The following is a 72,089-nucleotide window of genomic DNA, read 5'->3' as shown; positions in this document are numbered from 1 at the left end:
GCTAGATAAATAGAAAGGCAATTACTCAGAGAGCACCAGACAGAGGCAAGGGATTAAAAAGTACAGAAAAGCAGCAAAGAGGCTGATGTGGGATGGGGAGATGGCTCAGTATTCAAAGTGTTTCCCACACAAGTGTGAGGATGGGAATCTGGAGTCCCAGAAGCCGTAGATGCTGGGTGGCTGTGGAGAACCACTTGTAATGCCTGTGTTTGAAGGTAGAGACGGGGATCCTCAGAGTGAGCTGGCTATTCACATTAGCAATACTGATGCGCTCTGGGTTCATTTGAGACCCCGCCTCAGTGAATAAGGCCAAGCGGGATGAAGGAAGACTCTCAGTGTCGGCCCTGGGCCTCCACATGCACGAGAACACATGCACAAACACGTATACCTATGAGGGAAAAAAAGGGTAGCATACTGAAAGGACCCGACATATATCTAAGAGTCACACAAAAGGGAAATGTAAGAGATGGCTGAAAAATATTTCAAGAAAGAGAAACTGGGAAGTTTCCAGAATTGGAACTTTCAAGCATACCCTCCCACCCTAGGTTAAAGATGATTCTGTAATCCAGAATCTCAAGGATAAAGAGTAAAGTCTGAAAGTTCTAACAGGGGACAAATCAATACAAGGAACACAAATAATCAAACTGAAACAAGCAACCAGGCACACCAGGAAAGATGTTATAATAACAGCTGCTGGGGAGGGACATCGGTTTCCTTAGTCATCAAAGAAATGCAAATTCCACCTTCTTTGAGGGACCTCAGCACATCTCAAGAATGGTTAGAAAGAAGAAATATAAAATGTAGGGCAGTGGAGGAAGCCCAGAGTGTGGGACGTCCTGAGTGAAAGTGTGTTGTAGACACAGGCACAGCCATGACAAGGACCCTACAGCCGTAGATCCATGGGAAAATGGCAAGCCTTCCTCCTCCTCCTCCTCCTCCTCCTCCTCCTCCTCCTCCTCCTCCTTCTCCTTCTTCTTCTCTCTCTCTCTCTCTCTCTCTCTCTCTCTCTCTCTCTCTCTCTCTCTCTGTAGACAGTGTGCGCAGAAAATGTCCACCCTAGCTTTCTCTTCCTGGATAATTACAGCCTGAACGCTGCTCCCCTACAGAGACTGCTCCTATCCTATCAAGATTAGCGGAACCTGCCCCCTTGATTCAGCTCTAAGCACAAACCTGTTTGTAGTCACCCTGTCGCCTTGCTCAGCTGTATGCAATGACTCTACCTCTCTGTTCAGTTCTGTGTCATTAACACACTGAGCTCTTTGGGTGCTGAGGTTTCTCCATCAAAGAGTCCAGTCCATCTGAACCCAGCTTTCTGTCTATGTGTTGGTGTGTCTTCCTTTTCTTCAATCCCACTCCCCCAGTCAGGTCCCTCCTTGGAGCTGTGCTGGGCATGGCAACCAAATGCTGGTAGAATGGGCATCAGATGGAACTTTCACATATTGGTGGAGGCAGTACACCTGACATACTGTTTTTGGGAAAGTATTTAGCAATATAGAGATTACCTTCCTAATTTTCCTTACCCAAAGTGCTGAGACCAGACAATTTCAGATTCTGGATCTTTCTTCCTCAGATTTTGGAATACTGCATATCCATAAGGCAAGTGTTCATGGGGATCCATGCCTAAATACAAAACTTATTTGTTTCATATACACATAAGCAGAAGGTAATTCTATAAAGTTTTAGGGTGCCTTGGGTTTCACTGTGACCCATTACATAAGGTCTAATGTGAAATTTCTACTTGTGATGTTCTATCGGCACTCAGAATTTGGAGCATGTCAGATTTTGAGTTTCTGTATAGCAAAAATGAACATATATTTTCTCTACAACCTCTAAATTCCATTCTGAATAGAATTGTATGCATAGAAAATGCACACAAAAGTTCACTAAAAGAATATTACTATTCTGGGAGCCAAAAACTTTACCCTAATGTCCATCAAGATAATAAATTGCATTAGTATAATGGAATAGAAGAATTAATGAAAAACTCATGAAACGGCACAAATCCATGAAGATAATGCTGATTAAAAGAAACCATAAACTTGGAGAAAATATTTGTAAAATAACTGGTAAAGAATTTATAGCCTGAATATATAAAGAACACTTATGTCTCAACACTAATGAACAATCCACTTTAAAAGGAGACAAAATAAGGTTAGGAGTGGTGATACGTGCCTGCAATCCCAGCACTGAAGTGACTGGGACAAGAGGATCCAAGTCCAAGGCTAGCCTGGACTACTGGACCCTGTATCAAAAAGAAGGTGGGTGCGGGGAGCCAAAATATTTGAACAGGATCTTTATCAGAAAAAAGTGGAATTTGGAGGCTTTTTTGGCCCATTTGCATAGCACAGGCTTTCCTGTGCATGTCTGTTGCATGTAAGTCTTCATACAATGTCACATATCACATTAGCATCTTAACTCTCCACCCAGGATGTACATTTTATTATTTTAGTGCATCATAATATTATATTAGGCCACCTGCTGACAGTCTGGAGTGGCCCTGTGCTTGTACCTGCCTCTGCAGCCTGATGTAGTTAGCGCTAGCCGGGGACGTTTCTAGCCTTTTGACTTGTCTCCTGCCCTGTTCACCCACCTCAGATGTCTTCTTCATCAACATAAAGCCCCATGTGGGGCCACATATTAGGTGGTAGAGGTGCTGCTGGGAAAACGAGTTTTATAATTCAAGTCCCTATAATTATTGGGAAATGATTTTAACAGTGTCTGTAACAGGACTCTGCTGGTCAAACAGTGGGGGGTGGTGTGGCATTTACTGTAACACACACAGGTACTGCAATGGGCAGAGGGGCATTCTCCATTATGTGGGAATGGGGTGGGGTGGAGATCATTGACACGGGCCAATATATACAAGATATGACAAGTTGGTGACAAAGCCCTGGCTTTTCCATCCTCCTTAAAATTCTGCATCCTGGCTCTCTGGTAAACCATCTACCAGCTGCCACTGCTGTGCTCAACTAACCTGCTTTATAGAATCAGCAGTTGAGTGTCAGGAGTGGGGCTGTGAGGTCTGGCCTAAGTAGATGACAGCTGTGTAGATCAAATATAGACATCTTCCTTCTCTGAGAATTCTCCTGAGGACATATAAACACAGGGATAAGGCCTAATTAACAATGTACAGTATGCACATAAAATACATGAGTTCCCGTCTTATTTTATCTCTGCTTAATCTCATGCCAGGTTCATAGTTACTGCCCTAACAGGTTTGTTATAAAACCAATAAAAGGGAAAATAAGCCTGCGCTGTAACTTAGCTGTATCTGGAATTAAAGCAAGGTATGGATTGCACCTTGCTTGAAAAGTTCCAACAAAGTGTGAGTCGGGTCTTGCTTTGAAAAACTTCAGAGACAATTCTATGATATGATTTAATACAGAATCTGTAGACCTGGGACAGTAAGATGGCTCCGATGGTAAAGGCACTGGCAGCCAAGCCCAGCCATGAGTTCCAACCTCGAGACTCACATGGTGGAAAGAGAAAACCAGTTCCCATAAGCTATCCTTTGACTTCCACATGTGCATAATGCCCCCCCCCCCCACAACAAGTAAGTAAGTGTAATTAAAACAGTCAAGGAGCCTATCCCACTCCTTGAGAAGCTGAAAAAGCCTTCTGGACTAGGTACATGGCACACTCAGCTGTCTTGTCCCCTTGGGGAGACAGAAGAAACTGAAGAGGCCGCAATGCGGTTCTGGTCGTTGCTGTGGAATATTCCTTTACACTGTGTGAAGATGTGTCACTGTGATTGGTTTAATAAAGAGCTAAATGGCCATTAGATAGGCAGGAAAAGGAGGAGGAAGTTAGGCAAGACTTCTGGGGACTCTGGGAAGAAGAAAGGAGGGGTCACCAGCCAGATGGAGAGGAAGCAAGATGGGCAGTACAGGGTAAAAGTAACCGTGCCATGTAAAAGAATGTAGATTAAAAGATATGGGTTAATTTAAGTCCTAAGCACTAGTTAGGAACAAGCCTAAACTAAGGCTGAGCTTTCATAATTAATAATAAGTCTCTAGGTCATTTTTTTGTGAGCTGGTGGCCCAAAGAAAAATCCATCTACAGATTATACTTTGCTTTTGCCTTCTATTTCCTACACCTTCTTGGTCTTAGAAATTACAGCCAATAGTTCCAGGGGCAAAGGTCAGCAGCATCTGGAGAACATGTTTATTGCAGTGATGAACCAAAAAAGTAGAGTAGCTCACAATTAGTCTGCGTCCCGAAAACAGCCTGTACACCACAGAGCCGCAAATCAATGTATCCTAACTCCACTTCTAGCCCTGAGGATGAAGTAGGAAAATTTATCTTCATATGCTCCAATGCTTATTGGGTGTCGGTATGTCTCCTAGCCAGTGCTATTCTTTTTTTTTTTTTTTTTTTTTTTTGCCAGAGCTGAGGACTGAACCCAGGGCCTTGAGCTTGCTAGGCAAGCGCTCTACCACTGAGCTAAATCCTCAACCCCTTGTGCTATTCTTTAATACACAGAATTTACTTAATAATCTAACACCACATCAATCAGTGGGTAGGAGAATTACAAAGTATGTTATTACATTACCTGAGATGGTTCCCTTGGGACTGGCTTTTGCAATATGTGTTTGAGCAAATACCAGTGAACACAGGCATCCATCTAGAAAAGTGCTTACAAAATGCATAGTAATCAGAGGTTTCAGTTGGTGGAAAGGGGTTTCTGAAGTATTTTGTAGGGCTGTGAGCCATGCTTTTAGCCTTTCCCTCCCTCCCTCCCTCCCTCCATCCCTCCTTTCCTTCCTTCCTCTCTTTCTTTTTTAAAGAGTGAGATTGCTGCAGAATGCTGTCCTGTGAACATCGTTGTTAGTATCTGCATCAGCAGCTTGGAGGAATGGCAAGAGACTGGGCCTGCTCTCATTAGGAGGCAGGGGGCGGGGCATCAGAGGGGGCAGGGCATCAAAGACTTACCAGAGTCCAGCCATGCCCCACCTCCTGAACATCACCCCCCTCCCCAAACCACCCCCCTCACACCCCTCCCTACCCCTCCACCCCCCCCACCCCCGTGTAATTGTGCCCAGATGCACATGGTTTCAGGAAGTGCTACCATGGACAGGAGGTAAATAGTTAACCAAAGGGGCCTCTTTGCAGCTTTTGAAGGTTGTCACCTAAGCTTAGTTGGGACTTCTGGTGACCCAGGTGTTTTTGGGTTGTCCATGTTCCATTGCGGAAGTCTGATAAACTCAATGGTTCACAAAGCCAGACTCAGTGGAATCATTCCTTTGGTCCATTATTGATAACCTATAGTGGTGACTACATACACTCCAGGAAACATTCCCTCCACTAAGGCTAACAGCAGTTTGGACTATTTGAAAAGGTGCTAACGATTTTCTGACCTCCAGTAGATGTCTGAAACAAAAGTTAAAAGATTTGAAAAGTTTCTGTGTGTGGTCCAGACAACTTGATTCTCTTTCCTAGAAAACACCTGAATCCTTGCAACAGGGTTAGAGGATGTAGAACTCACCAAGGTCACCATATATAAGCACATCTGGGAGTGTTCTGTGTTTGGCTCAACAAGGAGAGGGAAAAGAGAGTTGTTTTATTTCCCGCCTTTTCAATGACCTGTCCCAGAAATGGTGTCACTTTAATTCAGTCACGTGGTACTGAAGATGCCAATAAAAGCTTGTGAGATTCAGGGACTTCCCCCAGCCTACAGCACTTGGTTAGATTAAGGGCACTACAATTCTACATCTAGATAGGCCAACTAGAAAAGCAGCATGCCCCAGCCTGATCCCTGCATGCAATTATGAACAGCTTCTGAAAGCATCACTAACTACTGCTCTGTTCTGCCTTCTGAGGAAGAAGAGAGAAAGAAAGAGCCCCTCAAGGTGGTGGGGAGTACTGAAAGAGACTACTGAAAAGTGTGTATGTGGTGGTGTGTGTGGGTGGGGGTTGGGAGTCAGATAAAAACCTGGCACAAGGGAATCTCCCAGGAATCTACAAGGATGACTGCAGCTTAGACTCCCAGCAATAGTGGATATGTAGCCCGAACTGGCCTTCTCCTGTGACCAGACTGGTGTCTAGCCTAACTGTCATCAGAGAGGCTTCATCCAGCAACTGATGGAAACAGATGCAGACCCACAGCCAAACTTTAGACTGAGTTCAGGGAATCCTGCAGAAGAGGGGAAGAAAGGATTGTAGGAGCCAGAGGGATCAAATACACCACAAAAAAACCTCACAGAATCAACTAACCTGGGCTCATAGGGGCTCACAGAGACTGAACCAACAACCAGAGAGCCTTCATGGGACTGACTTAGGCACTCTGCATATATGTTACAGTTGTGTAGCTTGGTTCTTTTGTGGGACTCCTAACAGTGGGAGCAGGGGCTGTCTCTGACTCTTTCAGTGGCTTTGGACCCTACTCCTCATACTGGGCCACCTTGACCAGCCTTAATAATGGGGAGGTGCAAATCTTACTGCAACTCGACATGTCATGTTTTGTTGATACTCACAGGGGACCTGCTGTTTCCTAAACAGAAAGGGAGGAGGGATGGAATTGGGGGGGTGGAAATGGGAATGGGGTCGGATTGGGGGAGAGGCCGTGAGTAGAGGAGGGAGGGGAAACTGAGACCAGGATGTAAAAGAAGAAGATAAATAAATTTATTTAAAAAAAATACCTGAAACAAACAAACAGAAGATCCCCTCAAGGAAAGGACACCAGTAGACAAACCCCTAGGATTCAAAGGAGGACATTCAGAATCAAACAGCCTTTCCTAGCTGTAAATATATCTAGTGATGGATTTCACCCATGTATGCTTAGACAGCCAAGGCTGCTGCTGCTTCTTCTTGTTCTTGTTCTCGTTCTCGTTCTCGTTCTCCTTCTCCTTCTCCTTCTCCTTCTTCTTCTTCTTCTTCTTCTTCTTCTTCTTTCCCGACAGGGTTTCTCTGTGTCACTTTGCGCTTTTCCTGGAACTCACTCTGTAGCCCAGGCTGGCCTCGAACTCACAGAGATCCTCCTGCCTCTGCCTCCCAAGTGGTAGGATTCAAGGCGTGCGCTACCTCCGCCCAGCTCAGCTATAGCTTCTTACACTGTGGGCAGCTACAGGACCGGAAGGTCACATAACTGAATGTGAGGAGCGAGCTGCCAAAAAAAAATCAGCAACAGTAAAAGGTTTCTGAAAATGCAGACAAAATTAATAAAAAAAAAATCAAATGTGCAACAACACATCTAAGATGATTCTAGTACATGTGCCTCTGCACAGCCCCACACACAAGCACACACATCCTGCCACGCCACCCAGCACCAAGGGACAGTCTTAAGCTCCTCAGTTCAGATCTGAGACAGCTGTGCATTATGAACTGCGCTGTTTTCACTGCACACGTTAAGTTTTCTGTTTAGAGTAACATAATGGGCTAATGGCAAACGAAGTCTTAGGAACTCTTGTCCATACCATATAAGGTATCAAATTCATATATCTTTGGACTGTATTGTGTTAGAATGTTTGGTTTTCAGAATTACTGTTTCTCAGTTGCTGAACTGCATTTCATGAAAGATTGTTAAATGAAGTTTGGCTTGGGATAAAGACAGAATTTCCAGCAACTTCTGAAGTAGCCTTAAAAATACTACTACCATTTTATGCAAAGCATAGTTCTCAGCATTAACTATCCAATCAAAATATTGATTAACTGAGAAATATTGACAGTGCCCTACATTCTGCAGTATCAAATGTTCAGCCACAATTTTAATTATGTAAAAAGAATCGCATCTATCTTACTAGGTTCAATTTGTTTTTTAATAAATTATAGAATTATATGTTTACCCAAGAACCATTTTCTTATCAGAAAATGTTTGATTTTTATACCTTTATTAAATACTTACATGCTGGGACTACATAAAAACTTCTTGGGAAAAGATTAATATGCCTTGATATCACCTACATGAAAATTAGACCATTGAGCTGGGCATGGTGGCACATGCCTATAATCCTAACACTCAGAGGCTGAGACCGTAGGACTGCTAAGAAGTTGAGGCCAACCTGACTACTTAGTAAATGTTAGGCCAGCCAGGGACACACAGAAGACCATCTCAAAAACCCAACCCAAACCAAACCAACCAACCAAATGAATGAACAAAAAGCCCTGAGGGTTTTTCCCCCCAGACCATTTGTTGAAAAAGTTTCTCAAAGCATTTTGTGTATGTACAGCTTCATGTGTGCATGTGTGCATGAATGCATGTGTGTAGAGGGGAGTCAGAGGATGGTATTGAGTGTCTTTCCCAAAGGATGTCCACCTTATATCTTGAGATAGTCTCTCACTGAACCTGAAGCTCAGGGGTTCAGCTAGCTAGGGGATCCTCGAGCTCTGGGGACAGACGGACCCAGCACTGGAATTACACATGTGTGCCAATGTGCCTTTGACATGGGTGCCATAGATCCAAACTCAGATCCTAGTGATAGTGCAGCAAGCACAATGGATGGGGATGGAGCCCGAGCCTTCTCTCCGTCCCCAGCGTCCCCACTGTTAATGTCTAGGCAAGAGCTGGCGTTGGCGTTGGCTGCTGGCAGTACTCTAGTCACTGTCTGCTGCTCTCTTGCAGTGTACCCAACAACCCATTCTTAAAAAAAGGAAGGGACGAAGAAAGAAAAGGACAAGAGAATCAGGATTAAACTTGGTAGAATGAACTCTGAGAAAGCGAGACTTTCACTCCAATTTCATTTTCCACATTAGCTGTTTTACATATAACTAATAAAATAACTAGTTTAAGTTCCCTGACTATAAAAGACTGCCCAACTAAGAGGCTGTTATTTTAATTAATAAACATTTCTTGGTTTTAGTACCATAAAAAATGTGGACGCAAAATGCTTAGATCTATGATTAAAATCTGGGATTACACAAAAGATACTATTTTAAGGTTGGTTTTGTAAATAATAATCTTTGTGTCTTAAAACTCAATTTCAGTAATTAAAAAAACAACCCCACTAATGCATTTCATTTATATTTGTAGAAAAACAAGCCCAGAATTTCCCCTCCTGTCTGTTTCCTTCCTGCTTCTTCATGCCTCTGATGCCAGCTGAAGTTGCTAGAACAATGAGAATGAGTTGAGAGAATGGAGCAGGTGTTCTGACATTTTTCTTCTTCACATGAAATCTGAGGCTGATCCCTCTGTACTTTCTAACCCACCTGTGAGGGTCCTGACAATCTTCCCAGCTCTGTGATCATTATGATTTCAAACTCACCAATGTAACCATCCTTCCTCACCACAGTTAGGAAACAGGTGATGACTGGAGATGGCCTGATAGGGACCTGGCATTTGCGTCATAGGTGCCCTGGCGGTCACCTGGAAAGATGGAACAGTAAAAACCACGTAAAGTTACCCTCCTTTCTAATGACCATGTATGAAGAAGGAGAGAAATCTCTTCCTGCTTTGGACCTACTGCATAAAACAACTGCTCTCAGACATAAGTAAGTTAGAGATTAATGGACTGGAGGGTGATTGTAAGTGAAACAGGCTACCAGATGTTTAGAAGAAAAAAATATCTGAATCAAGAGAATGGCTAAGAGACAATTAAGTGATCTGTGACAGATTCAGGATCATAGTCACATGCAACAAGTTATGACATTATGAATGCTCATTTTCGACTTATTTTTGGCAAAAGGCAGTCAAGTTCCAAGTGTCATTAGTGAACCACCTGAAATACTACCTTAGGGAAAAGTGTTCCAAAATTTCCTACTTGATATTCTGGGTCAGCTGTTTAACTCTAAAACCTTTCAGGGTGTGGACCGGTTCTGCGGTTATGACCGGATGCCATGGAATTGTGAGTGGCTTATGCTGGGAGAGGACTAGGCAGTCTTTTCTTCACATGCTCACTTTTGCTTCTAGCATCATAGTGAAGATCAGGATTATATAGAGGAAGTTTCAAGTGCATGTCAGGGACCAGCAACTTCAAAATGATCATAGGATCAAAAAAGGAAGTGCAGCACAATGCACACATGCAGTTATTGATTAGAAGATAGCTAATGTCAGCGTGTCTGATTAATCAATAACACTTCAAAACAACAATCATTAAATTTTGGCTTAACTAAACTGGACCTTCTTAGCCAAATATGATTTTCAGTGTTCAGTTCTTCATATATCTCAGGCAGGACTTCCAATTCTTGTCAGATTCTTTTTCAGGAGTTTCCCAAATGAGAATAACATCAGATAAATGTGACAACTGCAGTATTAATAAACATGGACATTGCTTGCCTGCTAACCTCAGATATTAATATGCCATGTGTCTTTACATGGTTGAAATTGACTATAGTCCTATTTAACAATGAACCATAACAATTCCTATCACAGATTCATGATCTTTGATATTTCACAAAGTTGTTCTAAGAATCCCAAGTTATTTAGCTAGCAAAAGACACCAAGCACACTTGCTCTTCTGGTAACACCTTTGGATAAAAGAACGAGGTTGATTCATCTTTACATGGCCATAGGGTAAACATAGTGTTTGAACATAGAATGTCATCAGCAGGTGAAGGTGGGTGCTACCAACCCTGGCCACTGGAGCACCGTCCCTAGCAAGTTGTTCTTTGACTTCCATATGCATGTTGTACACACAGGCTGTTTTAGGGTTCTATTGCTGTGAAGAGACACCATGACCAAGGAAACTCTTTTTACTTATATATTTTATTTTATTTTATTTTTTTGAGACAAGCTTTGTGTGTGTGTGTGTGTGTGTGTGTGTGTGTGTGTGTGTGTGTGTAGCCTTGGCTGTCTTGAAACTAGCTCTGTAGACCAGGCTGACCTTGAACTCACACAGATGCACCTGCCTCTGCCTTCTGAGTGCTGGGATTAAAGGCGTGTGCCACCACCGCCTGGCCAAGACAACTCTTATAAAGGAAAACATTTAATTGGGGCTGGCTTACAGGTTCAGAGGTTTAGTCCATTATCATCATGGCGGAAAGCATGGTGGCATGCAGGAAGATAAGGTCTTGGAAAGGCAGCTGAGAGTTCTACATCTGGATCCATAGGTAGCAGGAAGAGACAGTGAGCCATGAGTCCTGGCTTGAGCATCTGAAACCTCAAAGCCCACCCCCAGTGACACATTTCTTCCAACAAGGCCACTCCTCCTAATAGTGCCACTCCCTGTGGTCCTATGGGAGCTATTTTCATTCAGACCACCACACAGGTACATACATAAAATAAATGTAAAGTATAAAAATTCTAATTGGCACCAAAGATCAGGACCAACAAGTCTTAGGGAAAAACTCCCACCAGTTAAATCACTCATTCAAGAACACACACATGCTATGACTCCTTTCCATGAAACCATTTTCAACAAACTGTCAACAGTTTTCAGTTAGGCATGGCATGGAGAATACTCTGGGCAGTGGATGAGGAAACCTGGATTGAGGAAGCATACAAGTCCTCAGAACTGCTCTTCTCTGGTTGGGATCTGGTTACAATGTTCATTTGGTAAAACAGGAGGGGAGGAGTGCTCATTATTTTACTTCCACATCTACATAGTTAGAGGTTTGGAAACTCCAGAGTGTTGCAGCCATCAGTGAGAGTATAACGTTCCAGCTGTACTTGCTGTGACAACTAACCCCTGCTTCATGAGCAGCATTTTGAGACCAATGACCTCCATTGAAGTCTTGATTATTTAGAGTTTAATAAAATTCGTTTCCATATTTAAGTGAAAAAATACAAAGCACCACTTTAAGCTAAATTCCTAATGCTTCCATCTAATTTATCTGCTCTAATTTACAAATGCAATTATTTCCCTCTTGTATTTAATTCAGCCATTTACCATGAACGCCAGATGGCATGGTTTCACCTCAAAAGTGCAAAATATACTCTCACTTATAGTAGCCACAGAAAACTCTTCTTGAAGAACTCAGGTCTAATGAGACAGAAAACTGCCTGGAAAGGCACTCAGTAGTATGCTAACACTGAGCAGTATGTTAACAGCCTGGGACATTCTGTAAGAAAAGAACCCTGAGGTGATTCTGAAGCCAGCATCCTTTTGCACCATCAATGCTAACATCTGTCTTAGTTACTGTTCTATGGCTGTGCAGAGACACCATGACCATGAGGCAGCTTATCAAAGGAAGTATTGAATTGGGGGCTGGCTTACAGTTTCAGTGTTAGTCTATGACAATCATGGTGGGGAACATGGTGATAGGCAGGCGTGGTTCTGGACCAGTAGAGCTGAGAGTTTACATCTTATCCAAAGCTGGAGGCACAGAGACAGAGTAGGCTTAGTGTGGGCTTTTGAAACCTCAAAGCCTACTCCTAGTGACATGCTTCCTCCAACTAGGAACCAAACATTCAATTATATGAGACTGTGGGGACTATTTTCATTCAAGGCTAACCTTCTTTGCAGGATCTGTGTTCTGGAAGAAGAGGTAAATGAATCTATATCATGTCTGTATTGGGCAGATCCTCTTGTGAATGTGTGCGGTAACACACTAGAATGGCTTATAGAACCTGTTTCTGCTCAGGGTACAAAGCCTGATGCTTCAGCAGTCCTAATACAGTGCTGAAGGATCAGATGAGTCCCTGGGAAGTTGCCAGTCTTCAATCCATGTTGGAAGTCCGAAGATGCTGGTGTCTGATGTTGCTGAAGGACGTACCAGCCGCAGCCGAAGCAATAGCCATACTCACCAGCAAGGCAGGCAAGACTTCCTTCCTCCCAGTCTCTTTACAGCTGATGCTGGAGAGGGCCACCCACCCTGGGGGTCTTTCCCATGCTAATCTTCCTGGAAGGACCTCCTAGGCACGTCCACAGGCATGACTCCTATTTGTTAACATTAACCATTCAGTGGCCAGCTCTGAATACTTGCTATTCGAGAATAATTTAGTTTCTGAAAATGCTTTGCACAGCATGAATATCATATTTAAAGCCCACTAGCGCTGGCTTGTTTCTTTAATTACTCATCAGTAGTACTACTTTTAGCCAAAAAGAAAAAAAGAAAAGAAAAGAAAATTACATTCAAAAAGGTATTGGCAATGTCACACAATCTGGTGATTCATTTAATTTTAAACATGCCTCTAGTTATATATTTAAATTTTACTACTTGAATGTGTACATGTGTGTACACACGTGTGTGCACACGCATGTATGTACACACGTGGAGGTGAGAGGATAACTTGTGGGAGTCTGTTATCTCCTACCATGTGACTCCAGAGGATCAAACTAAAGTTGTCAGGCAGGCGTCTTTATCCACTGAGCCATCTTGCTGGCCCCTCTAGTTATAGTTTACAAAACAGGTAGAGGAGGGTTTACTTTCAAAAGACAGCATTAAGAATCTTTTCACTGTGTCCCAAATTAGTGCATAGACTCACTTTTCACTGTGACCCTAAATTAGTGCATACTCACTTTTCATTGTATTCCTCAATTAGTGCATAGCCTCACTTTTAACTGTATCTCTAAATTAGTGTACCATTTCTTTGACCAAAAATGGTATTCATTTTTTTTTTCTTTTACTAGTGGAAATGTGGCTGAAAATGTCCTCAGGCACATCACAGGTGATGGTGTCCAGATAGATACATGCATGGCCTTACTGTGGATTTATTTTCATAGGATTTCTTTCCTCAAAAGTAAACTATAAAATTATGCAGCAGATTATACTAAGTTGAGATTTAACTGATATGCTTTGATAAGATTAACCATATATCTCAACAAAAAACAAACCCTCTCTTTGAAAGGCATCATCTTTAAAGTGAACACGAGTTAGAAGCACCAGCATTAAGACAGTCCATCCACTTGAAGAAACAAGGCTTATCTCTCCAAGCCAAACACATGGAACTCCAACCCCTTACCATCAATGACTGCATGAAGAAATAAATGCCTTGGTAGTAAAGTCACAGGAACTCTGTATTGTAGCGAACACTTCTGTGAAACAGGTTTGACTTTACACAATTAAATCATCCAGAATAGTCTTTATTTAAAAAAAGAAAAATCCAAACCACCAAAAGATACACTTTATGTAATAACAGAATACAAAAAGGAAAGCCAGGATGGAAAGAAAAAGACAGCAGGCAATAAACGTAAGAAACCATGGCGTCTCAGCCTACTGTGCCCACCATCATCACTACACACCCGAGACAGGCCTGATGGAATCAAGAGGGGCCTACTGGAGGCTGAAGGAGATCACTGATCAAGTGCTTAAATATTTTTATAAATAATATTAACACAAATATCCCACACAGAAATCCTATGAAAATAAATCCACAGTCTTGCTTCAGCCTGCTTCTTAGTATCAAGTCAGATTCCCTCTCTATGGATATTATATTAGACTTTCTTCTGAAGTCAGGCTCACTCCCACTTCACCACGTTCATGACTAAGTGACGTCATTTGTGCTAGCAGGTTCGTACATGAAGGCAAAGGAAGGAATCAACATGATCACTGAAGTCCCTGACTTAATCAATTACAGATCATCCAGCTGACACTGTGCTTTGGTATCCAACATTTCTCAAGTGTCTCTTTCTAAGAATGGTCCAGCCCAGTGAGTTTCTTAGGTTAAGGTAGGGCAGTTTCAGCTCTGCAAACACTTGCCGGGCTGCTGCTTCCTTACATTGGTTTTGGCCCCAAAGAGAGCTGCTCCAGGGAAAGTCATGTCCTACCCGTGTGTCCAGATCCTAAAAGAAACTATTATTTTCTGTGAAAAGACAGACGTACCAAGCAATCTATGGCTATTTCTCTATGTAGCCTTGGCTGGCCAGGAACTCACTATGTAGATCAGGCTAGCCTTGAACTTACAGAGATCCTCTTGCCTACCTCCAGAGTGCTAGAATTAAAGTTGTACATCATCACACCAAGGCCTTGAAAGCTTTTTCAATCAAGAAGTTGCCTACCTATTGCAAACACAACCACCCCTCAGGAAAGCACTGTGGAAGTGAGACTGTCCCCAGGCTCTCAGAGCTCATCAGATGTGATGTTCACCTTGGATAGGTGACATTCTTTACTGGTCTGACAACTCTGAAGAATGTCCTTGTAGTGGTTCTTCAGATCCTCATACAAAGTAACGGTTTCTTGTGAGTGGGCCAATGGTAACACTTTTTCGTTCAGCAGCATCTGTACTTGGAATTCTTCTTGAGGGGTCTTCGCATTTTCACAATGGTAAAGCACAAATATTAGGTTTGCGGCATAGGGTACGATGCGACCACTTCGGAACTGGCGATGGACTTGCTCCTTAAAATTATGCGCTGTCAGGGGCTCCTTGTCTTTGAAGTAGCCCATGAGGGAGAGCAGGGGCAGGAGGGTCTCTGCATGACCAAACTGGAGGATGACTGGAGAAGAAACCGGCTGAGACCTTAAACGAGAAATCGAAGGGAAAACTTATTCATGCCATAAGAAATAATATTACACTTAGTGGTACCTAATTTTCTCATTTTAAAATGTAATCCCATCTTTAATTTTTTTTAATTATTATTACATTTAGTGTGTAAGTTAGCGGAGGCTCACTAATGCTGTGGAATGTTCCTTTACACTGTGTGAATATATATCACTGTGATTGGTTTAATAAAGAAGCCAATAGCTGGGCAGAATAAGGCTGGCAGGAGAGCCATTCTAAGAGAATGCTGGGAGGAAGAAGGGTGGAGTCTGGAGTTGCCAGCCAGGCACAGAGAGGACCGGAGATGAATGTGCCATGTTAATAAAGGTACCACCACGTGGCAGGGCATAAATAAGAAATATGGGTTAACTTAAAATTTAAGAGCTAGTTAGTAATAAGCTAAGCTATTGGCTGAGCATTTATAATTAATAAAAGTCTCAGTGTGTTGAGAGCGGCTGCAGGAACCCTCCACCTTCACACTAATGCCACAGCATGGAGTGTGACAAATGCCAGGAGCCGGTCCCTTCCTTCACACTAATGCCACAGCATGGAGGTCAGAGGACAAATGCCAGGAGCCGGTCCTCTCCTTCCATGTGGGTCCAGACTGAACTTGATGGTGAGGCTTGGTAGGCAAGCACCCTTACCCACTTAGCCATCTCGATGACTCCTATTTTAAAAAAGTTCTTTATATAAGTAACTCAAGCATATGGCTGAAATTCTGTGTGAGTAAACATCGAGGTCTAGGAATTAGGACATCCAGAGAGCTGCAGATCTGTCTAAAGTAGAACACATGACCACTCTGCTGAGAAGCCCCTGAAGTGCTCACTTTGGTACTGGCCTGCCTTTCTGTGAGGCGCTGGGTGAGGCCGGGAGTGACTCATGGAGCACTCCCCAGTGAATGAAGGCACTTAAGGTGTTGTCCCTTACCTTTTCAAGCTTTCTTTGTCTCAGTGTGTATTTTTTCATTTGTGTGTGCATATACACGTGTGTGCACCTCCGCACACACGTAGAAGCCAGGAGAAGGTGCTGAGTGTCAGCCTCTGCCATTTTCCTTTGAGACTAGAGGTCTTTCCCCAAAGGCTACCATTTTTTGGTGAGGCCAGAACCCAGCAGAATCCAGTAATTCACCTGTTCCTGTCTCTCTAGAGCTGAAGTGACAGGCATTTGTGAAGTAAATACAATAACACACATGCATATACATGTTGGAAGGAGAGATCAAAAGAGCTGAGCATAAATTATGAGTTCAAGGTCCTGTTAAACACATCCAAACTATAGAAGAAATTAAACCTAGGTTGTGATCCATTTGAACTGGAGTTTGAACCTAAGAACACAAGTGTTCTATCACTGAGCTTGCTATAATCCCAGCCCCTGACCCAGATTTTAAATCTGAAGATTCTTTATGCTTAAATAAAAAAAAAATGTAAGTCTCATCTTCTTCTTTTGTCTCCCTTGATACCAATAATATTGTAAGATCATGACGTTTTCAGAAGGAAGTTAAGGAAAATGGTGCTTTAAAAGGTTTACTGTGGGGCTAGAGAGTGCAGTGAAGAGCACACACTAACTACTCTTGTAGAGGGCCCAAGTTTGGTTTCCAACATCCATATCAGGTGGCTCCCAACTGCCTGTAACTCCAGCTCCAGGGGCTCTGATGCCCTTTCTGGCATGCATGTGTGCACATACACACACATATAAAAATTAAAAGTAACTTTTAAAAAAAGATTAAAAGTTTTTAAAAGGTTTATTGAGTATTTTATGAACAATCAAACTGTTTATATATTAGATTCATAAAAGGAAGCCATGCAAACCACAAATAAATTACTGTTTTCTGGGATTTGATTGAATTTTAAAGTAACATATTTTTCTATAAATATTTATTTATAGAAAAAATATTATGAAATAATTTCAAAAATTATTCCAGTGGCCCCAATGCCCACTTCTGGCCTCCATGGACACTGCACATATGTGGTATACATACATACATGCAAGCAAAACTTACACATAAATAAAAATTTAAATTTAAGACAGTTTGCAACAGGAAGGAAAAGTCCTAGTTTTTATAAATGCCACAATACATCCTCTAACATAGAACACTGAAAAAGTTTGCGGGGGCTGGAGAGATGGCTCAGTGGTTAAGAGCACTGACTGCTCTTCCAGAGGTCCTGAGTTCACATGGTGGCTCACAACCATCTGTAATGAGATCTGGCGCCCTCTTCTGGCCTGAAGTCATACATGCAGGCAGAATACTATATACTTAAAAAATAAAATAAAAAAAAAAGGAGTTGCCTTAAAAAAGAAAAGGTTTGCAATATATGAAAAACAGAACTTTAAATTTCTGGCTAATATGCCAGCACAACAAAACAAAGATAATTACAATTATAGCTAAAGGTAAAGATGTTTCTAATTCCTCACAAACAGTCTAAAAAACTAAATGACAATCATCAAAAGCAGTTAGAACATGATTTTGCTAATTCCAAATGTGCTTGTAGGAAATAATAACTATTTAATAGTTTATATATTCTATAGTAACCTAGTAAAGATACTTTAAATTTATAAAACAATGTCAAATAAGAAAGGAGGAATACGCATCATTTCATGTGTGATATTTTACTGTGGCTCAAAGCATCCAGCCTAAAGCAGATGTTCCTATAACCAGGAAAAAGGGAACAAGGTGATGCTGCTCATATTAAAATAAAAGGTCCCAAATAAAACGGTCACATTCAATTTTGCAAGATGTGATAAGGAACAGTCTTTTCTAAGATGCCCTGGGCTGATCTGCTAGGTGTGGCAGAAGTATCACCCATGCCAAGTGCTAGGCACCACACTCAGTGCTCACGAGGGTTGGGATGAGGAGAAAGGCAGGTAAGATGAGGAAATATATTTCTGGCTCGCACAGATAGTAGCATCTAACTGTTGAAATTCTCCATTTGAGGAGGAGGTCAGTGTCTGGAGAGCACTGTGTACATACTGCTTCCTGCCCTGACAACAGAACAAAGTGCTGCATCTGGCTTGCACTGAGAATGCAGGGTTACATTTGTGTTCTCTGTATACAGGAATACACTGGACTCACTCTATAGACCAGTCCAGCCTCAAACTCACAGAGATTAGCCTGCCTCTGCCTCCCAAGTGCTAGGATTAAAGAAAGGCATGTATTACTATATAGGCCATAAAGTTAAATATTTTAAAAGATTGGTTTCCTTCTGGTAGAATATACCTGAACATTAAAAGTAAACTTGTGGCTTGCTATCCTGTCTCTGGATGCAAGCTCATGCCATTTAAGCCTTTTCAAACTTGAGCACCTGCTGAACTGAGTACAGGAGAAGGCAGGGCCCCTGCAGCTGAAAACTGAGGGCACAACGATGTATTCAGCAAGTCAGACCCAATGACGATAAGCCATTTCCTGTGCAGAGCTGCTGGACTGCACTATAGCAATAAAACAGCAGAGCAGCAAATCAATGTGTGCCCTAAGGGCTGGGGCGCTGCAGCAGCAGGGGTCATAGGTCATACACATTAGTGATGCAAGGGGTTCGAGTCTGGGAGGCTGGTTCAGGTGGTGGTCTTTCTAAAACATAAGTGTATCACACTACACTGAAGACAAACACCATGTCAAGTGTCACACTCACTTGACTGAGTAACATACTGTGAAATTCCCCAGATACCCCAAAGCACCAACCCTAAGGTAGAATTTTGGGTACCCCATGACTTACAATCATACAATCAGAGCCAAAACAACTAAAAAAATGACGTGGAAAAAACCTTAACTTCCTCTCCTATAAGAAAATACTTGCATAACAAGTAGAACTCACTTAGGAAATCAGGCACCCGTTTACTTTCAAACTACTGCTGATTTAAAATAATTTCAAACCAGCTTCCATCTGGGAATGAAACAGTATGCCACCTGCTAGCTCAGGAAGAGCACAGGGGGTCAGTGCCTGGTCTCCTGGCTCTTAGTCTACAAGTCTGAATCCGCCAGTTTCAAAAGCATGCCCATGTCAAGTCACAGGGAGTAAGGTGATGGCTTAAGTTCCTACATTATCAGAAATTCTTCCATGCCCATCTCAAATCACTGGGAGTAAGACTATGGCTTAAGTTCCTACACTGGCAGAAATTCTCCCAAGGATTGATAAAATGCAAGGACCATCAACCTAGGATTTTTACTCAGAAGTAGCATACAGTAAGAAAACAAAAGTGTTAAGAATTTCTTGTTTCTCCTTGTGTGGTTAAACCTGGGGCTCTGTGTGCATAAGGCAAACGTCCTACCACTACTGTATTCTTCCAGACCTCTTCTCACTTTGACTTTAGAGATGGGGTCTCACCATACAGCCCATTATCTCCTGGAATTCACTATTTACCTCAGGCTGGTACCTAATTTTTTTTTTTTTTTAATCATTCTGCCTCAATTTCTCTAGTGCTGGGATTACAGTTAGGTACTACCATGTATGATTAACACAGACACAGACACACACAGACACACACAGACACACACAGACACACACACAGACACAGACACACACACACACACACACACACACACACACACCCTACACCTTCTTCTTGTTTTTTCATTTCAAACACAGCATTGAAAGAGTTTAATAGATGGCTAGCTTGAGGTTTTAAGGGTAAGAAGGCGAACTTGGCCTACTTTCAATTAAGCTGTAACCTGAAGAGTTGGGTCTCTAACGTGATCCTTCTGAGTTAGCCGCTTGCGTGCTGGGGTTGCTGGGAATTTGTCACCATGACAGACTGGGCCACTGACTCTCAACTGCATTTCCATTAATAATAGCTTAGAACATAAACTGCTTGAGTCTCAGACATACATTTTTCTTCATTATTTTGTTTCAGATAGCCTGAATTCAACTTGGATATCATTGGAGATTTAAGTAAAATAAACCAATAGAGATAACAAAGCAAAATCTACCCTTCAATGCTCTTCAAGAGCATAGCTCTCTTCCTCAAGGTTCCTAAGAAAGCATAAGAAAAGCATTTAAATCAGTTTTGGGCTATAAAATTCAAATCAACTTAGATAATTTTTTTTTTAGTTATTTTAAAATCATAAAGTTCAAAATTAAGAGTCCCTTTACAACTAAGAATAGCAGAATGTTTTCCTTCACTTATAAACAAGAGGATGTGGCACTATATAAACTGATTTCTACTTTATCATTTAAAACTTGATTGGTAAAAATATCAGATACACATAGACTTCCATGGAAACATCCATGTCAAAAAGGGACACCCCCCCTCCAGCAAGGGTTAATGCTGTCCTTAAACAGCGGCCCATGCTAACATCTGCCTGCCCTTTTATAAGACTTACTTAAATGTCTGTTTAGGGGGATATATTTAAGTAATAGAAGCATTCAATGGAAAAAAAGTAGCATGCTTCTCTTCTAAATTACACCTGAGCAGCAAATGTGTGTGTGGTGGGTGGGGGAGGTATGTGAAGGTTCCTCAACTGTGGGAGGCTGGATGAGTTGTGCAATTTGTGCACGTGTGTACAAAGTACTCTTTCCTGTGTACATACCATGTTTTCTTCATCATCATGTCCCATCTTCTCCTACTCCCTCTGTCTTTCTTCCCACCATTTCCCTTCCTGTTTTCTCATCTTTCAGTTTGCTTTGTGTTCACGACCCTCTGAGTTGTACCAAGGTTGCCAGCAGAAGCATGGGTGAGGGGTGAGCCCGCGTACCTCAACAGTGGCTACACTCCTGAAGAGAATGCCTCCCTACCCACCAGCCTTTAACTGCCAACAGCTTCCAGGGAGAGATGTGGCCTCGTGAGCACTTCAAACATCTTCAAATATCCAAGAGTATATCATCTGATTTTATCAGAAGCCATTAAAAGTCTGCACACAGTTTTGAAAGTCTCTGACTTTTTAAAAGAGGATATTTCCTTTGGCTCATGTTTCACAGAGTTTAGTCATCTCCAGTCCCCGGATGAGGCAACTGGACAGAACCCTGTGGCACCAGGACCTGGTGGAGTAGAGCTGTTCACTTCACAGCCAATCAGGAAGCAGAAACAAAGGGTAAATCAGTAACTCCTATAAGGAAGCAATTAAGGTTCATTTCTAAGAACATACTGCCATTGTTCCAAGCACTAAAACTGAATAGTAAACCTTAGGGAGTTCAATCTAGTTCTAAGCTATCTCCTGGGAATTGGTTGGCTCCAATTCATACAGGCCCAAACACTCTATGAAAGCACCAAAAGCCCCATTTCTGCCTAGACTGCATCCTGAGGATAGCATGAGAATCTGTCTGGATGTCATTTTTGACCTTCTCTGAGTCACAGTTCCAGAGCTAGTCTATGGTGAAGCCCAATACTGGCAATGCAAATGGGAGTAAATGTGCCTGTGTGTGAATGAGGGAAGATCTCGATCTCTCTCTCTCTCTCTCTCTCTCTCTCTCTCTCTCTCTCTCTCTCTCTCTCTCACTCACACACACACACACACACACACACACACACACACAGGAGGGGGCTTGTTGGGAAGAAGGGTTCAGTGGGAAGGGGAAGAGACCAGAGAGGGTAATGGAATGAATATGCAGAAGAGATATCATATACATGTATTAATATCAGTTAAGGTTGTTTGCATGACCATGGACATGGGACTGTAGGATTATGGGGGCATAGGCCCCTTCCAATGACTACATCACTGAAGAATGTTCCCGGACCCCCAGCAGCCACTAGCTGACCATAGCTCCTCAGTTACAGGTGGACTCTCATGCTCTACCTTATTTTTGACACAGGACTGCTCGCTGAACCCAGGAATCTATCTGTCTCTGCCTCCATAATGGAGGTTGTTGAAGTGTGCTGACACGTCCTGCTGTTTACACAGGTGCTAGGGATTTAAGTGCACATCTGCATGCTTGCACAGCAAACACTTTCCTTGATGAACTATCCTCCTCCTGGCTTCTACACAAACCTAGTAAATCAGATCTCAGAAATAAGTCCAGGGCAGTCAGTGGGTTTCCTTATGTTACCCAGGAAGAAGATGGCTCTACAAATGACACCCTGATTCTACTTATATAAATCAGTGAAGATTTTAAATCTTCAACCAAAACCAAAATTTAATCAGAAGTCTAAAATTACATCAAGAAATGAGACTATGTATATGTTCAAAATGGGTAAAATGCCTTAAGTAATTTGAAATGCTCAGGAAGAAAAACTAATAATGGCATGTTTTCCCCCAAATGCACTCAGCTACTCTTTCTAAGCTCTTAATTTATGTTTCACATGCAAATGGCATTACACAAACTCTGCTTCCAAATACGATCTAGGTATATCAGATGGAGCTTGGGGCAAATCTCACCACTTGCACGGTTATGTAAGAGCACAAACACATGGCTGGAACTGCCAGAGCTACAAGAAGCTTTGAAAAGAAAATTAACACAATACAATTTGTTTACAAGTCTTCTTATACATTTGACTGCAGTACAGTCTCTGGAGAAGCATGCATTTGACAATGGAAACCTAGGACTAAAAATGGCTCGAACATATTTTTTTCTTAAGTAAAACCAGGTAGAAATTAAGCTCCAAGGTAGAATGGGGGCAAGGCTACTGTCATCCTCCCTACTAGTCTTAGGAAGCGGGAAGAATTACATGAAACATAAAAAATTACATGTTTGCAGACAGACAACAGAGTGAGAGAGAAAGCAGGCAATCCTGAGATGAGTGGAGAGCTCGCCCACCAGCTGCCCCAGCTGGCTGCCTAGAGCTGGCAGACTGTGGTGGAGGGCGGGAGAGCACACAGGGCAAGGCAATCCTGAGGTGAGTGAGAATCCAGAGAGGTAACGCTGGAACTCACGAGCAGATTCCAGGGAAGAGAGCTACAGGGAAGGGAGCTGGGGAGTCCAGAGGCTGCTCGAAATGTCAGCTGCTGCTACACAGAGCCACACATCCAGATCTGGAGGAAAGGATCAGCAAGAGACATTCCCACCTGGGAAAAACTCAAATCCATAGGAAAATCTCCCTGGTGGGACAATTCAGCTCAAGAGACATCAATAAAAAACAAAAGAGGGCCAGAGAGATGGCTCACAGTTAAGAGTGTTTCTTGCTCTTCCAGAAGAACTGGGTCTGTTCCCAACACCCATGCTGAGTAGCTCACAATGCATGTAATTCCAGCTCCAAGGGATCCAACTCCCTCTTCTGCCATCTGCAGGAACCTACATTCATCCACATACACACATATAACTAAAAATAAAATAAATTTTAAAAAAGAGACAGTGCTAATGATTTAGTGGGTATACACACATGTGGAATTCAGCAAGTTGTACACTACATATACAAAGATGACTGTATATTATGTTAACTACAATTGAACAATAAAGAGATAAAGCAAACTCCAGCTATCCAAAGTCACATGATCAGAACTGTCCCTTAGGAAAGAGACATACTGGTGTGGAGTTAATAAGACCCAGCTCACTGGAAGCCTTACAGGCAGTTGCTGAGATCTGGGAGGGGAGCTGAGGAGGTGTATCAGTTAGTGAAGTGTTGCTTAGCTCCCCAGCACCCACATAAGAAGCTGTGTGTGGCGGTGTGCATCTGTACCTCCAGAACTGGGCGCAGACACAAGAATATCCCTAGTGCTCACGGGCCAACCAGTCTAGCCAACCTGTGAGAGCCTACCTTAAAAAGCAGGACGGGGAACAGTGGAGGAAGACACTTAACATTGGAGGCTGACCTCCACACACATGCTCACATCTGTGCACAGACATGTACTTACACACCTACTACACACATATACATAGAAAATAATTCAATGTTTTTTAAATCTAGGAAAAAAGAGGTATTAGCTTAAATTGAGGTTAGTTGCAATGAAGATAAAGAAAATGTAAAGAATTAGAAAGTATAAAAAATGTAAGTTGGAAGGTTAAAACAGCCAAGAAGACGGCTCGGAGGGTAAAGGCTCTTGCTTCCAAGTCTCACAACCTGAATTTGGCACCTGGAATCTACATGGTTGGAGAGAATAGACTCTCTCAAGTTATCCTCTGGACTCCACACACATGCTGTGATACACACTCATGTGCAAACACATACACGCACACACACGCACCTGTACACACGAACATAGGTAAATAAATAACTAAATATAATTTTAAAAACCCCAAAGGCAATGACTAGATATAGAAAGTGAGAGTTGGAATCCATAATGACATGTGGTCTTCAGATTGGGTGTCTGTCTGGGAGGCTGATGTGGCACTAGAATAAGTAGTACAGGAGAAAAAGCAACATTGCAGGTGAGCCATTATCTACACCACATTCTACATCATACACACACACAGCACTAACTATGCAAGGCATCGAGTTAGTCACTGAAGACAGAGCAGTATACTGAAAATGTCTTAGACTCACACAGAATAACAGTGAAAACTTACCTAACAAAACAAAACAACAAACCAGTTACACATACAAATCTGAACTGAAGAAGTAGCCACGTTGTTTACTCTCCCTTATTTAGCCCATAATCTTTCAATATCTAGCACTAAAAAGATCATGGACTTTTAAAAATGACCTAGAACATGAACACATTCCTAAGAACTTTAAGAGATTATGTCTCCCCTGTTTTAATGAGTAAATTGACAAAAACAGTACAAATTGATTGTACCCCTATACAGGGGTGGCATGGCACAGTGGTTTCAATGCTACCATCTAACATTAAAAGAATTACACAACCTACAAAAATAACCCTATTAATTACAAAATCTGAAATGCCCAAGGCATAAGGGACCACCAAAAGATATACATTACTACTGAGTAGATACTTTGAATGGATTTGCTCAGTCACATAGATGTTTAATGTCAGAAATGTTCTCCAGAAAGGGTATTATTTTACATTTCTATCAGCCATGAAAGAGGTTGATTTCCCCTCTTATTCCCCCCAGTTTAGGGCGTATATTAGTGGTACTTCCTGTGGCATTGATATCCATGATAATGGACGATGGAAAATGCTGGTGAATATTTTTCATATGCTCACTTGCCATCCATATAGCTTCTTAAATGAAGTCTGCTTAAATCTTTGCTCTTTTTTTTTTTTTAAATTTGGGAGGAGGCATAATGGGTATTTAACACAGGACTTATTAAGTACAGATTGCACCACTATACCTGTAACCCTTTTTATACTTTTTTAAAAAAACAGATTCTTTTATTAAGTAAGATACAATTCTCTATATATTCTGGATTCAAATTCTCATACACATGTAAGTTTTGCAAATATTTTCTGTTTCCCAAATAGTACTCTTTGAGAATAGTTTAAAATGTAATAAACTTATTTTATGAAATTTTACTAATGGATCATATTTTGGGTGTTACATTTAAGAACGCCTCACTCAATCCAAGATCATGAATGTTTTCTTCTGAGAGTCTAATCTTTTGTAATTAGATCATTGCTCTTATTTTCTTTCCAAAAGATTTATGGTTTTAGGCTGTACATTAAAATCTATGACTTCTTATTTATAGTGGGAAAGGTCTAAGTATCTTATTTTTTAACACAGATGTCCAACTGTCCCAGCATCATCTACTAAAAATGTGGTCCTTTTCCCATAGTATTGCCTTGGCATCTTTTGTTGAAAAGCAATTTAACACACATAGTTGTTCTTCAGTATTCATGGGGAATTGGTTCTAGGACTCCCCCATGGAAACCCACATATAAAATGATGTAATATTTACATATGATCTATGTTTATCCTGCCATACACTTTAAATTATCTCCAGATTATTTCTAATGGCTATGTAAAGATTAATATTCAGTATTATTCAGAGAATAATGACAAATAAAACCTGCATATATTCAGTGCCCATATGAATTTACACATGTAGTTAACTAAATACTGAGGAGGGAAACCCATGGATATAGATGGCCTACTATATATGAGCTTATTTCATGATGTTACTGTATCCCTTGATCTATCTGACTATATTATGTCTGAGGGTATCTTTTTGAGGCAGGACTTTGTTATGTAACCCAGGATGACCCTCCAACTCATAATTCTGCCTCAGCCTCCAAGTGCTGGGATTCTAGGAGCATACCAACACACCAGGCTTTCTGTAGGTTCTGATAGAAGTATGACAAATCCTTTTGCTCTTTTTCAAACTTATTTTTATTTCTATAGATCCTTTAAATTCCTGTGTAAATTCTGGGACTTCTTAATTTCTACAAAGAAACTTGTGGGATTTTGATAAGAATTCCACTCAACCATAGCCAGGTGCGGTAGTGCATGCCTTTAATCACCATCACTTGGGAGGCAGGGACTGTGAGTTCAAGACCAGCCTGCTCTACATAGTGAGTTCTAGGATAGCTAGAGCTACATAATAAACAGACTGTGTCTCAGAAAGAAAGAAAAACAAAACAAAACAAAAAAACCCAAAGAATTCTACTCAACCAATAATTGAGTCTTGCAATTCATAAATACGCTATGCCTTGCAATTTTGGGGGTTATTTGGAATTTCTCTCTTTGTACTGTCTTGAATTTTCAGTATACAGAAATTCTCATTTATTTTAAAACACTACTGATAAAATTTTATTACTTAAGCTTTGAACTAGAATTAAATTATAATAGCAAGCCTTACAAAGTTATTTAAGAGCCTCCTGATGTAATTATAAATTTATCATCCCTTAGACTCAACATTGAGCCAATGAACAATGACCAGCCAGGAAAGGTCTGTTATCTCATAAAGCCAGAAGCCATTCAGAAAGTCAAACAGGAAAACATTAGCTCTTATCATTAGTTTTATCTTTATTTGAAATCCCCACAGAAACTTCTGGTTGGACCAGCTAGATGGCTCAGCTGGTAACAGAACTTGGCACCAAGCCTGATGATCCGAGGTTAATACCTGGAACTCATATGATGGAAGAGAAAATCAACTCCTGCAATTCATCCCTTGGTATCTGCACAATAAATAAATAAATATACACATGCCATTTTTTTTTTTTTTAATGTTTCTGGTAGCAGAAACCAAATAGTTAACCTAGTTGAGGGTTTTTTTAGGGTTTTTCCCCCTTAACTCCAGTCAAACCCAAGAACATTTTACGAATTAATGCTGGGTCCATAAATAAAATGCACTGGTCTGAACAAAACGTACTATTTGAACTACCGTGAAACAGACCATCTCCAGCTTCTGCTGCCCTATTTTGGTCAACATCTGTAAATATGTATCTGTCAAATGAAACAGAGTTGAGGGTCTAGCAAATATTTCTATCATGAAACTTTAATTTTGTTTGCTTGTTTTTGGTGCTAGAGACCTCACACTTGGCATGCACTCTACCACTGAGCTACATCCTCAAGCCCATAAGAACTTATAAACTTGTAAAAACAACTTTTAAAGTATGAATGTTAACAAAAGCTTTGTTTCCTCAAATGAGAGATTCGCTTTTAAAGTAAAAGCATTTTGCATATTCATGTCAGGAGCTATTTTGAAACACAAACTACAAAGAACTCAAGTGCCACCAAGAAGTGAAGATGGTTAAAACTGATACACACTCACAGCATGGACGACCTCACTGCATGCAGTACCTATGTAATTACAGAACTCTTACTAGACATGCAATGGTGAGAGGGAAAAAAACAAGTCTAATACACAGTATGACCTAATAAAACTAGCATACTGATTGGGCAGTATCAATTACCCTGTATTTTTTAAACACACAAAAATCAATGCATTCTAAGATATTCTCCAGAAGATTATGAACAAGTTGCAAATGAATGCCACATCTTTAAAGATGTTTTTACCTTTGCTTCTGCTCCACTGCCTTGTCCAGGTGTAGAAAGATATCCTGAAACAGGGTGCAGCTTGATCGGCTGTTAATGGTATAGCCATAACTTCGTTTCCAATACTGTTTTAGATCGTTTAAATATTCCAGGACCTAAACAGGAACATTTCAAAAGTCATTTCTAATACAGTTCCAGAAATGTAACAGATTTCCTGACTAATAAGAATTCTCAGAAGAGTTAGTCAAAGCTTAGGAGCAGAGTTAGGTCAGTGTGCTGAGCTCCAAACAAAACACATTGAAGTCAGCCAAAAGGAAAAAGTTACTACAATGTACAGACAGGTTCAACATAAAAGGAAATAGGTGAAAATATATTAAGTCAACTCAGATATAAAACAATAGAATTAGGAATAAAAACAGTAGCAAATTACCATTACAAAAAAAAAAATCACCCTGTGCATACTCTTTTTTTTTTTTTAACAATTTATTTATTATGTATACAGCAAGTATGACCAGAAGAGGGCACCAGATCTCATTACAGATGGTTGTGAGCCACCCTGTGGTTGCTGGGAATTGAACTCAGGACCTCTGGAAGAGCAGTCAGTGCTCTTAATTTCTGAGTCATCTCTCCAGCCCCCCTGTGCACACTCTTAACATGTCATAAAAAACTTGAAAGTGCAATTACAACAGACTTCTATAGCAAAGTATAAGCTCCCTGACTTGGGAAAATCTGAGCAAACAAAAACTAGAGTCAAAGACCTAAAGAGAAGTTGGGTCTTTAAGTGCTGAGGGGCAGGTTTACCAGATGGCAGATCTGGATAATGAGAATGACTTTTATAGGAAAATCTTAAACACAAAAGCTGACCACAGAACAGGAAAGGCAGATGCATTTAAACAGAAGAGGGTGCTGAGCTGTCAAACAGGCAACAGCGGGCTCTGCAGCCTCGCTTTTGTAAGACCTGCCTGGCTGCTGCTAAACCGACTCTGGGTGACTTCTATTTTAACTATGCCATCTCAAAAGGAGAGCGTACATTAACATCTTTGGTTCTATGTGCTTAACCTACACCAGTATTTTCAGTTCTAAGCAAATATCTGACATAAAACAATTGTTTGCTAACTAACAGCACAAGTGGTTCAACATTTCACAAAGTCCTGTATAAATGAAAAAGTCCACAAGTCTCAGAATTGTGTAAATGTCTCTTCATTTAAAATCTGTTATGCATTGTGTGTGAGTGTGTGTGCGTGCGTACACATGCACAGAAGCACACATCTTTGAATGGGCAGGTAGGTGTATGCCAAGAGTGGAGGTCAGAGGACAACTTGCAGGGGGTGGCTCTCTCCTTCTACCACATAGACGCCAGGAGATCAAACTCACATTGTCAGGCTTGGCAGCAAGCACCTTTACTAGCTGAACCATCTCATCAAGCCATCAATTTTAATTTTTCAAACATTTCAAGGGAGAATTTCAAACATAAAAAAATATACAACAGTAGTATGATAATCCCATGTGTACCCATCAGCCAACTTCACCAGTAATCAACATTTAGTCAATTCTGTTTCAACTATGCTCTAGTTACTAACTAGGTATCCTCAAGTAAATCCCTCATACAATTCTATTTCATCTGTAAATACTTCACTAAGTAAACTTACTGCATAGTGTAAGTTCTAAGTTGTAAGAAACAAAATTATTTTTAATCAAGTTACTGAAAAGCAAACACAGAACACTTAAAAGACACCCTTATATATTTTTTGCTTTAATTAAGAAAAGGATGTGCACAAGTGTGCGCTAGAATGATTTGTGTGTATGCGCGTGTGTGTGTGTGTGTGTGTGTGTGTGTGTGTGTGTGTGTACCATGTATGAGCAGGAGCCTTTGGAGGTAAGAAGGAGGCATTAGATCCTGAGATTTGGAGTTAAAGAAGGTTGTGAGCCACAATGTGGATGAATCTGAGTCCTCTGCAGGCACTGCAAGCGCTCTTAATTGCTGGGCCATCTCTCCAGCCACAAGGTATTTCGAATGAAAAATTTAACTAATTCCCTTTATATACCTACATACATATATAGACTCTTAATTTATTTGAACATGTATTTCAAATTGTCAAGTCATGCTGCTTAAACCAGTTCTTTGATTACACAGAGCAAAAGGTATACCCACAACACACAAACCTGGCAGGCAACATTTTCATCAAATGACAAAACATATCAAGGATGTGACAAACTGACATAGTTCTTTGTAATGGGATACGTTTAGAAGTATCTCAAGTAGAATTCTTGTCAAAAATGTTTAATCTGAATTTATGTAAGTCAAAAGTCAGGAACATCCAAGACATTTTGCAGGAAAAAGAAGTCTAGATACCTACAGGATGCCGATGCAGGATGTCAGTGCCTAACAGATGAAAGAAAGCTGGAGTGCTTTTCTAGCCTAAAGGAGGTTAAATAGACATGCCACCAAACAGGATCAGTGATCCTTTATGAGACGCTGAATTTAAGAAGAACAGCTGTAGAGGGCCTCATTAAGACACCCATGAAAATTGTGAGTTGGGTTGTTATATGTTATCATTATGATATACACTACAGATTCTAAAAATATGGTACAAATGGTTATATATTTATGGTCTTGTAGGAGGATGATCTTGTTCAGACATACAAGTGCTCATTATGTTATTCTCATAGTGTCCACCAGTGTGAAAATTTTCAGATCAGATAAAAGGGAGGACTCACAAGCAATAAGAGATGTGTAATTATAAAAGGAAAAAGACAAGTCTTTAACATTAAAAAGTCCTGGGAGCATCTTGACACACACAGCATTTAACAAACATGGTGTCAGATTTTTGCCATACATCAATTACATACCAGTAGAAAAAAGGATGTACAGAAAGCAAGAGTAAAATGTTTGAGAGAAGAAGAAGTGAACAAGGGAGGGTGAGGGCAGCACTCCCAGGGGAGGAGACATGGGTCAGCAGAGGCAAGTCATGGCTACCTCAAGGGAAGCAGTGGACACTGTCAGCCTTTACAAAGGACCACATGGACAAGGCCACTCAGAACAGGAAGGAACAGGCAGCCAAGTCAATTACATCCTAAATGTTTCAAAACTACAGTAACCCAGGCACCTAAGTTCAGTTATTTTATGTATTTACTAATATTTATATAATATTGAAAACCATCTCAGTTATGATTTCTCCCCGGACCCAAGTAGTGTGAGTAGGGAGGAAAGATGATGCTTTGACGTACGAGAATGGCGACCAGAAACTTCTTTGTATTTATACTGGTAAAATTATTATTATTTTAAAATTATATTTGTGTTTTAATTTTATACATCAGCCATGGGTTCCCCCTCCCGCCCCCACCCCTACCTTCCCCCCATCCCCTCCCCTCCATTCCCATCTCCTCCAGGGCCAAGACTCCCCTGGGGATTCAGCTCAACCTGGTGGATTCAGTACAGGCAGGTCCAGTCCCCTCCTTCCAGGCTGAGCAAAGTGTCCCTGTGTAAGCCCAAGGTTCCAAACAGCGAGCTCATGCACTAAGGACGGGTCCGGGTCCCACAGACTGGGTGCCTCCCAAACAGTTCAAGCTATTCAATCTCTCACTTATCCAGAGGGCCTGATCCAGTTGGGGACTCCACAGCTTTTGGTTCATAATTCATGTATTTCCATTAGTTTGGCTATTTGTCCCTGTGCTTTTCCAATTTTGGTCTCAACAATTCACACTCTTACAGTCAGTCCCTCCTCTTTCTCAACAATTGGACTCCTGGAGCTCCACCTGGGGCCTGGCCGAGGATCTCTACATCTACTTCCATCAGTTATTGGATGAGATTTCTAGCACGACAGTTAGGGTGTTTGGCCATCTCATCACCAGACTAGGTCAGATGAGGCTTATAAACACCTTCAGCAACATAGCAGTATACAAGATCAACTCAAAAAAATCAGTAGCCCTCCTATATACAATAGACAAACAGGCTGAGAAGGAAATCAGAGATACATCACCCTTTACAATAGCCATAAAAGATATAAAATACCTTGGGGTTACTCTAACTAAGCATGTGAAGGACCTATATGACAAGAACTTTAAGTCCCTGAAAAAAGAAATTGAAGATGTCAGAAAATGGAGAGATCTCCCATGCCGATGAATAGGCAGAATTAACATAGTAAAAATGGCGATCTTACCAAAAGCAATCTACAGATTCAATGCAATCCCCATCAAATTACCAACACAATTCTTCACAGACCTGAAAAGAATAATACTCAACTTCATATGGCAAAACAAAAAACCCAGGGTAGCCAAAAGAATCCTGTACAATAAAACAACCTCTGGAGGCATCACAATCCCCGACCTCAAGCTGTACTATAGAGCTATAGTAATAAAAATAGCTTGGTACTGGCATAAAAACCGACATGTGGACCAATGGCATCGAATTGAAGACCCTGACATTAACCCGCACACCTATGACAAAGAAGCCAAAAATGTACAATGGAAAAAAGAAAGCATCTTCAACAAATGGTGCTGGCATAACTGGATGTCAACATGTAGAAGGCTGCAAATAGATCCATATCTGTCACAGTGCACAAAACTTAACTCCAAGTGGATCAAAGACCTCAACATAAATCCAGGTACTCTGAACTTGATAGAAGAGAAAGTAGTCTTGAACATATTGGCACCAGAGATCACTTTCGAAATATAATACCAGTAGTACAGACACTGAGAGAAACAATCAATCAATGGGACCTGTTGAAACTGAGAAGCTTTTGTAGAGCAAAGGACACGGTCAGCAAGACAAAGCGACAGCCCTACAGAATGGGAAAAGGTCTTCACCAACCCCACATCTGACAGAGGGCTCATATCCAGAATATATAAAGAACTCAAGAAATTAGACATAAAAATGCCCAACAGTACAATTAAGAAATGGGCTATAGAACTAAACAGAGAATTCTCAACAGAGGAAGCTCAAATGGCTGAGAGACATTTAAGGAATTGCTCAACATCCCTAATCATCAGGGAAATGCAAATCAAAATGACTCTGAGATAGCACATTACACCTGTAAGAAGGGCTAAGATCAAAAACATTGAAGACAGCTTATGCTGGAGAGGATGTGGAGCAAGGGGAACTCTCCTCCACTGCTGGTGGGAATGCAGACTTGTACAGCCACTTTGGAAATCAATATGGCGCTTCCTTAGAAAATTGGGAATCCATCTCCCCCAAGACCCACCTATAGCACTCTTGGGCATATACCCAAGGAATGCTCAATCATACCAAAAGGGCATTTGCTAAGCTATGTTCATATCAGCATTGTTTGTAATGGCCAGAACCTGGAAACAACCTAAATGCCCTTCAACTGAAGACATATGTACATAGTCAAACCCATTATTTTGCAGCTAACTGAAAAAAAACTTAAAACATGAAATGGGACTGGGAAGGTGGTATAGACTCAGGCAGGTCTGTGGGAAAAACATTTTCTCTGAGGCTAACTCGGCTTTATACCGGCCCTGCCAATTCTCCCAGCAGTAGGTATTTAATGAGTTTGGAGCCCAGTACAGGTTATAGGGAGATGAGAAAAAGTAGGTCATCCAGCAGTGACTCAGAGCACAAAGAGGAATAATGAACACCCATCTACTCTGGCACTCAGCACCTTACAGTGGCCTTCACTCCTCCCAACTCTCCCACGAGCCCCTCCAGCACTGGTCCAAGAACCATGGCATAACCTTTGACCTGCTGCTGGTCACCTAAGCCTCCACAAGACAAAATGAAGCACCTTCATGTTTAGTAAGGAGCATATTTCTTTAGAATTTAAGTAAGTTGGGAGCAATGCTCAATTCCCATATGAAACACAGATGTTTTATGTAATAAGGAGTAACTAAGGTCCAGAAGTCTATAATCCCGGACAATACAAAATATTCCCCTAATTCACCCTTTTTAGACCTCAGCACTCAAGAGTCAGGCAACATCCAGCTCCCTTAAAGTCATCAGAGGGCTTCTGCACTCCTTCAAAGTCCACATGTCAGGTGAGCAGGGGAAATGAAATAGCTAGAAACTGTGGTACACCACTGCCACCACCAGGTGGAACCAGGCGCCTCTCAGTCAAATGATTAGCCCTCAATTTCTCATGAATTTGATGAACACATGGGATGAGTTAGGTCTGTGGAAAATGGTCCTCTCTGAACATAACTCGGTTTTGCATTAGCCCTCTGCCAGAACTGGGTTTCTAACTGGGATGGGATGGGGAACACTTAGAAATCAATTACCATGAAAGGAATGTTTTTCTGAGTTCTATGAACCTAAATTATTTACCTACTTAAGCATCCATCCCTCCTTACTTAGGAAAACTGGGAGGTAGTCACAGGCAGTTTATATCCCCTAATCTTACAAACACTGCTTTAAGTAAACAACAAAAAATTCAATTAATGACTAAAAACCACAAGGGAAAAAAACACAAACGAAACTTACCTTTGCATCCTCTACATCAAACACATCACACCAGGGAGAGTGGACACCTTTAATTGCCAGGTCAAATGAACAGGTGAAAAAAGCTACCTGAATTAAGTCTGGGGGAGAAAACAGGTAAAATTTGTGGGTTACTAGCGTCTCTAGTTTTTAAAGACTACATACCCATAGAATATGATGAGCACAGTTACACACACAGCTGAAAAAACTGAGAATTTCTGGAGACAAGACTATCAGAGGATCAAGGCTTGCCCCGTGCAATGCAAAGTGACAACCGCAACCACCAGAAGAAACCGCCAGGGGGACATTTCTGTCCAATGAGACTACGAAGCAGTCTGGAAACGGCAGTTTTTAAAGTTTTTAAACCTAGCTGGCTTCTAAGTGCAAGTTGCGTAGCAAACCCAACTAAAGGTTAACCCAATGACTTATTAAACAGAACTCCACATCTTTAGAAGGGTAGGAAAGGTGTGCCAAAGTTTTAAGTGTTTTAGTCCTCACGTGAACATTAATAATGATAGCATTTTTACTATCAGTTTTTAAAATTATAAAACCCCTCATATGATAATTATTAAGTGCATAAATGGAGACATAAAATGTGAGAGAAGACCATAGAAGACTGAAAGGAAGAACAGAGTGAAGGGGCAGGAGAAAGATGAAGACCCCAAGCAGAGGCAGAGGAAAGGACACTCCACACTAACAAGGAGAGAAAGCTTGGTAATGTGGTAATAAGACCCATTTTCCAGACTTAACCCAAGAAATTTCAGCAGATTTCAGATAAGGTGCCAGGGATGGTTATACTGCTCACTGCTTTACTTTAAACACAAACAGGTACTAAGAAAGGGATACGTGAATTAGAACTTGGGCTACAAAAGAGGCCTTGCTCAAGAGCAGCCGAACACCAGGTTCTCTAGTAAACAAGTGGGAACGTCTAAAGCTGGAGAGGTCAGGGGGAGAAGGGATGAGGTGTCAACTGCAGGGGCTGCTACTGTTACTCTGATTTGTGGTTCATTTTACTGTTGTTTTTTTTTTTTCCTTTCCCAAAGGAAAATGAGACCAAGATTAATTAATTGATATTATACACATTCCATATCAGTTCAGTTTAAAGAATTCCTGAGGCAATACATTTAACAAAACAATACATTTTGGGGTTGGAAAGATGGACCAGCAGTTAAAAGCCTTAGCTGCTCTTATAGAGGACCCAGGTTCTATTCCCAGCACCCACATGAAAACTCACAATGCTCTGTAATCAGTTCCAGAGGATCTGACCCCCTCTTCTGGCCAATCATGGGCGCCACCAGGCAACACATGTGGTATACACACACACACACACACACACACACACACACACACACACACACACACTTGCAGGCAAACACTCACACACATTAAATAAAAATCTTTTTAAAAAGATTTATATTTATATTTCATTAAGACTATACATAAAAGCCACTGGAAACTTTGGCTTCTAAAAGAGGAAGGTTTTATAATCGCAACACCTAATAAAACAGAGTGGCTTGCTAACACTGTGCATGTCTGATGACATGACATGGTTCATTTGGAGTCTCAGTTCTAGCTCTTAAACAATGACGTAGTGTAGGTGTAGTCTAACCAGAAAACAAATGACAGAACAAACGAACAAAACCACTTCACCAAGCCAGGTATAGAAGACTTTAACATTCCCCTCCCAACAACACCTTCTTCTTCTAGTCTTTTGGAAACTGACTCACAGTATAATGAGATATACAATCACTTCTCTACATATTAATATTCACCAATATCATAATAAATCATAAAGCTCTAGAAAATAAGAAAGCAATTCATTTTCTTAATTTTCCACTGCTAGGTGACCATGTTCCCCTTTTTTTCCACTTGCGGTCCCCTGCTTTCACTCTCCAAATGTTCCAGCACAGATGACCAGCCACAGGCGGCCTCCACTTCAACAGCTCAAGACAGATGCAGCTACTCATGTCCTTGGAATCTCTACATACAAAGCTACAAACCCACTTGCCTTTTCACTTTTTAAAGTCCACCTTTCTCCACAATAACATGCATTCCTAAAGTTTCCCAAAACTAAACGATTTATATGATTTATTTTACTTGGCATTATTTTACAAAGAGATCATCTAGAAAAGGCAATTTTAAAATTATCAGTTAGTTATGCTTAGAGATGAGGCTCTCACAAAAAAATCCACATTTAAGAACCTTGTATATTAATTTATAAAAGAATTAAAGAATATGAAAGTAAAATTAAGCATGTGGTATATAATTTTCCTGACCCAAGACATACTATTTAGTTAACATAAGTTGAATTGTGAACCCTAAGGAGAGTAACTGTTGTTTTGCTTGTTTGTTTACAGTTAACACTTCCAAGCTGTTTACACCAGCATTTAAATGAAATACAACGAATCTGTTACCTGCATTTAAACTGCTCACTGGCACTTGCAAAGTAGTCGCAACTTTGTTTAAAAGCGTCTGCATTTCAGGTCCAGTTTTGAAGGCTTCCACATGATAAAGAGCTGAATCATTTCTTTCCACCTCAGTTAAAAACTTCTCACAATGATCAAAGAACCTCATTAGTTTGTCATTAATTCTTGGAGGGTCACACTCCATATCTGAAGTGGGAAAAAAAAAAGCAGACATACATAAATCATTGGCACAAGTGACAATTTCAAATGACTAAAAATTTAAAATGCAAAAAGGGAACATTTAACAAACTATTAAGCTGTGTCTGGGGAAAAAAATTACACTGATCAAGAGAAGGTGCAGTTGCTGGTGGAGGCCAGAAGAGGAAGTCAGATCCTGGGGAGCTGGAGTTAACAGACAGATGTGAGTTGCCTGAAACCGTTACTGGGAACCAACCGAACTTGGGTCCTCTGCAAGAGTGATACTCTCAACCACAGAGCCATCTCTCCAGTCCCAAAGAGAAGTGTGTGTGTGTGTGGGGGGGGGGGGGTTGTTGTTGTTTTTTTTAGGTACTGGAGAATCAATTCTGGGCCTTTGGACACTAGGCCAGCTCTCTATCCATTAGCTGCACCCCAGCACAGCTTCTTCATATAACAATTATAATGCATGAGCCAATATGCTAAAAAGACTAAAAAAGTGGACTGAAAAGAAATGAGTTAAAGCAATACTGTACAAGATAAGGAAATACTCTTTATATAAATAAATGTTTTCTTAAATCAAGAGTAATCAGGGAAGTATAGAAAGTGCAAAACTGTTACTAAGCATGGCTTCCCTCCAGCACAGGTACCCTCAGAAAAAGCAAACTAAAACCCAGCAGTGTCCAGATATCGGGTGGAACTTCGAGAGGTCTGCTTCTCCCTGCTAAGCAAAACTCCAAGTGGAGCATTTCATTTTCTCAACTAACTTTCCAAGCAGTGTTACTTTACCAAATATTCTGTTATGACAAAACCTACCCAAACCAGCAAAGCAACAGCGACATTTTGGGTCTACTGTTTGATGTCAAAAGCCAGGCACCTCTGTTCCAGCTCCTCTCCTGCCTAAAGTTCAGGGGGCTTCCTGTTTAGCATAGGTTACATTATTCCCACAACTTGGCAACAAATATTTATTGGAGAAGCATTCATTATCACACTCCAACTTGTTGGGGCCTTTTCCCAGTTATATTCAAAACATCTCAATCACCATTCTTGTATTGTTTTATTATTGTATTCTTGTATTATTCTAAGTACTGTTTCTCGAACATGAAAAAAACAAGTTAGACCATATTATCTTAGATATATGTGCAAAAATATAAATATATACGTAAACATATTCCCCCAAACAGTAATCCTGTCTCTCTAATTTCCAATTGGATTATAGTTCTTATAGAAACATCCTGAATAACAACAGAACTCTGTCATCTTCCTATATGGCCCCAAAGAACAACCTCTCATTTGTGTTATCAGATTGTTCTGTTTCTGTAGAAACCTACAGTCTGATTCTGTGGCTTTTCTCTGAAGCCCAGATGTACACAATAGACAAAACAACCCTCTACAGATAACAAGGATTCTGGCCTGAGTAGTCATAAACTATGTATGTTAAGGGCAGAGAAGGAGGCACACTAAGAAGATTCTACCCCAAGAGCTCCTAAATTCTGACACGGTACAATGATAGAATAAGTTGGTACGGCGGTGCATGTGACCATATACCACAGCTACAGCGAGGGAAACGCTACAGTAAACACAAGAACAAAACAGAAGGCGAAGGTAGGGCGGAGAGAGGATCTGAGGAGCGGCTTCCTAAAACAGCATGTAAATGTGGAAACCCTGAAAAGACGATTTAAAAAAAAAAACAAAACAAAACTCGCCAGGCGGTGGTGGTGCATGCCTTAGGCAGAGAGGCAGACAGATCTCTGTGAGTTCGAGGCCAGCCTGATCTCCAAAGCGAGTTCCAGGAAAGGCGCAAAGCTACACAGAGAAACCCTGTCTCGAAAAACAAAAACAAAAAAGTCCCATTATAATAAGCAAAGTGGAGAAAGAAAGTTCTATATTATTTTTTTTTAAAATGCGCCCACTTGTTAAACTAGTTGTCAGGAAGGGAAAGGTTGGCGCTCAGGGGGACAACACGATTGAGAATGGGGAATATAAAACTGGGAGCGATACTGTTTGTTTGTTTGTTTGTTTGTTTGTTTGTTTGTTTTCCGCTTTCCTGCTGGATCTCCAGCGTCCCCTACAGCACTCCTCACGCAGAAAATGCTAAGAATTCACATCTGATGAGTGACTAAAAAAGCGTACGTATTAAAACGACAGAGACAAACAACCAAGTCCACAACATCCTGTGCCCCCCCGAAAGCGCAAACGGGGATGGGGTGAGCAGGGGACGTAAGGCTGCAAAAGGGGATGGGAGTCCGGATCTGGGGAAGGCGGGCCGCGCTGTCACCTGAGACGTCCGGCAGTGGCAGTCCTGGGTGGTAGTGTTGCCAAAGCCCTTGGAGGAAGGCGGCGCTGCTGTCCACACAGCGGTGCTTGGAGCTGGTGACCAGCCGCAGGCGGCCGTAGTTCTCCCGGCTGAAGAGGTCTGGGAAGAGGGCGGCCAGGCGCAGTGCCAGCCGTCGCATGTCGTGCCGCCCCTTCTCCACCAGCTGCCCGTCCATCCAGTCATCGTACCACAGCGGCCACTCTTGCAGCGCGGCGGCCACTCCGCTGCCGCGGTCCCCGGGTCCGCGGGTCTGCAGCACCCCCTGCAGCTGCCTCAGCTTGCGGATCTGCTTGGTCGTAGGGTAGCGGGTGCCGTGACGGATGAGGGCGACCAGCTGCACCGGGGTGCAGGTCCCCGCCAGCAGCTCCGGGTCCCGCCGCGGCGCCACCGGGTCGCCCAGCAGCCAGGGGTTGACATCTTCGTAGCGAGTCTTCGTGCCGAAGTAGGGACTGAGCACGGAAGCCGCGGGGTCGCTGCGCCCCGGGAGAGAGCAGCGCGCGAACGACGAGAGCAGCGCCGCAGCCAGGACCGCGGCGGGTGCTACCGAGGCCGGGAGGTGGCTGCGGGCGCCAGCAAGCATCATGCCCGGGGCCCGCGGAGGGCGGCGCGCGGCTGCCGACCCCCACTTCCGGATCCGCCGGCGGGGGGGCGGGAGTAGGGTGCGCTTCCGGCTAGGGACCGCTGAGAGCCGTCCCGGATGGGATGGCAGCTCCGAGCAAGTGAAGATCTCAGAGCCGCGGTGGGCGTGTACCGGTGAAAGGATGGAAAAACCCCGAGGAGCGTGCGACACCAGGCGCAGGTGGAACCTGTCTGGCAGCTTGGCCAGACGTCAAAGATTCCTGGGCTGTTTGGGTTTTATAGTGTGCTAATTGAGCCCCCATCAAGCCTTAGTCCCCGTTCTGCCAAAAGAGAATCTTTAGTAAATGGTTTTGGCCTCGTTTTTTACTGTGTGTTTTCAAAATGTGGCCTCTGAACCTTCAGTCTCAAGGACCCCCGAGAAAGTGGCCTTTGCTTGCAGGATACCTCCTGAAGCCCAACCCCCACCACCCTACGCCTTTCTTGTTAGAGTTTGAAAATAAGTAGGATACATCACAGCCATAAATTTGGAAAGGGACTTATTTCCCCTGAAATTCAAAATTATATACTTGTTGATCCCGAAGGCTCTTTAGAGAGTGGAAACAGTCGTCCTTATTATAATTTGGGTATACTGAGTCATGGCCTAACAGATACACTCCATTATTAAGTATGAGTTCATCAGCTTTATGGAGGGAACACCCATATTTCTCCCATGTGGTTAGATATGCAAATCAGCACCTGAGTTTTAAAGATTTTCTTAATGTGTATGTGTGTGAACCAGCATGGCTTTATGTGCAACCGTGTGTGTGCAGAAGCCCATGGAGGCTGGGATAAGGCGTTGAAGTCCCTGGAGCTGGAATGACAGGTGGTTATGAGCTATCATGTGGGTGCTGGGAACTTAACTCAGGTCCTCTTCAAAAGCAGTAAGCACTCAGCTACTGAGCCATCTCTCCAGCCCCAACAGTTGAGTGTCTGTTAGACTAGATAGCTCGGAATCTTGGACGCAAAAATCATGAAATCTAAATATCTTGTTTTTTTTCCTACCAGAACACCAGTATATATGCTAGTTGAGGAAAGAAGCATTAAACCAGATGATGATTAAAACTCAAGGAAACTTGGGCCATATTTTGCAAATTAATCTTTTCCTTTTCTAAGCCTGGGGTTCCTCAATATCTTCCAGTTCTTTCAGTTTTCCTAAAATCTCATTTTTTGTATGGCTGAATAAAATTCCATTGTATATAGGTGTACTGTATTTTCATTATGCATCTGTTGATGGACATCTAGGCTGATTTCATTTCCTAGTTGTGAATGGAGCTACAGTAAGTATGGCTCTGTATCTCTGTACTGGACGTAGACTCCTTGGGTGTATGCCTGAGTGGTGTAGCCGGGGTGTACAGAAGTTCCATTTTGCAGCCTTTTGAGAAATGCTGACTTACATAATAGCTAGACCTGTTTACACTCCAACCAACCCTAACCCTTGTTTCCTTGATGATAGTCATTCTGACGGGTGAGATGGAATTGCAAAGGGGTTTTAATTCGAATTCTCTGGTCACTAAGGATGTTGAAGACTTGAAAATGTTCATTGTCTATTTGCATCCTTCTTTTGAGAAGGATGCAAATTTCCTTGGCCTGTTTTTTTTTTTTTTTTTCTTTTTTTCTTATTACTTTTTCTTTTTTCTTTTTTTTTTTAAATTTGAGACAAGGTTTCACTGTGTAGCCCTGGCTGTCCTGGAACTCATTCTATAGACTAGGCCATCCTCCAGCTTACAGAGATCCACCTGCCTCTGCCTCCCAAGTGCTATGATTAAAGATCTGAGCTACCACTGCTTGGTTGTTTTTGTTTTTGTTTTTGTTTTTTCATTTTAAATTAAAATATAGCTATATCACTTCCCTCTTTCCTCATTCCAACTCCTTCCATGTCTCTTACAAGACCCTCTCAAATTGATGATCTCTTTTTTGGTTATTATTGTTATGTGTGTGTATATATATATATACATATATATATTATGAACCTGCTGAGTCCATTTAGTATTACTTCTGCATATGTGATTTCAGGGCTGACCATTTTGTATTGGATAAACAATTAGGGGGCTCATACCAAGGGGAGACTGATTGTCCTTTCAGCAGCCATTAGTTGCCTGGAGTTCTTTGTCTAGGGGTGGTAACCCATGATTTCCTTCTTTCGTGTTAGTGTTAGCATGTTTATCGGTGATGTCATTGTTCAGGTCTTGTGTAGGTGGCCATATTGTTGAGGTGTCGTGGGTATGGCTCCCCGTCACTTGTAGGAAACACTGTCTCACGGCAGACTTCCTGGTCACCTGGCTCTTATACTCTTTCTGTCCAGCTTCTGCAGTGTTCTCCGAGCTGTAGGTGCAGGGGTTGTGTTGTAGATACATCCTTTGGGACTCCCCATGGTCAGCTGATCACAGCATATGGGCAGCTATGGCTTTCTGCAATGTTCTCCGAGCTGTAGGTGCAGGGGTTGTGTTGTAGATGCATCCTTTGGGACTCCCCATGGTCAGCTGATCACAGCATTATGGCCAGCTATGGCTTTCTGCAATGGTCTTTCTGTGCTGCAAGAGAAGCTTCTTTGCTATAGGGGTAAAACTACATGTTACCGATGGGCTTAAGTTTTGGAATGCAGTTAGGAATATGCTGGTCTTGTAAGGTGATGGTGGTAGGTTCTCCTTTAAGATCCGTGACCTCACCAGCCCCAGGTAGTTGGCAAGGTTTCTACTACCAGACATTCTTTCTTTCCTGTTGTGTGGGCCTTACTCCCAATTAGACAGCCAGGGTTACCACCAAGATATGAGTACCACTATTCCATCATTAGGGACATCTTGCCAGGCTGATCAGTGTTGTGGTTCATAGGCATCACAGCTGGATAGCATTATTGACTGCATCCCTCCCTTAGCATCGTAAATAGTACTTTCTGTCCTTTGGAAGCTAGACAGAAGCAATCTTCTGGGCCCTGTGTTCAAAGTGTGTAGTGCCTTCAGCAATAGGAACTGAACCATCAACCTCTGAGAGGCAGTCAAAGGCAACAGCAATGGCCTATATTGTTTGGGAGGTCACTTTGACTACCTGACCAACAACTCAAGTGGAGATTTCCCATGCCTGGTGCTGGGGGTGGTTGTGGCAGGATACAGGTAATTTGAAGGGGGACATGGGGGCTTCTATAGAGGAGGGGAAGGAGGTCAAAACAGAAGGAGAGGGGGCAATAAGGGACAAGTACCTAATGAGGGATGTTTCATAAAGCCTCCAGGAATCATATTATATCCTATTTACACAATGTTATATCTAATACATAATCATTTTTATGTATGCACACACATAACAATCTTAAATGAGGCTATGACACTTGGGCTGTCATGCTTCTCATAAGAGCCACAGAGTATCTTAGCCAATTTTTTGGATTAATTTTTTTCTTGTTTACTTTTTTTAGTCCTCTGTTGGGTGTGGCTTGATGTTCACTCAGCAAATATTTGTGTCAGGTAGAACTATTGTTTGTCTAACACATGTGTTTAGTAATGGTCACCTTGGAAAGAAATAATCACTTTGCAGGCTCTTGCATCCTCAGTAGCTACCACGCCTTTGCCTCTTCCTGGTTAATCATTCTGTAGTGACCCTGTTAGCACCTACATAAAAAAACCTAGGATATATTCAAATGACTTATACACTAAATTTGTCCCTCGCTGGTTTTTACTTCCCTCTTGATTATCTCTTAAGTTTATTCTCTTTTGTAGTCTTAAGTAAAGCCAATCCCTGTCTTTTTAATGTCATGTTAGTCTGACAAGGATTAAAGTAAGCCATGACATGTTTTGAAAAGGGAAAGTCTAGATATTTTCTAAAGAGGACAAAGAACCCACGGGCTCTGGAAACAGAGTCCAAACTCTATGACTCACTAACTGAGGACATTGATAAGTTATCTAAACTCTCTCAGCTTTTTTTCTTTATCTGAAAACTTTGGAAGCTTAGAACCTACACTGTGGGGTTATTGACAGGGATACTCTTAAAACCCTTGTAAGATACTATAAGTTGTTTTATTAGTAATAATGTTTGATGATGTTATTCTTGCACTGAGCTATCCAGGAATTGTATACTATGTATTTATTTCCATGGAGCATTACAGTAAATGAGTTTCCACAAACTGGTCACAGAGAAAATTGTATAACTTATTTAATAATAAAAATCCACCCATGTCTCATAGTATATACTGCTAATTCTTAGAGTAGTGAGATTTAGTAGGATGAGAAACTATGCTTTCATGTCAAGGCATGTCTTAATTCTCTGATCAGTGTGTAAATTGACTGTCCATCAAGAGTACTCATCTACTGATCTATAGTACACATGGTACAAAGCGTGGCTGCCCTTTGTAGAGATCATGAGTGAGTCACTCTCCCTTATAAGAGGCTGTGGAAACCACAGCAATATGCTTGATAAATCTGCTATAACAGAGACAATATGGAAAATTAGTGCATCAAGGTATTTGAAGAAATGGAACCCAGAACAGAGATAAGTTAATTTGCACCAGAAGAAGAAAACTTGTGTTCTCATTGAAGATGGGAAGACGGGTGAACATATGGCTAAATGTATAATCATTGTAGTAGTAGGGACTTCATGGGACCCACACCAGATGGCCAATTTCTGTAATAATATTTATTGGAGGCATGGTTACCCGAAGAGAGGGAGAGACAAGATGGAGTTTTGAAAAGTGTAACTGACACATTGGAATTTGTAATTGAAACAGAAGTGTAGGAAAGGATTTGTAACTAAAAGAAATGAGTAAAACAAATAAAAGTTGATGGGTCAGCTTTGAGGATCGAAGACTAGAAGACTTGGGCTTCTAGTGATTGTGTAGTTTTATCCCTAAGTGAAAATTAGCTGGAGCATTTAGAGTAGGAGGAAGCCTAACTCAGCCGTTCTACATTATTCTCTTAAGTAGAACTTTTTCAACCCACTACACTAAAAAATAGGCTGTTTTCCTTTTGAATGTTATCCATAGGACTTCTAAAATAGTCCTTGCAATCATAACGTCACATAGTACCGTATATAGTATCTTAGTGATAGGCATTTGCTATTCTTTTTAAGGGGCTATAATACATAACAGCCTCCGAGATGGGCTTTCTGACTTTAAACTCAAGCTTCCTTATTTACTCCCCATGAGATCTTAAGCATGCTAAACTCTCCTGCTTCTCCGTCTCACCCATAAAGTGGCGAATGTACATATAACTACACTTGCTAGCACCTCTGGCATGAGATTGAAAGAGTTAAATGGGACAGTTAACATAAAGACTGTGTGTCCATTCTTGCTCCACCCTATTATCAGTTATTTCTACTAGGCAGCATTTAAATTTTTCTTATTTCCACTTCTTCCCTAGTCAAGTAAACTGACAGTTGGTCATTTTTCATAGATATTTATTATCTCACAGCTACACGAAGCAGCCGACTATGCCTTTGCCAGGAACGCTACTGCTCAGTTATCTTACCACCCTCCACTTCTAACATTCCTCTCCCTACTTTCCAGTTGTTTAGTGTCTACTCGCTTCTCATCCCAGTAAATAGCTACAGAGGAGATGATGTAAAATGGATGGGGCTGGAGTGACCCTTGTATCAATAGCCTCTCCTTCGACCTTGCCTGATTGTACAGGCTCACCAGTGCTTCAGACACTAAGACACGTTTGCTCAGAAACAACAGCTAACCACAGTTTGTTCCCTAGCCTACCTACATGGGATTAGTGAGAATTGTGCTTTAGCTCATGTAGAGTTTTACTACACTACACGTAAGCATGGAAATGACAGGCTGATTATATTCTCCATCATGCCCTGCTTGAAGACACTGACAAAGCTGTACTTCTGGTGTCCTGGCATGTCCTAAGATATTGTTGTGAATATTTTTCTTTTTATTAAAACTTGGTTCTAAATCATGCACAGAGCAAGATTCTGATGGGTTTACTAATATTCTTTGCATCATTTACCACTTCCCATTTAATGGATGAAACAGTCTCTCCACATTTGCTGGTCCTGTTCTATTGCTGTTCCTCTGTAAATTAGCATTGCTGCTTAGCAACATCATTTCCTCCAGAAGTCTCCTATACCCAAAGTAAATTGGTATCACATCACAGAAATAATGAGTTTCCAAACCCTGCTTTAAAAAAATCTTGCCTTGGCAGTGGTGAGGCACGCCTTTAATCCCAGCACTCCAGAGGCAGAGACAGGTGGGTCTCTGTGAGTTCAAGGCCAGCCTGGTCAACAGAGCAAATTCTAGGACAGCCAAGGCTACACAGAGAAACCCTGTCTCAAAGGAAAAAAAAAAAAAGGGAAAAAAAAAAACCTTGTCCTGAGAACAAAATAGATGGTTATAATTAGCATCTTTTGTGTGCAGTGGTTTCCCAAAATACAAAGTCTTTTCACGCCCCCGGGTTACAGTGGTTCTTCTATTTTGTTAGTTCTTTAGTAGGAAGACAGATTTTTTTAAATTTAGTCTGTGAATGTCCAATTCTATAACCTCCATGGTCAATTTGAAACAATCTTTTTTTCACTTTTAGCTTTGTTTTTTTGTTTGTTTGTTGCGGTAGGAAAGAATTTTTGCTTGGATTGAGTTGGTTGTTAGTTTGGGTATATCAGCAAATATTAAATGTCAAACAGTACCTAAATCAGAAGACAATATATAGGTCCCTGTATACCTCCACAAACTGTTGCTGCCACCTTATTAAACAAGACAGTTTACTGTCCATGGGAGCAACTATAATGGTTTCACAAGCAATTATCCTCACACATTACCTTTCCCATCTTCCCCCTTCTCTGATTCTGTACTGTAAGGAGAAAGCAGGACTGCTAAAAGTTCATTAATACCCTAATAGAGGAAGCTAGTAAAAAACATTCATTCTATTCACAGCAAGTAGATTCTCAGCACTTCTTTGGTGAAGAGGAGGGTGAATTATTTGTGTTAGGTGTGGGTGTAAATGAGTGAATGAGAAGAGAAACAGGCGGTGTGGAAAGCTACAATATGGAATTAATGTTTTTCTTGTATGCAGTATAGTTACCTCATTTTATCTTCCCAGCTATCTCATGATGTTGCAGACCAACACTGATAAGATGTTGTGAATGCAGGGACAGAATTCACGTGCCTTTCCTGAGGTTACCCAACAAAGATTAAGTTACGTCAGTTCTAGAACGTCATCAAAGGAAGTGGGGCCATCCTGGGTTTCTTTACCTCATACCTCTTCTTTCTTCTTACCTGCTGGACATGCTCTCAAGTGTTGCATGATTTTGCTGAAATCTCTTATTAAGGGAAATAGAAAAATCACAGATGGTTATATTTTAATCCCATTTCTTTGGCTATGTATAATCTTGGATCCCTAAATACCACAGCCTATGGATTGTGGGAAGGTAGGTAGGTAAATTGAGGTATCTGTGATGGAGGTGAGCTGGATCAAGACACTTGTAAGCAAGGTAAAATGTAAAAGCTAAGCAGGAGATACAATCAAACAGAAGACACTTCTTAGCATGGAGCTTTAAGAAGTTAGCCTGCATGTGTGGCCTTATAGGAGGGTTGCAGAAGCTGCATTACAATGATACCCGTGCTGTTCTCTCAAGTGAGAGATCAGTGTTTATATCATAAGGGAAAGTTCTCACTGTGCCTGTCTTCCACAGCCAGGTGTGTCTTCTGATAACATGATGAGCTAAACGTGAGAAAGCTGACTTCAGTTCTTCTGTAAACATCTAAGAACTCTCTGTATTGTTGTTCTCTTCCTTAACTAGTTTAACTTTTTAAGATTTATCTACTTATTTTACGATTATAAATGTTTTGCCAGCATGTATGTATATGTACCACATGCTTGCTGGCACCTGCCAAGGTCTGAAGAGGGTGTTGGATCCTCTGGAACTGGAGTTGCAGATGGTTGTAACCATATGGGTGCTCAGAATCGAACCCAGGTCCTTTGGAAGAGCAACAGCTGCTCTGTCTAAACTGCTGAGCCATCTTTTAGCCTGGTTTAAATTCAAATTGGAAAATGTCCTTAACGTTTGATCTACATGGTTTCCTTAATGACTGCTCGTTTTCTTTTCCTAAATGTCTTCATAAGAATGTTATAATTGATACCAAAACTGTTCACAAATATTAAACAGTAAATGTAGGAACATAAGCTGTTCTTTGCCTGATGACACTAGAGACATATTCTTATTTATTTTTATGGGCATTTGAGAAAAAAATAATTCTGGAGTCTTTTGCAATCAGTTGAGTTGAGAGTCATGAAGACAAAGAATTAGAACAGATAAAAAAATTAAGTTGAGGGGTTGGGGATTTAGCTCAGTGGTAGAGCGCTTGCCTAGCAAGCACAAGGCACTGGGTTCGGTCCTCAGCACTGGAAAAAAAAAAAAAAAAAGGAAAAAAATTAAGTTGAAACTAGAGAAATAACAGTTGATAAAATAAAAAAGGTAGTTCTTTGAAAAGATCAACAAAATCAAAAATCCTTAGGTCAATTAAAAAAAAAAAGCAAACACTCAGATAATATGATAAGTGAAGGGGTAATTTTCACAAGGACAAAATGATTCTAAGAAAATATGAGCAGCTGTATCCCACAAAGTTGTATAACTTATTATAGGTAAAATGGACCAGGTTGTAGAAACTCACAAACTACTAAAGCTGATTCAAGAAGAAAGCAGCAATCTGAATAGACCAGTTTCAAGCATGGAGATATACTCAGCAATGAGAAACCTCACCAAACAAGCCCAGCACAAGGTGACTTCATTGGCATTTTCCATCAAACAGTTATAGAGAATCAGAAATTTACCTTCTCAAACACTTGCAGGCGAGGATAGAACTATTTCTAAATCATTGATGAGACCAGCATTACTCCAATGACAAAGACAGACAAGTACATCCCAACTCTAGACTAATAGCCCTTGTGAGTATATGTGCAAAAATTCTCACCAGAAGGCCAGGAAGACCTGGTACATTAGGATATTAAACAATACTTTCACTGTGAAATACACTTTGACCATTTCTTAAGAAGTAAAATATAGAATTGCTGTATGGCCAGTAATTCCTTTCATTTCCAAAGAATTGAAAGCAGTGATTGAAACAGATGCTTCTACTCAAATGTCTGTAACCACACTATTGACAATATCCCAAAGAAGAAGCATCCACATGTACCCATCAACAGAGAGATGAATAGACAAGTTGTGATATACATATGAAAGGGAACATTATTCAGCTGTAAAAGGAATGAAGAATTCTATGGCAAATGGATTAACTGTGCAAGCAATGTGCCAGGTGCAGTAACACAGTCACAGAGGGATAAGTACTGTGTGACAGCTTACCACTTACACAAAATGCCCACATTGGCAAATTCATGGAGACAAGATTACTTCAGGCCTGGGAGGGGAGAGAGGAAGCAGTGATGAGAGATGATTAATGCTTAGAATGATAGCTGCAGTGGAGTTTCTGCCCTTAGACCAAACCCCAGGGATAAAGTATCTCTCCTTAGCATGTGCAGTAACTGCTGTTCTCGGGATTAAGCGAAACGTTAGTCCTAGGACAGGAGGAGAGAGACGTGTAGTGATAAAACACTAGTCAGCTTCGTGGCCATTGTAGATAGTGCTGTGGAGCAGAATAGAAGCATCTTGTCAGAAAGACAACGTTGCAGGCAGGAGATCAAGGCATACTCACACCAGCTCTTGCCAAGAGCTGCAAACAAGGCTTTAGTTCCTTATTCTGGGCATGGAAATAACATCTTTATGAAAAACTGAACACTAAATGCACATGTATTAAAATAATGCCCCCATTCGCTCATTTATTCAACAGTCATTTACTTCATAGCTACATGAAGGGTCTAGGACTAAAAGTAGCCCAAGGCAAAGTTGGGAGGTCAATATGTCAGTCATCCGTTTCTACTAGGCTTTTTCTGAAGTCTTCAGTTGTTCCTTTCCTGCCTCAGGCCTGAGAATTTAGAAACTAATAACTGAAGCCTCCAGGGACAGAGAGGCTTCTTTCTGTCCTATTCAGAGGAAGAAGATGAGTGTACTGAGTAGAAGGCCAGTACCAATGGGTTGGATTCCACGACCCAGAACTAGCTGGAATCGTGGTGTCCTTAGTATTCTTTTCACTTTTCTATTACAGCAATCTACTTTGCTTCCATTACACAAAGCAATACAAATATATCTAAGAACAGAAACAATAGAAAGAATGTGTTTAAAAGGGAAATTTTTTTCTTTCTATTTTTTTCCAGTTGATCGAGCCTGTCTATTGTTTGGCAACATTATTTAAACTGTTTTAAAACATTTGCAAGTTGGCTATAGGTTAATGCTTCTGGTTATTTTAGACTTTCAGAACTCTCTTGAGCATCATGTGCTGTATGAGGCAACGAACACTTAATACTACATCAGCTTAAGCCTTGGGTGCTGGGTGTCCGGAAGCCTCTCACCTTCCATGGATTGTGGTCCACTTTCCCTTCAAAGTCAGCACAGTCCTTCTGAAGCCGGTTTATTTCACTAGGGATGGTGATCTCTAGTCCTGCCCATTTTCTCGCGAGTGTCACAATTTCCTTCTTCCTCGAGACTAAACAAAGCACACTTACCATCCATTCATGCTGTTGGTGAGCACTGAGGCCGATTCCAGAACCTGACTGTTGTGATCGGCTGCAGTAAACATGGACACACAGGTCTCGCAGAGGTTTACTGCCTCCAGAGTCCCAGGAGTGGGCTCTCAGGATCACATGGTAGTTGTCATTTTAGTGCTTTTCAGGACCCTCCAGCTGATTTTCATAGCGGCTGCAATATTTATATCTCTTTGTATTTCTGCCAGCACTGTACAGCATTTGCTGTCATCTGTTTGCTCGGCAGGTGATATGGAATCTGAGTGAAGAAGCGACTTGCATTTCTCTGGTGGCTGGAGATGTTGAACACTCTTCATGTGGTTGCCACCTGACCGTATTTCTTCTTTGGAGAACTGCCCGAGCAATTCATTTGTCCACTTACTGACTGGATGGTTTGAGTTTTCACATTTAATGTTTTAGATTTGATTTTTACTTTTTGTGTATGGGTGTTTTGCCTGTGTGCGTGCCTGGTGCCCTCAGAGTCAGAAGAAGGAACTGGAGTTACAGGTGGTTGGGAGCTATCATGCGGATGCTGAGACTCAAACGTGGCGCTCTGGAAGACCAGTCAGTGCTCATAACTGCCGAGTCATCTTTTACAGCCCAGATTTTTCACATTTAATATTTTGAGGCCTCTGTACATTCTATATGTTAACTATCTGTCCAGTGCACAGCTGGCAAAGCTTTTCTCTGGGTTTGCATGCTGTCTTTTCACCCTGGATCGTTTGCTTCACTGTGCAAGCCTTTTTAACCATCTGCCAGTTCTCCCTACGATTTCTTAAGCCATTGGTGTGCTTCCCGGACATTCCTTGCTTTGTCTTTATCTTGAAGTGTTTTGTAAGATGAATTGCTAAACAGTCTTATTAATTAAAAACCCAGTGCCAGCTATTCAGGTGAATTCTGAAAGATAAGAGAGACAGAACAAGCCACAGCTAACCTCACCTTGCCAACTTCTCAGCCAATCCTGTTTACTCAAACTGGAAGCCTCTGAGTCCTCATTCAAATGAATCTCAGCTGAATTGCTGCTAAAAGCCTAAAAGTTTAAAAGCTTGTAGTTTCTGATCCTTACACCTTATATAACTTTCTGCTTCCTGCCAACACTACCTGGGATTAAAGGCATGACTCATCATGCCTGGCTGTTTCCAGTGTGGTCTTGAACTCACAGAGATCCAGATGGATCTCTGCCTCCAGAATTCTAGGATTAAAGGCATTTGCTACCACTGCCTAACCTCTATGTTTAATATAGTGGCTGTTCTGTTCTCTGACCCCCAGATAAGTTTATTGGGGTGCACAATATATCAACCACAGTGTCTTCCTCTAATATTTTTGAAGTTTTAAGTCTTAATGTCTTTAATCTCTTTTGTTTTGATTTTTTCTGACTGAGAGATACAGATCTAGTCTCATTCTTTCACATGTGGATGTCCAGTTTTCACAGTATGCTTTGTTCTTTGTGCAAGATTAGGTTACTATAATTACTTGGTTTTATTCTACTGTGTGATGTATCTGTTTTTGTTGCAGTACCATGTTGCTTTGATTAGTATTCAGCTATTTACTGAAGTTTAAAATCAGATATTGTAGTATCTTCAGAATTGCTTTTGTTCTTAAGATTACTATACCTGTTTGGAGTCTTGTGTGCATCCATACAAATTTTAGGATTTTTTTTCTCATACTCCTGGGCAGGTAGTCCTGGGTGGTGTAAGAAAGCAAACTGAGCACTCCATGGAGAGCTAGCCAATAAGCAGTGTTCTTCCATGACTTCTGCTTCAGTTCCTGCCTCCAGGTTCCTGTCTTGAGTTCCTGCCCTGACTTCCCTGCATGATGGACTGTAAGATGTACAAGTGCTGTATCTTAGCTTAGCAATGGAAAGTGAGCTAGACTGGTATCTGAGTATTACTGTACTGGAGTCACACAATGAGGTTGATACTATCACTTCCCCTTCTGTTTTATGAAGTGGCATTGGAGTATGTCATTATCCTGTCTTTAAAGCTCTGGTTAATTCAGTAGTGAATCCATACAGTCTGGACACTTTTTACTGGGAGATTCAATCTTGTTGCCTATTATACATCTTTTAAAGTTGTTTTTAACCACTGGTTTTAATATTGGGGGGTGATATATGTGAAAAATGTTGCCATTTCACCCCATATTTTCTCATATATGGGAATATAGATTTTCAAAGTATTCTTTCATGATCCTCTATATATCAACAGCATTTATTGTTCTGCCCACTTTTTTCATCACTAATTTTGTTAGTTGGGGGTTTTCTCTGTTTGATAGTTTGTCTAAGATTTGTCAATGTTTATTTTTTCAAAGAACTATTGTTTGTTTCATTGATTCTTTGTATTGTTTTTCCATGTCATTGTTTTTGTCTTGATATATTTTTATTTCTTTGCAATTAGTAGTTTGGGATTTGAATTTCTTGTGTTTCTAAGACCTGGAGGTGTGTCAGTAGGTTGGAAATGTCTGATATGCTGTTGTTAGGCTTTACACCTGTGAACTTCCCTGTTAGATCTCATACCAAAGTTCTGGTAAGTTGTAACTGAAACTTTTCCTATGCCCTGCCTGGTCCCCAGGCTGCTCAGACACAAGTAAACACACAGAGGTTTATATTATTTTTAAACTATGACCATGGCAAGTTCTTACATCTTAAATTAACCCATTTCTATAAATCTATACTTTGCCACAGGGCTCATGGCTTACTGGTACCTTTGCATCTTGCTTCTCTTGGTGGCGGCTGGCATCATCTCCTCTGTTCTCTTTTTCTCCTTCCTCCTCTCTAGTTAGAATATCCCACCTAACTTTATTATGCTTCACCATTGGCCAAACAGCTTTGTTTATCAACCAATCAGAGTAGCACATATTCACAGCATACAGAATGATATCACCCATCATTTCCCCTTTTCTTTGTATTCAAAAGGAAGGTTTTTAACTTCAACATAGTAAAATTACATATTACAAAATAATTATCAAACAAGAATTATAGTTACAATATCTAGTCTATTTCTATTTGGCAAAATTAAAGAAGATATCCTTTCTATCCTATATTTGTGAGTCTAAAAGGTTTTATATCTACCTTATCTCTTATCATAACCAAGGAAAACCATAATTATAGCTATCTAGTCTTCAGCTACATCAAAGACCTCAGAAGGATATAATTTTATCTACGTAAACAGGAAGAGCATTGTAAGCAACTTCCAAAAATCTAGAGTGACAGAGACAGCTGTCTGCCTGGATAGTCATCCAAAGTTCCTCTGCAATGTTGGGGCATCCATATTCAGCCCATAGGTCTAGAGTCTCTCAGTTACTTTTCTCTGTGTCCTGCAGAATGTCTGGCAGTTTCTTCTGTGAAGCAGGAACCTGAAGGACCATTTTGCCTTGCAAAATTCAGTGGTCACCTTCCTATGGGTCCTGCATGTCCAATTGATACAACATTTTGTCAAGCAGTCCAGCAAGAACAGTTTCTTGCCCAAATGGCTATTTTTGCTAAGAAGAAGATAAACTCCATATGGAGGGTCTTTGATGCCCATCCTCCTCTCTGAAGTAAATTGGTGCTGCCAAGAGCAGACGTGTCTCATTGTTCAGGAAAGTCTAAGTTTTTAAAACATTTTAAATGCCATATTCTGTAGGACTTTGAAGTGTTTGAAGATTATCTACCTAATTGAATTATATCTATGTATACTTGGAAAATTTAACATGACTATAAGTTTGACTATCATAGAAGACTTTATTAATCTGCATTTCTTAATTATCCATTACAATTTAAATGAGTTATATAAACATAATACCTTAAATGAAAGTAGAAATATATATAGTATAACAAAATAAACTCTAAATTTGTATCAATAAACTAAAATCTATACCAATGTAAAACATTTTAAACAAGTTACTCTTTAAAAATAGGTTCAACAATCCACCCTTTTATCCTATCATATCTACATCCTAGATTTCTATATCAGTAAATTGTTTTCATTTTTATTTTATTCTACAAATTCTTGTAATTTCTTCCATTATTTGTCTCTGTGACTCACCAATCATTTTAGACTATGTTACACAATATCCATAGAGTTTCTCTTTCTGTTCTAGTTTTCTTCCATCCTGATAGCATTTGAGAAGTTATCTTAACATACAGTGGTGGTGCACTCTTTTAATCCCAGTACTTTCAAGGCAGAGGCAGGTGGATCTCTATGATTTTGAGGCTAGCCTGGTCTACAGAGTGAGTTCCAGGACAGCCAAGGCTACACAGAGAAACCCTGTTTCAAAAAACAAAAAAAAAAAAAACAAAAATGAGAGAGAGAGAGAGATATTTCAATTCCTGTTTATTTTTTCAGATTTGCACAGACAGTACCATAACTATTGCCCATCCTGCTGTCCTTTTACAGTGCAGTAAATAAACTTTTTTTCCTATTCTGACCTAGAGAATGAATTTGTTCCTTGTCTTTAGTGCCTTCCCTGCTACTGTGGTGGACACCTGTTTCTCTACAAGCAATACTGTGGGAGGGAAGCCTGGAAATGATAAACCAAAGAAAGAGAAAGAGTCCCCATGAGGAAATTTTCAAAAGCTTAGTCCAAAATTTCCAAACAAGCTAAGCGTGGTGATACACATCCCAGTACTTAGGAGGCTTAATAAAAGGATTAGGAGTTCAAGGCCAGCCTGAGGCACATGAGATTCTATCTCAAATAGCAAAAATAGACTTTCCCTATGTCCCAGAATGCAGTCTCTTTTGGAGATAGTTTCTTGGGTTGCTGAATAGAATGTTTATCCTAAAGCATTGGGTGGAATATTCTATTGACATCTGTTAAACTCATTTGATTTTTATCATGCAGTTTAAGTCTCAAGTTTTTTGTTCAATTTCTGTCTAGAAAATTGGTCTTTTGATGAATCGGTTATTTAAGCCATTCACTATTATTTTATCTAGACATATCTGTCTCATTGTGTCCAGTAGTATTCTTCTTGTGATTGAGTATGCCAACATTTGATTCATATGCATTTATCATTGTTATATATCACTTCGCTTTATTAAGTGTACTGACCTTCTGTACCTCTTTTGCTTGATTTTCTTTCTTTCTTTCTTTTTTGTTTTTGTTTTTGTTTTTCGAGACAGGGTTTCTCTGTGTGGCTTTGCGCCTTTCCTGGAACTCGCTTTGGAGACCAGGCTGGCCTTGAATTCACAGAGATTCTCCTGCCTCTGCCTTCTGAGTGCTGGGATTAAAGGCATGCGCCACCACCACCCGGTGTTTTTAAGTTTTTAAATGCTTTATATAGTCTAAGTTTAACAATGAAGTAAAAACGTGTGAGCTAGTTTACTTATCTTTAAGAGTTTTCCTTTAATGAAATTACAAGGTGGTTTTATGAGGTATATTGTTTAGATTTGGGGGTGAGAGAGGCTTGCTAATATAGTTAAATTCCAGGTCACAGACATACTGGCTCTCAGTCAGCATAGTCTATTTGTTCTAAGTACGTAGTTTATTTTATTTTTTTTTTAATGCCCTTGTTTGAGGTATCTACAGGGAAATGAGCATTATGGCTGCAGGCAACCCTGGTTTTATCACTTGTGTTGAAGCTTCTCATGCTCAGCAGGAAACATGAATGAGATTCCAGGGTAAAAGGTTTCCTTTGCCTCTCACACCTCTCTTTCCTCCTTTCTTTCTGTCCTGCCTCATTCCTGCTCCCTGATGAGCCATGGTTGGAGTTTTCTCTGTTCTATAGTCCCAATAAAATAAGGCTACACAATACAGGCTCAAATTGGAAAAAAATTGAAAGTTATTTAAATTTTGCTTGTCACCTTAAGTTAGTGTGTCCATACTACATGAATTGACATTTGTTAAACCTATTGATTGGTGAGGATAAGGATGTATCTCAGAGGTAAAGCGTTGTTGCTGGGTCCTAACAGCTCCTTCGGGGGAGGGTATGAGAAGGCACAGACCTTGGGAGTCAGGTAAAAGGCAAACAGCAGACTTGTTTACTCAGCAATGGGGAGAACCTTATATACCCTCCTCCCAGCACCTAGCCTGGGCCTGGGTGGTCGCCCCTCATTGGCTAGGTATGATCAGGACCTCTGACATCGCCTGTTGCTAGGCCCTCAGGCAGACTCCAGGTGGGCTCATCTCTCAGCCTTGTAGGCCTTTTCTTCCTACAGATAGACCATGAAGCATACATCCCACTTACGTAATTATGAAAGTGTTTTCTTATCTGACAAACAGAAGAAAGTCAGAACCATCAAGATGTGCTGGCAGTCTTTCCTACAACGGACCAAGAAGTGCAGCCTCTACTGTGAAATGCAACCTGCAGGTGACGCATACTTACAGATGGTAAAGCCTGTGCAGTGAGCTCTGGTCAGGTGTTCTGGTGGTGTGGAAGTGTCTCTAAGTCGACTCATAACACACATACATACAGCACTGGCATAGTCCCATCTGGAGCTAAGCCCAGGTAGAGATGCCTTTAAATGACCAAATGTACCTTGTCAGTTTGTTGGTTACACATTATGCCTAAGTACCAAGTTCTGAGTCAGCACCCAAAGAAATCAGTTCCTTCTTCATCAGTCTCAGGCTTTATAACCTGGTGCTGCCTGAACTCACTCTGAAGGAAAAATGCAAGGATCAGTTTCCCGGCCCTGTTCTAAATGTATTTGAGCAAGTTTTAAGATTAGCTATAGAGTGTATGTTGGGTTGATGCCCTTGGCAATCTGCATTTTTCCTCTGTAGCACTTATACAATTAGATATTAATCAACCTGAGGGTAGACAATTGTTACTAGTTTCAGATGTTGCTATATACAAAATGCCTAGGACAATGTCTGGCACATGATAGAATCCCAATGAATATTTGTCAATAAATAAACAACAAGTTGGTAGTTGTATACCTATTATGTCTCATCCCTTGAACTGTAAACACAGGAGGAGGCCTCCTCCATGCTGTTCACTTCTGTGTCCTATGCCTAATAGAATCTGCCTCGGGTGTTGCATGTTTTTCAGTAACTAGTACATGGAATTCAGTAAAAACCCATTGAACTAATGTTCAGATAAGAACAACTGCATATTTTGTATTTCAAACTTTCCTTGATGGATGTGCAGCTTAGTGATACAACTTGCCTAGCATTCACAAGACCCTTGATTGATTCCAGGCACCCACTTCTCCCTTGTAAGAAAATACCTCTTTGAAGAAAAACTTTGTCAGTCAATAACAATTAACGTGTCTTCTCACCTTCTAGGTGTAAAGGTTTTTCTTATTTTTAAAAACACGTATTTAATGAATATTTGTCAATAAATTTGTTTTGAACTCAGTGCCTTTTCCACATTAGACAAAGCTTTCTGCCTCTGAGATGTGAACCCAGGCCTACTGACTGATTTTTACTGATGGAGTTTATAATAAAGATGAGAGTCCTGGTGGAGTTTTTGTCTCTAGCAACAGGAGGTATTGTTAATGCTTCTGAGAATATGGCTGCTCTGAATTACATTTGAATTCATCTCATGGAAAATGAAGTAATATGGTTGACTAGAGAGGAAGGTAATTTGTCATTATATTTGGCCAATGAATAATCCATGATTGTAACTTTTCTAAAATTAAATCTGAATATATAGTGACTTAGAACACCTTAATGCTTAGTCGTATCATGTAGGCGAGTCCCTTTCATCTAATCAGAACTCTAAAATTACCTCCATCCTTTATCCTAATGGCCTAACATACCAATGGCTTATTCTGCCTAACTTAGTTTCATAATTCTTCTTCCATAAGGAAATGTTAGTAAAAATGTGTAGCGTAACAGTGAGTGAGATGGCCTACTGGTTCATGCCTGTGAGTACAGTACTCGAGAGACTGAGGCAGAGAAATTGCTGAGGTCAATGCCAGCCTGGGCTACATAGTGAGACCCTATTTCAAAACAACCACAACAACCACAGCAAAAAAAAAACAAAAACAAACAAACAAACAAACAAACAACAACAACAAAAAGACAAAAACATGAAGGCAAGGGAAACATTGGGTTTTGTGGGGAATGAAGTCCTGAGTGAACGTGTATTGTTGCCATGAACATGGTCATGTTAAGGACCCCAATGCCTCAGACTCACTGGAATGACAAAGCCTTCTCTGGGGCAGGCTTCAGAGGAATAATAAAGTCTTCTAGTCCAGGGATGTTATGGAGGATTGACATTCAGCTAAACCAGTGTATGCAGAAACTACCAACCACAGCATGTGATGACCACAGCCTGAAACTGTTCCCCCACAGAGACCTCCTACTGAGATAAGGGAGCCCATATCCTTCCCATTCACCTGTACATAAAAACCCACCTCCTTGTTCAGCCATGTACTGTAAATCTACCTCCTTGTTCAGCCATGTACTAAACTGACCTCTTGTTCGGCCATAAATGGTAAACCAACCTCGTTGTTCAGCCATGTACTATAAACCCATTTCCTGGATCAGGAGTATATAAAACCACTCTGAATTTTCAGCCTGCTGGAGTGTCTCCATCAGAGCGTATTGCCCACCTGATCCCAGCTTTTCAGTATATATGTCTGTCCTTCATTCCCTTCACCCAAGTCAAGTCAGCTCCAAAGCCAGGCAGGTCATGGTAATATCTGCATCCTTTCACTCAGGACTGGGAATTAATCCAAGACCTCACACATGCCAAGCAAACACTGTACCACTGCATTGTATCCCTAAGTCAGTGAGGAAAAAAGTATTAGAATAAACAGAAATATCTCAGAGGATGAAACCTTTACCTTAGGGAGATTAAATGATGGAGTTATGAAAACATCTTATAATTTGAATTTGTTAAATCTTACCAAAGCCCAAACTTATTCTGCATGGATAAAGAGGTTGGGGTGTTTTCTGAACAGTTATCTTCTGGGGTAAGAATAGGTTTATGTGACTATAGAAGAAGATGGACATTGCAGAGCAATCATATTAAGAGGGGTTGGAGAGATAGCCCAGTGCTTAAGAGTACTTGCTGCTCTTTTAGAGGACCTGAGTCAAGTCCCAGCACCTATTTCAAGCAGCTCACAATCACCTATAACTCTAGCTCCAGGAGATCTGACACCTCTGCCTTTGTGGGCACCTGCACTCCTGTGCACATACTCACACCCATCAGAAGCACACACACACATACATAATTTAAATTAATAAAATAATTTAAAAAGAGTTATCTAGAATAGAAATACTGTAATATCTTAGGGAAAAGTGTTTACTGCTCTTGTTGGTGACATGAACCTGGGAGAAAGGGGCCTAAAAATGAGGCAGTTTCATGCAATAGCCAACTTTATTCAGAGCATCAGACAATTTATACTCTGAGGGTTAGGAGTCACCTGAGTAAAGTATACAATCACAAGACAAGCTGCACATGGCAAAAACATGTTTTTTCATGGGGACATATGAATAAAAACAGTTGAAGTAAACTCACTCCTGTCTGCTACACCTGGGAGAAGCATGAAAACATAATCCAAGAACAATTCTGTGTTCTGAAAAAACTGAGTTCACAAGATTCGTGTTCTCTTGGAGTTTTCTTACTGGCACTCAGAAATCTCATACAACTTCATTCTTGAACTGTGTTCTGACAGAAAATAAATAGAATATGTGATTTATTTATTTAACTACTCATACAATATGTTTTGATTGTATTTTCCCCTCTCCAACTCCTTCCAGATCCCTGCTACCTTCCTGTCCACTCAACTTCACGTTCTCTCTCTCTCTCCTCTTTCCAAGCCAAATAACATAAAACCCAACGAGACAAAAGAAAACAAGAAAGAAAGAACTAAATAAAAAGAAAGAAAGGGAGGAAGGAAGGAAGGAAGAGAGGGAGGGAGGGAGAGAGAAAGAGAGAGAGAGAGAGAGAGAAGGCCACAGAAAAACCCATGGAGTACGTTTGTGTTGGCCAGCGGCTCTTGAGCATGGCCCTGCTCTGGAGGGTGGTGGATGTATACAGTGACACTCTGTTTGAGAAAATTGATTTTTCTCCTCCCAGCAGGTATCAGTTGCAGATAGCTTCTTGGTTAGGTGTTGGACTTTTGTTGACTTCTGCTTCTCATTGCTGGGATTTTTGTCTACTTTCAATCTGTGAAGGTCATGTCCATGTTGTCAGTCTCTGTGAGCTCACATGTGTATCAGTCCTGTTGTCTGGAAGATGCTGTGTCCTTGGTGTCCTCCACCACTCCTGGCTCTTACAATCTTTCTGCCTTTTCTTCCACAAGGATCTTTGAGCCTTGAGGAGAGGGTTTAATTAAAAAACAATAAACAACAACAACAAAAAAAACCATAAAAACATCTCATTGAGGGCTGTATGCTCCAAAGTGTCTCATTCTCTGGACATTGTCCGGTTGTGTCTCTGTGATAATTGCCAATTGCTCCAAGAAGCAGCTTCTCTGATGAGTTGAATGATGTTCTGACCCGATTCCCAGCCTAGAGTCAGGGCAATATGGAAAACCTTAACTATTCTGACAAATCCTTCCAAAATAAGTTATATTCATGACCCTGTTTTTTTTATTGATTTTTTATTGATTCATTATACACAGTACTGTTTACATAAGGGCATTTTCATGCGAGTATACAGTGTACTTTGAACATGTTTCCTGACATATGCCCTGCCCCACCCCGTCATTTGTTCCCTGTCTCCTAGACACTTTCACTGTTACTTTCACGTCACATATACACACATAATTTTATGTACCTATATAAAATTTATGAACCAAAAGTGAGAGAAATATCATATTTGTCCTTGTGATGCTGATTTAATTCACTTAGTATGATTATTACCAGTTTTATCCATTTATCAGCAAATGATATAATTTTATTCTTCTTGCCCAGAAGTAAGTCCACACAGCTATGGACACCAAATTTTTTAAAGTTATTTATTTTTTGTTACTATAATTACACAATCCTCCTTCCTTTTCTTCCCTCCAAATGCTCCCCCCCCCTTTCTCTCTTTCAATTTATGGACACTTTTTTCATTAGTTGCTGTTACATACATACATGTATATGTTTATACATATATATTCTGAAATAAATAAATACAACCTGCTCTGTCTATATAATGTTACTTGCGTATATGTTTTCAGAGCTGACCATTTGGAAAACAAGCTGGTGTGCTCTTCCCTGGGTGAGAATGTTTCTACTGCTCTCAGTATTCCTTAGTTGTCTGTAGTTCTTTGTGTAGGGTTGAGGTCTCCTGGGTTTTCCCCGTCTACATCTCATATCTGTTGTTGTCCTTGTCCAGCTCATGTTTAGGCAGCCATGTTGTTAAGACTTTAAGGGTGTAGCTTCTGATATTCCCAAAAGACACAATGTCACCGCAAACTCCCTGATCCTCTGGCTCTTACAGTCTTTCTGCCCCCTCTTCCACGATGTTCCCTGAATCTTAGGTAGATCTTTGGCATATCTCTTGGGACAACTGGGACTCAGCTCCATTGCTCTGCATTGGTTGTGGTTTTCTGTAAGGGTCTCCATCTGTTGCAAAGAGAAGTTTCTGTAATGAGGAGGAGAACTAAACTTATCTATGAGTATAAGGACAAACACGTGAACTGTAATTGTAGATTATGTCAATTGTAGAGCTCTAAGAATTCTGACTTCATTGGCCCTGAGTTGTTGGCTAGATCTCCAGTACTGGCATGATTTACCTCTTGCTGAGTGGGTCTTAACTTCCGCTAGAGAGCTGTTGGTTACCACCAAAGTATTCATGCCACTACTGCACCTTTAGGTTTATCATGCCATACTGGCCCTTTCTGTGCTGCTCCCCTCACTTGGAAGCTTGCATGGCTCTTTCTGCTACCATGAAAGCTAGTCCTTGGGGAGAAGACTTTCAGGTCAGTTGCAGCTCAGGAACCTCTGATCCTTGTGTCCAAAATGTATGGTGTTTTCTGCAATAATGATTTACCTTCTACCTCTGGGGGTGGTGATGAAGGGCAATGGCAACAAGCTGTAATGTTTCGGGAGTCTCTCGTACAACCCTGACCAATAGCTCAAAAGAGGGCTGGTGTTGGGTCTTTTTGTTAGGTGGTCTTTGGGTCTTGGAGGAAGCATTACCAGCCCAGATGAGAAATTTTCATTTAAACTCTATACGTATATTTATACACAGACCTCCATGTATTATAGGTTTTCTTAGGTAGATGATTCCTTGTGACTTTTTCAGATAGCTTTACTGGTTTCCTTCCCCTACTCTATACTTCTGTACTTAGCTCATTTTTCCTCCCTGATTAGAGCCCCCTTCTTTTTCTACTTCCCTGATCAGATCACTAGTATCCTACCATTTCCTCTACTGCTCCTCCACCTCCACCCTCGCAATGGCCCCTTTTTACTTTCCTGGTTTCTGCAGTTACTCCAGGAAACGTATTCAGATCTGAAAATTTTGAGCTAGGAGCCTCAGTTAAGAGAGAACATGTGACGTTTGTTTTTCTGGGTCTGGATTACCTCACTGACTTTTCTAGTTTCATTCATTTACCCACAAAGTTCACAGTTTTGTTTGTTTACAGGTGAATAGTATTCCAGAGTGTAATTGTACCACATTTCCATTATCTGCTTGTCATTTGAAGAACATTTAGGTTGTTTCCATTTCCCATCTATTGTGAATAGAGCAGCAATGAACAGGACTGAGCAAGTATCTCTGGAGCAGGATGTTGAGACCTTTAGGCTATATATACTAAGGAGTGGTATAGCTGGGTCATATGGGGGATTTATTTTCAGCTGATTGAGAAGTTTGGTTTCTATAGTGGCTGCACCAGTTTGCAATTCCACCAGCATTGAATGAGGTGCCTTTCCCTCACACTTCCTCTCACATTTCTCGTCATTTGGTTGGTCTTTGCCATTTTGACTTGGGTAAGATAAAATCTCAAAGTTGTTTTGATTTGCAGCTCTCTAATTACTAGGGATGATGAACATTTTTGATATATTTCTTAACCGTTATTTTTTTTTTTTTTCTTCTGAAAACTTTCTGTTCAGTTCCCAGGCCCATTTTTTTTTAATGAGTCGTTTGAGTTTTTTGATTCTTTGTTTTGTATTCTTTAAAATATTCTGGATATTAGTTCTTTGTTGGATGTGTAGCTGGCAATGATTCTCTTTCATTCTGCAGGCTTTATCTGGTTGATTGTTTCTTTAGCTGTGCAGAAACTTTTTAGTTTTATGAAGTCCCACTTGTTAATTGTTGTTCTTAACTCTTTGGAAAAATCAAGCTCTATTCATAAAGTCATTTCCCAAACCTTCATCGTGTAGGGTATACTGCTTGTGTTTTCTTCTAGCGGTTTCAGGTCTTTGGTTGATTTGGAGTTAGTCTTTGTATGGTAGATGTGGGTCTAATGCTATTACTCTCCAACTGGCCATCCAGTCTTCCCAGCATCATTTACTGAAGATGCTTCGCCTTTTTCCAGCATATGCTCTTGGCAGCTTGTCAATGGCTCCAGTACTCATGTTTGGGCCTTCAATTTTGTTGGCTTGGTCTACTTGTCAGCCTTTGTGCTGTCCCATGTTGTTTTTATGACTATGGCTCTGTAATGCATCTTAAGATCTAGAATGGAACTCCTACCAGCCTTGTTTTGCACAGGACTGTTTGGTTATCTGGGGTCTTTTGTAGTTTCAGATAAGTTAGAATAATTTATCCTGTTTCTATGAAGAATGAGATGAGGATTTTAATTGGGATTGCATTGAACATGTGAATAGCTTTTGGTGAAATGGTCATTTTTCACAATATTAAATCTACTGATCCATGAGCATGGAATGTCTTTTACTTTTCTGATGTCTTTCTCTATCTCATTAAGTGTTTAAGATTTTCATGCAGAGGTCCTTCCCTTTCTTAGTTAGATTTTTTTCCCTGGATATTTTACTTTCTTTGAGGCTATTATGAAGGGGAATGTAAATGTCTAATTTTTGACAAAAATGTTAAAAACATGCACTGAAGAAAAAAACAGCTTTCTTAACAAAAACTGCTGGCAAAACTAGATTTATTCTGCCTGCAGAAGAATGAAATTAGGTTCATATTCTCATCCTACATAAAAGTCATCTTAAATTGGCCTAAAGACCTTGGTTTAAAGCTGGAAACACGCCGGGTGGTGTCGCATGCCTTTAATCCCAGCACTCGGGAGGCAGAGGCAGGAGGATCTCTGTGAGCTTGAGGCCAGCCTGGGCAGAGTGAGTTCCAGGAAAGGCACAAAGCTACACAGAGAAATCCTGTCTAAAAAAAAAAGCTGGAAACACTAAAATTGCTGAAGGAAGACATAGGGGAATATTTCAGGACACAGCTATAGATACCACCTTCTGAATACAACCCTGACAGTGCAAGAGCCCCAGCAACTGGCAAGTGGGATCGCACAAAATTAAGAGGCTTCTGCACAGCAAAAGACACTATCAACACTGAACAGACAGCCTGCAGGATGGGATAAAATCCTTACAGCCATACTTCAGAAAAGGGGTTAATATCTCAAATATGTAAAACACTGCAGAAAACCCCACTAAATGTGCCAAAGTTAAGCAACCCAATAAATGGGCTAATGAAATGAATACATATTTTTTAAAAGAAGGAGTTCTAGTGACCAATAACCATGCATAGAATGGCAGTGGAGTTGTGGTGAGGCTCACATAGCCAGGGTGTTATAAAGCTGGAGCAGCATAGTCAAGAAGAGCAGGACGATCCACAGGCGTGTGGTGTCTAATCTCATTGTGTGCCTGACCAGCAACACGGGAGCACTTCTAGGGACCTGAGAGTGCTCATTCTTGAAAGAAAAACATAAATACAATGCAAAAAGATAGCCTGTCACCCTAAATTGGCTAACGAGAATTGACAAAAGGGGACGTGTACTTAAAGTATGAAGTGTCCTGTGAGTGTTACAGCTCTTGAGGCAAAGGTATGCTGACTTGTTGAGAAGTCGGGGTACACCTGAAGCTAGGGTGCTGTGGGGAATGGTCTCCTGGCAGGATCCAGCAATCTTGCTCCTCTCCTAGAGAAAGAGAGCCCTTAAGGGGCCTTCTGAGCAGAGCTCTGTTTCTTCTTCTTTGTGGCCCAAGATGTTGCTTCTTTTGTTTCACTTTGCTAAAGGGGAAACCCTTGCAGAAGTGTAGCAATCTCCTCTGCTCTGGCCAGAAGTTGCTATTTTTTCTGCTCAGCCCGGCAAAGGGAACATCTCAGCAAAGGTTCTTCTGTTCTGCACCTGCAAAAGATCTTCACTCAAAACTCTTTTAAGGCAGTGATATATTTGGAAAGGAGGAGTCCAGGAGAGTGGCTGCCTCTGCCAGGGTGAAGGACAGCCCCCAAATGAACAAGCCGAGGGGCTTATATAGGGCTTCTTAGGGGCGGAGTTTCTCCAGGGAGAAGATTATCTGCTCAGGGATTGGTTACTTTTCCTGCTCAAGGATGGTTGGTTTCATTGGTCAGGGGCAAAGTCTGCCTGGTTTGGGGGCCTGTGTTTCTTTCACTGGCCCTTTTAGCTTTTAGGCTCTAGTTTCAGGACCAGGGCGTTTTTTGTTTTGTTTTGTTTTGTTTTGTTTTGTTTTGTTTTGTTTTGTTTTTTTCACTGACTCTGGTTCTAGGGCCAAAGTGTGTTTCTTTGGTTCTGGTTTCAGAGTCAGGGTGTGTTTCTCTGGTTCTGGGTTCGGGGCTAAAGTGTTTCTTTCACTGGTTTGGGTCTCAGTGCCAGGGTGGGTTTCCTTAGCTGGCTCTGGTTTCAGGGTCAGGATGTATTTCTCTGGTTCTGGGTTCAGGGCTAAAGTGTTTCTTTCACTGGCTCTGGTTTCAGGATAAGGGTGGGTTTCTTTGGCTGGCCTTTTACCTTATATGTCCTAGAAAAACTTAAAGACACTGTGGAAGTTCAAGGCTGAAGAAGATAACTCTCAGGGGAAAGTTCAATAATGCAAAGGAATATGAATTGTTTTAGGATATCATGACAAGAACATGACAGATGTGTTGAACAGAATGTAAGGATAGACATTAATGGAATAGTTTGCTTCCAATATGATGAGCATTGGAGACAGAAGATGTCTGAACAAGCAAAGAACTTTGTCTAGGATAAGGAAGTGAAGTCCTCTACAGAACTCACCTGTAGAGAGAGTCACCCAGGCTGTGCTCAGTGGGAGGTTTGTGTGAGTGGCTTTAATCTGAAAAGACCTGGGGGAAACAGCTCTGAACTCAGACTAAATGTACAGATAAGGCTGGGTCAGACAGACAAATGAGAGACAGACCATTAAACATGGGACGAGTAGCCATTAGCAGGAATGCTTGAACCAGAATTGTTCCAGATTTCGAACTTTTTCAGATCTTGGAGTATTTACACATAGAGAATGAATATTGTGGGGATGAGACACCTGCCAAGAATAAATTCATGTATGTTTAAATCCCTTGTGTACACAGTCTGTGATTTTATACAGAGGTTTAGTTTTCTTGCATTACAATTATCACATTAGGTCAGTTGTAGAATTCTCTGCCTACGGCATCACATCAATGTTCAGAAAGTTTTAAATTCTAGAGCTTTTTGGATATTTGATTTTTGCATGGGGGATGTTCAACCTGTATCCACCTACATACTAATTTCACTAAACTAAAATGATGTATGCTACTATAGGTGCTCTGTTTGAAGAAGTCATGTATAGTGTAAACTGTGGGGGGAGGTCCTTAGGTCTGTGACACTAACAAAATAAAAAAGAAAAGATTGGAGAAAAGGAAGTATGGGAGTTCTTAGAGTCTTGGGGCTTGGAATCACATGCAGGGATTTGTAGGCAACGAGATTTGGGAGGTCATTAAGTACACAGCACAGGTAATAGAGCTTCAGGGAGTCATTTTTTTTAGCTTTGAGCCACAGAACTGTCTACAGCGAAAGGTCACTTAGATCTTAAATCCAGAGAGAGTAGGACAATAATGTTTCTAATCAAGGGAGTTTTATGTTTATATCTGAAGGGGCCATTTATTAAAGCAGCTTCTAAAAGAGAGGCTAGAAAGAAAGGCTGTACACTGGGGTTGGAAGACTGATAAGCCAGTGAATGACTTTGCCTGACTATGTAACTACCACCCTCTATTTCAGTGAGAAGAAAGTGCTCTAAGACATGGGAGCAGCATGAACAGCTATGGTGGAGGAGGGTTGGTATTTCCTGGAAAAGGTATGATAGCCACTATTCTTAGTTCAGGAAACTGATGAAGCTGATGTGAGGGCAGCCCACATTGAGCCTCATCAGTATCTAAGGCCTAGATCTGTGGGTACCATCTAAACCTGGACACCTGGAATTGTATATAGGTATACTATTGAGTAGATATGATGTGTGCTTGCCAAATCATAGACCAGCAAGATGAAAAGCACCCTTAGAGGGTTTAGGCTTGTTTTTTAAGTAAATAAAAATAAAGTGGTACATTTAGGAAATTGCCTCACTTTGAGAAGTGCATTACAGAAATACAGATTGTGTTGTACATACTATCAGAATAAAACACAGCTCACTTCAAAGAAAATACAAGACAGTTTATTCTGAGCCAAATAAGGGTGTCTGTGGTCCAGGAACATGGATTTAGGTTCTTTCTAAGATATGTTCCACCATGGAAGCAATGCATGAGATTTTTATTAATTACAAGTCAAAAACCATCATAGATAAAAGTGCTTACTAGATAGAATGGTGCAGTCCACAGGCAGGAGTCTTACAACAGCAGGGAACCCTAAACCACTGTCCTATGACAGTCTTAGTTTGGGGGTTGCTGGAAGCTAGTGGTCTGCTAAGAATTATAGAGAAGACTTTACCTGCTAGTCAAATGGATGTTAGGTCAGCTCTAAGAGTGGGTAATGAATGGATATTAAGGAAATTAAAAGTGGCCCCAAATAACTTGGCTCTGGATAGGTAATACTTGAACTCTCCACTATGACAAGGTTCTAACCAGCCATCCAGCTTTGTTCAATCTTTAACATGGATGTGGGTTTGGTTTCTCCATCTGTCCATCCGTGTCCCTACTAACTGCCCATCTCCAAACCCACCATCTGCCCATCCCCCCCCCCACCATCTGCCCACCCCCACCCCCAACCATCTTCCCATCCCTGTCCCCACCATCTACCCACCCCCATCCCCACCATCTGCTCACCCCCAATCTCACCATCTGCTCACCCCATTCCCACCATCTACCCACCCCCATCCCCACCATCTGCTCACCCCCAATGCCACCATCTGCCCATCCCCACCCCCATCCCCAGCTTCAGTTCACAATTTCCCCTTTACTTGCTGAACCATTTCTTCAGCCAGGACATTATATCCTAAACATGTAATGATAACACAGGCAAAATGTGTTAACAATGTTGGAGAATTTTTTCTTATCAAAAATTTAAACTAATTAATTTGTTTTAGAATTGTTTGAATCATGTAAACTAAAAGGAATTTTGGCTAAATTTACATGAAGACTTGCTTACAAGTCCATTTGAATCAAAATATCAGGGAAGACTTTTTTACATACATAAATACATGTAATATGTATCTAAAGACATGCAGAAGAAGCATATACAATGATATGTCAAAATGGTGTAACTGTTGTATTTATCATAAGACAAAGCAATAATGACAGTGTATGTTGGTCATCAAAGAAAAGAAATTCGGGACAACAGAAGATTAAAACTAAGGATCCTGGAATATAGCAGTTGATAGCTGTATCTGTCAAAGACAGAGGTATGTTAACAGCATGCACAAGAAATTCCTGGTGCCTCCAAACCACATGGATAAAAGGATACTTACTTACTCATCTTCTTGTGGAAGAAAAATCCAAAGAAAAAGAAAGTGATTTTAAAACTTTGTGTATTTTTACTTTATCTTGATATAGTAATCACAAGTATCAAATTATAGACACAGGCTAGTGGACCGCCATACAAAACGACACATAACCAGTTATGTGACATGAACAATTATTGGGAACATGCATAACACAGTTACATTAAACCAGTCTGCTTTCTTAGTGGGAACAAAGACAATTTACATATCCACATTTTTGAGATGGAAGAGGAGCCCACTGAAATTCAAGATTTTTTTTTTTTTCCATTTGGATTGGTTTTGGAGACAAGTCTCACTATGTTGGACTCAACCTTTGCTACATAGACCAGGCTAGTCTTGAACTTGCAGAGATCCACTTCCAAAATGCTGGGATTAAAGGTGTGTGCTACCATTGCCTGGCTCCTTAAATCAACAAATTGTAACCAGGCACTAGCCTTGTAGAATCCTTAACACACAAGTGGCTTTTCCCCCTGTAGACTTCCATTTACAAGACATTGTGACTAGTACTAGAACTACAGTTAATCTCTGCATTCATGGGGTGCATGGTCTAAACAGGATGTAGACAGGAAATAATCCCACAAGTGGTTGCCTCCATTGTGGGAAATGAGATTAAGAAAATAAGACAGTAGAAGAAAGAGGAGAGCATGGGAGAGAGGTAGGGGGAGGTGGGGGGAGGAGAACAGGAGAGAGAAGCTGAGTCACCACATTTGTGACACCAACCATGCTGCTTCCTTGGCTTGATCCACTCAATATTTACTACCTTTTCAGTTACGCTCTCTGTAGGCAGGCACTTTACTGTTAGAAAAAAAAATTGTCCATAAAGAAAAATGGTTAATGGTAGTACGGTTTTACTTAAATCTAAGTTTTCCAGTCATTGAGCATTTCACATGAATAAATTAATCTTTCATACATCACAATCTATGCCAAATAGCTTCCCAATTCTTTAAATGGTAAAGGAATCTATTCATGGCATACAGATATGAAAAACGTTTTGTTACAATGTGTAGCAGGCTTTCTTTTGGGGCCACCGCCCAGCTCCCAAATCAAGACACAGAGACGTATTCTTAGTTATGAATGCTCAGCCTAGCTTAGACTAGTTACTAGCTAGCTCTTTTTAACTTAATTCAACCTGTTTCTCTTTATCTACATTTTGCCTTGGGGCTTTTTACCGTTCTTTCTTTTTGTATATCTTACTTTCCTGCTGTCTCCTTGGCTGGCTGGTGGCTGGCTGGCTTCTGGCCCCAGGCATGTCCCTCTCTTTCTCCTTAGTTCTCTTCATTCTTTTTTTCTCTCACATCTAGATTTCTCCTACTTTTTCTCTCTGCCTACCAGCCTGCCTGTCCCTCTACTGCCTAGCTATTGACTGTTCAGTTTTTTATTAGACCAATCAGGTGCCTTAAGCAGGCAAGGAGTAACAAAGGCAACACATCTTTACATAATTAAACAATTGCAGCATAAACAAATGTGCACATCTTTACATTGCTAACCAAGGCAGCAGAAACAAATGTAACATACCTTCACATAGTTAAAATAATATTCCGCAGCATAAACAAATGTAACACATCTTTGCCCAATTAAAATAATATTCCACAACAACATGTGGTTTACTAGCAGAATAAGGAAATTAATCTATTAATCAGACAAAGAGGATACAGGGAAAGCAACTGTAATTATTAAAGAGAAAGCTTGTACTCTGCACTGGGACAATAGGAAAAGTGCCCTGAAGACTGTTAGGAACATTGTTGTGGAATATTTATTTGCTCTGTGTGAAGGTATATCACTGTGATTAGTTTAATAAAGAGCCAAATTGTCAATAGCTAGGTAGGAGAGACTAGATGGGGCTTCAGGGCAGAGAGAGGAACTAGGGGTGAATCTAGGACCATGAGAAATGCCAGTGAGACACTGAAAGAAGTCAGATACATATACAGAGAAGAGGTAACAGAGCCAAGAGGCAGAATGTAGATGAATAGAAATTGGTTCATTCAAGTTATAAGAGCTGGTTTGGATTAAACCTAGGCTGTGGCCAAGCTTTCATAATTAATAGTAAGTCTCCATGTTGTTATTTGTGAGTTGGTGGCCCAAAGGAAAGTCCAACTATAGGAGCATAGCATGGAGGTGCTTGTGCCCACAGCTCTCCAGAGAAACCAGGAATATTAAACACACAGGATTGTCTTTCCAATGGGAAAAATAAAAAACCTGTTTGTTGTTGGTTGTTTACTCTTAGCTCTTTGGCTCTTTACTCTTTGGGGGCCTGCCACCCAGCTTCCAAATAATCGTACCAGATAGAGACTTATTCTTTCTTATGAATGCCCAGCCTTAGCTTGGCTTATTTCTAGTCAGCTTTCCTTAACTTAGACTATCCTCTCTATCTTTTGCCTATGGGCTTTTATCTTTTTCTGTTCTATCTACTTTACCTCTTACTCTGTGGCTTCCTGTGTAGCTGGGTGGCTGGCCCTTGGTGTCCTCTCTCCTTCTCCTTGTTCTTGTTCCTCAATCTCCTCTTCCCAGATTTCTCCTCCTATTTATTCTCTCTGCTTGCCAGTTCCTGCTATCCTTTCTCCTGCCTTGTTGTTGGCCATTTAGCTCTTTATTAGACCAATCAGGTATTTTAGACAGGCAAAATAACATAGCTTCACAGAGTTAAACAAACGCAACATAAAAGAATGCAACACATCTTTGCATCACTAAACAAATCTTCCATAGCATAAACAAATGTAACACATCTTCAATTACTATTCTACAACATTTCCCTTTTTTTGTCTAAATAAAAATGAAAGGTTTTTAACTTTATCATAGTAAAACTATAAACAACAAAACAATTACCACGTAAGAACTACATTTACTATATTCAGTTCATTGTATTTGGCATATGTAGGGAAAAATTCTATTATCTATATTAT

At 40.9% G+C, this 72,089-nt stretch overlaps 1 protein-coding gene across 1 annotated transcript; it reads right to left on the bottom strand.

The window, feature by feature from the left end:
• Positions 1 to 14,705: 14,705 nt before the first annotated feature.
• Positions 14,706 to 40,067, bottom strand: Minpp1 (multiple inositol-polyphosphate phosphatase 1). The gene is made up of 5 exons (XM_036174629.1): positions 39,293 to 40,067; positions 36,829 to 37,026; positions 34,418 to 34,515; positions 28,003 to 28,136; positions 14,706 to 15,268 (listed from the first exon to the last, which is right to left on the bottom strand). The coding sequence occupies exons 1-5, from the start codon at positions 39,912 to 39,914 to the stop codon at positions 14,872 to 14,874; spliced, it is 1,449 nt and encodes a 482-aa protein (XP_036030522.1). The 5' UTR covers positions 39,915 to 40,067; the 3' UTR covers positions 14,706 to 14,871.
• Positions 40,068 to 72,089: the final 32,022 nt, after the last annotated feature.

This window comes from Onychomys torridus, chromosome 1, assembly GCF_903995425.1.
Source record: "Onychomys torridus chromosome 1, mOncTor1.1, whole genome shotgun sequence".
Lineage (NCBI taxonomy): Eukaryota > Metazoa > Chordata > Mammalia > Rodentia > Cricetidae > Onychomys > Onychomys torridus.
The sequence above is the reverse complement of the archived record's forward strand: the minus strand, read 5'-3'. Positions and strand labels throughout refer to the sequence as shown.

Bases quoted from the DNA above. Each gene is read 5' to 3' on its own strand.
- Minpp1 (XM_036174629.1), bottom strand. From the start codon at position 39,914: ATGATGCTTGCTGGCGCCCGCAGCCACCTCCCGGCCTCGGTAGCACCC. The intron at 37,027-39,292 runs GTGACAGCGCGG...TTCCCACTTCAG, and splicing joins GCCACTGCCGGACGTCTCAG to ATATGGAGTGTGACCCTCCA. The intron at 28,137-34,417 runs GTAAGTTTCGTT...GTTCCTGTTTAG, and splicing joins TTGATGTAGAGGATGCAAAG to GTCCTGGAATATTTAAACGA.